This window comes from Perissodus microlepis, chromosome 20 (assembly GCF_051167445.1).
Source record: "Perissodus microlepis isolate ML-2025 ecotype Zambia chromosome 20, ASM5116744v1, whole genome shotgun sequence".
NCBI lineage: Eukaryota > Metazoa > Chordata > Actinopteri > Cichliformes > Cichlidae > Perissodus > Perissodus microlepis.
In genome coordinates this window covers 20644473-20716561 of record NC_140480.1, presented here as the reverse complement: position 1 = coordinate 20716561, position 72089 = coordinate 20644473, and the positions used below count along the sequence as shown (strand labels likewise).

The 72089-nt window shown below is 38.7% G+C and overlaps 1 protein-coding gene across 1 annotated transcript; it reads right to left on the bottom strand.

Moving 5' to 3' along the window:
• Nucleotides 1-14190: 14190 nt before the first annotated feature.
• On the bottom strand, nucleotides 14191-61698 carry LOC146364449 (deoxynucleoside triphosphate triphosphohydrolase SAMHD1-like). The gene is made up of 17 exons (XM_084917758.1): nucleotides 61644-61698; nucleotides 36791-36851; nucleotides 36631-36694; nucleotides 36082-36242; nucleotides 35353-35819; nucleotides 34876-34952; nucleotides 20528-20797; nucleotides 20343-20443; nucleotides 20056-20182; nucleotides 19883-19974; nucleotides 19671-19801; nucleotides 19064-19236; nucleotides 15230-15268; nucleotides 15087-15161; nucleotides 14823-14927; nucleotides 14570-14719; nucleotides 14191-14392 (listed from the first exon to the last, which is right to left on the bottom strand). The coding sequence occupies exons 1-17, from the start codon at nucleotides 61672-61674 to the stop codon at nucleotides 14357-14359; spliced, it is 2160 nt and encodes a 719-aa protein (XP_084773884.1). The 5' UTR covers nucleotides 61675-61698; the 3' UTR covers nucleotides 14191-14356.
• Nucleotides 61699-72089: the final 10391 nt, after the last annotated feature.

Sequence of the window (72089 nt, the reverse complement as noted above, 5' to 3'; positions counted from 1 at the left end):
CTAAATCATAGTATTTCTACTATATTATAATTTTCTTTCTAAATATAGCATTTCTGCTATATAATTGTATTACTGCTATGTTATAATATTTGTGCTAAACCAGAGTATTTTTGCTGAAACATAGTATTTCTGCCAAATGATAGTATTTCTGTCAAATTATACTATTTGTGCTAAAACATAGTATTGATTTAAAATCACAATATTCATAGTTCATCACAGTGTCTCTGGTAAATCACAGTATTTCTGCTATGTTGTACTCTTTTTCTAAATCATCGTGTTTCTGTAATGTTCAAGTATTTTTGGCTAAATATATTATTTCTGTTATCTTATACTATTTCTCCTAAATTCTTGTATTTTTGAGAAATTATCATGTTTCTGGTAAGTTACAATATTTCTGCTAAGTTCTGCTATGCTATTGTATTTCTGCCAAGTATTATGTTTCCGCTAAGTTATTACATTTTAGCAAACTTCTTTTGCTTCTGCAAAGTTATTACAATTTCTGCAACTTTTCAGCTTTTTCAGCTAGTTTTTGCAGACAGCTTCAGCTTTAAAGCATCCACACTGCATTTTCGCAGGAAATGCAAAATTTTTCTAATACTATTATTTCTTCCAAATAATAGTATTTCTGCTAAGTTATTATGTTTCTCTTAAGTCACAATTTTTTTGCTAAGATGTTATGTTACTGCTCCATGTCTGAAATACATTACAGAAAGCCCATGTCTCTGTCGGTGTGAGCAAGGGATGCAGCTGCATTGACAGGGACAACTACATAGCCTGATGAAGCAGACAGAAGTGACAGCTCTGATTGGTGGATTCAAAATGAGCAGATCCAGGCTTTTTGACTCTCATAGATACAGCTGAAAAAAAAAAACCTGAAGAAGCCGATGTCAGTGTTTGAAAAAGTTTTTTAACTTCTAATAACTTTACAGAAGTGTGTGTGTGTGTGTGTGTGCGCGTGTGTGTGTGTGTGTGTGTGTGTGTGTGTCTTTGTCTGTGCTTGTGTGACTCAATTTTTATTCGTTGGTGACCAGCATCCATTAGTGGATTCAACTTGACCAGATTCAGACTGATTGACTGGCATAGAAACACACAGGACACTTCATGCTCTGTTTGTCTCTGTGTGGCCTTGTGTGTGTATGTTTGTATGTCTGTGTTTATGCTTGCATCTATGTTTGTACACATTGTTTTCTGAACATGGGTTATGTGTCTCTGTGTGTGTATGTCCCTATTTGTAAACATTGCTAGGCATGTCATTTTTGCCTTAGCTTTGTGTATCTGCTGGCAGTTCCTTTATAACTTTTCTAATGTTTCTGCCAATTTTTCACAGTTGAACAACAACCAATCTTTTGAGGGAACTTCAGCTTTTTGAAGCTGGCCGTTTTGCGTTTCCAATATTTCTGCTAAAGTTATTCCTTTTCTGCTGAATTATACTATTTCAGCTCCTATGTTGCATTTCTACTAGGTGTTACTATTATACTACTGTATGTCAAGTTGTACTCTTACAACATTTTTCCAAGTTTTTAGGTTTGTGCTACATATTAACATTTCTGCTGTATTATAACACTTCTGCCATGTTGTACTATTTCGGCCAAGTTTCTATGTTTCTGCTGAGTTCCAACATTTCTGCTTTTTTCTCCTTTGATATAGTATTTTTGCAAACGCTTTATGTTTCTTCTTAAGTTTCTGCAAAGTTATTATATTTTGGCTCAGTTGTTATTCATCTAAAAAATTTATTACAATTTCAACAACTTTTCTGATACTGACTTCAACTTCTTCAGCTATTTTCAGCTTTTTCAGCAGTTTTCAGCAGACAGCTTCAGCTTTACAGCATTCACACTGCATTTTCGCAGGAAATGCAATTTTTCTAGTTATTATTGTGTGGATGCTTTAAGCATCCACACTATTGAGTTCCTCTTGGGACTTCCGTACACTTTTTGGCACTTAACTACTTCCACAATTTTCAGCCGATTTTCACCGTTCAAATTTTAAACTATTCTGCTATTTCTGCTAATGTGTGCTATGTCTTTTGGTATTTTTCACTATTATACTTTTTAAAATATTAAGCTTAATTTGTCCCATTGAAATGAATGGGAAACTTCTGCAATTCTGCTAAAATTTGCTTGTTTTTGAAACGTAACTACTTCCTCATATTTTCACGTAGAACAACCATTCAAACTTTAAAATGTTCTCAAATTATTGGGCTATTCAGATATAAATCAGCTTTTTAAAATCTTTTACCGTTTTCACCGTTCAAATCTTAAAAAATTCTGCTCTTTCTGCTCTTTCCTGCTATGACTTTTGGTGCTCATAACTTCTATACTTTTTGAGATATTGAATTTTTTTTGCAATATTTTTTGCCCTTTTTTGCATATTATCAGTGGCCTCACTGATTTTCCTTGCCGGGTTGACCTGTGTTTTAGCTCAATGAGATGAGCATCCGTTCTCAGACTGGGAGGCCCGGGTTCAAATCCCGCTTATGGCAACATTTCTTTCACTTAACAGTTACACTTTTTTAACTCTTTTCAACACAAATTTCAGCTTTTTCAACCCTTTTCAGCACAATTTTCAGTTTTTTCACCCCTTTTCAGCACAATTTTCAGTTTTTTCACCACTTTTCAGCACAAATACCAGCTTTTTCAGCTGTTTTCAGAGAAAACCTCTTTTCAGCAGAAATTCTGCTGATTGAACTCTTTTCAGCAAAATTTTCAGTTTTTTCTGCTGTTTTCAGAAAAAACCTCTTTTCAGCAGAAATTCTGCTGATTAAACTCTTTTCAGCAGAAATTCTGCTAATTGAACTCTTTTCAGCAGAAATTCTGCTGATTGAACACTTTTCAGCAAAATTTTCAGTTTTTTCTGCTGTTTTCAGAAAAAACCTCTTTTCAGCAGAAATTCTGCTGATTAAACTCTTTTCAGCAGAAATTCTGCTAATTGAACTCTTTTCAGCAGAAATTCTGCTAATTGAACTCTTTTCAGCAGAAATTCTGCTGATTGAACACTTTTCAGCAAAATTTTCAGTTTTTTCTGCTGTTTTCAGAAAAAACCTCTTTTCAGCAGAAATTCTGCTGATTAAACTCTTTTCAGCAGAAATTGTGCTGATTGAACACTTTTCAGCAAAATTTTCAGTTTTTTCTGCTGTTTTCAGAAAAAAACTCTTTTCAGCCGAAATTCTGCTAATTGAACTCTTTTCAGTAGAAATTTTGCTGATTGAACTCTTTTCAGCAGAATTCTGCTCATTCAACTCTTTTCTGCAAAGTTTTCAGCCTTTTCACCTCTTATCAGCACAATTCTCAGCCGCTTCTGCTCATTTCAGCACAATTGTCAGTCTCTCCACCTATTCTTTGTGAGAAAGAGTTTGGTGCAGTGAGATGAATAACCGCCTACAGACCAGAAGGGCCAGGTTCGAATCTTGCTCAGGGCAGCATTTTTTTTTTTAACATAGTATCTCTGCCAAGTCATAGAATTACTGCAATTTCATAGTTTTTTTAGGAAATCTGTTATGTTATAATATTACTACTAAGTCATAGTATTTCTGCCAAATCATAGTCACTAGGGGGCTGACTGTTTACTAAGTGCATCAGTGTAAATAGGTCATCTCTTGTGTTGGAGTGCCCTCTTGTGGCGCCTTTTGGGTAGTGCCTTAGTAAACGTGAACCAAGCAAAAACCTCTTTTCAGCAGAATTCTGCTCATTCACCTCTTTTCAGCAGAAATTCTGCTGATTGAACTCTTTTCAGCAGAAATTTCACCTCTTTTCAGCCCAAATTCTGCTCATTCACCTCTTTTCACCTCTGACTGTTTACTAAGTGCATCAGTGTAAATAGGTCATCTCTTGTGTTGGAGTGCCCTCTTGTGGCGCCTTTTGGGTAGTGCCTTAGTAAACGTGAACCCTGTAAGAAGTGGTATCAGACTGATTTGTAGTGTAGGAATTTGTTGCCAGTTTTCTTAATCTTTAATCTGTATGCATGTTGTAATTCATACCCTGTTCTTAATCATAGAAACCACACCATATCACCTCTCCACATCCTCCTACTGTATGCCATACCTCCCTGTACCATCCATCTGACCGCCAATAAACTCCACCTGTGGTAATCTAATCCCTGGATGTCAGCCTCTCCTTCCGACCGAGGATAGTTACTATTGCAGCACCACCCAGCATTAAACTGACGTACACCATTCTGTACAATAGTATTTGTGCTAAAAAGTAGTATTTCTGCCAAATCATAGTATTACTGCTATTTCATACTATTTAAGCGAAATTACAGTGTTTCTGCAAAAACATTGCATTTCTGCTAAATCATAGTATTTCTGTAATCTTATAGTACTTGTACTCAATTATAGTATTTGTGACAAAGTTTAGTATTTGTACCAAAACATAGTATTACTGGTAAAAGAAATTCTGCTGATTGAACTCTTTTCAGCAGATTTTTCAGAATTTTCACCTCTTTTCAGCCCAAATTCTGCTCATTCACCTCTTCTGCAAAATTTTCAGCCTTTTCACCTCTTATCAGCACAATTCTCAGCAGCTTCTGCTCATTTTAGCCGAATTGTCAATCTCTCCACCTCTTCTTTGTGAGAATCAGTTTGGCTCAGTGTGCTAAATAGCTGCCCTTAGACCAGGAGGGCCAGGTTCGAATCCTGCTCAGGGCAGCATCTTTTTTTTTTTTCAACTTTCAATTTTTTCAGCTTTTTTCAACAGACATCTTCAGCGATGAGGCATCCACACTGCATTTTCGCAGGAAATGCAAATTTTTCTAGTTATTATTATATTTTATCTATTCCGTACGTTTTTTGTAGTCCTACTCCTTCAAAACCGTTCAACTTAGAAAAACCATTCAAACACCATTAGATTCCTCTTCTTTTGGACATGACTGCTTCTATTTTTCTCATTTTTAACATTTATATTTTTAATTTTATTCAACTTTATTCAACAAAATTTTCCCATGTATTTCAATGGGGAGTCCCTTCAAATCCTCATTTAACTTACTCATTTTTAAACTCTTACTACTTCCACATACGTTGACATAGAGCCACCATTCAAACTTTAAAACGAAGACAAGACATTCAACTATTCAACTTGTATTTATCTTTTCAATATCTATTATACTTTTTCTTCAGTTCCAGTTTAAGTTTCATGATGTTTTTTCAGCCGTTTCAGAGTTTATAATGGGTGTGTATGGGACGGAATGTTGGGGCTAGAGTGAGACAGCTCAACTGCTAGAGTGAGAGGAGCAAAAAAATTAATCTTAAAATCTTTTTTAAAACTGCTGCTGTGTCCGCAGCGTTTGCTCTACAGGTATGATTTTACCCTCAAAACGTAGCCATCGCTGTCCTCTTTCATCCAATGTGTTTACTATTGTACTAGGTGTTATGGTTCTTTCATAAATGTCACCAATGCACAGCCTCCTCCCTCCAACTCTTCCATAGACTCTAATGTTAAAATGGCTCAGAAGGTTCGTTTGAAAATCAGAAGAGCATGGTGTCTTTCCACTGTCACCACGTCCATACAATAAACTCCACAGGCATGAAAACTGAGAATTCAGTAGACTAGACATTGCTGGCGCACACAGTGAAAGAATTTTGTCAATACGACCTGTACTTTTCATTTGGGAACGATTTGTTTCGGCCTGACTTTTCTGTTCATTTTAAGCAGCAAAAGTGAGGTGCATGTCTGTGTCCGTGTGTATGGAGCCATTGGGTGCAGTCACTATAGCAACCAGGCTCACACCTGCCTGCTTAACGAGCTCTGCCTGCCACTGTGCCAAGATTCATCTTAAACACTTCTCTTTCAACTGCTGCTGTGTCCACAGTGTTTGCTCTACAGCCATCATTTTACCCTCAAAACGTCGCCATCGTTGTTCTCTTTCCAACACTGTGTCTTTGAAAGCTCAGAGACGTAAACTTTTTAAACTGTGTGGATCAAAGTGGAGGGATCACATTTTAGTCATTCAGTGATTCAAAGAATATGAACTTTTAATATTCATTCAGATGTTTTCTGACTCTAATTTTTTTTCTCATTACTTAGGTTTTTCTAATTTACATTTTAAACATTTTCAGCTCTTTTCCAACTTCTTCTCTGTGGATGTCAGCTTTTAGCAGTTCAGCTTTTTTGTTTTCAGGTGCAAATTTCTGTATTTTTCATCTCATTCAACATTTTTAACTTAAAATTCAGCAATTAATTCATTTCAGTGCATACATTCAGATTCAAGCATTCACACTGCAGTTTCTTCAGAAAATGCACTTTCTAGTTTGAACCTTAGGCTTCTAAAATATGTGGTTCAATTGCGTGCTGCGTACATAACCTAATGTCAGCTAGACCGAAATTAAAATTTAATATATTGTTAAAGTCACTAAAATGGCGCCTGAAGCCTGTTGTGATGTGAGCTCTGTGTCTGCTCTAGAAACTCTGAAATTCTGTAGATCTGAGCCGTACATTAAATACTCACATGAACCTGTACTTTGAATTCTGTATGAGCTGTATAAAATACAGCTATGCATAAGTGTTTTGAATGAATAGTTAGATTAGATAACTCTTGTCTAATATAGAAATGAATAGAAATGTGACATGAGAAGGTGTCTTTGACTGTCCCTGCATAACTTATTTTCGGACTAGTTGACAAGTTATGCTCCGGTCATTTGATGTTTCCAAGATAGATGTTCTTTTGTAATATAGTTAAATTTTCTTTGTATATTTCATTTATCCACCATCATACATCATACATACAAGCTAAGAAGAGGTCATTATACTAACAAGAGGTATCAACGCTGGGCCAAAGTTCAGCACATGGTTAAAGTTTGTAATCCAGCCAGGGTGTAAATATCACTCAGCAGCCAGAGCTCAAGCAGGTAGCATCAACACATAAATCTACTCTACCCGGCTTAAATCACAAGAGCACCTCTGACCAAAAAGCTGTCGATTTTTCTTGTTTGCACAAATTAATCCAGATTCACATTGTGTTCACAGCTCCAACAAAATGAGGAAGAGGAGGGAGAAACACAATTAGGTTGAATTACAATTGGATGGAAGGCGAGGACAAGGAGAAGGAAGCTTAGGATGAGGAGGAAGAGAAGCAGCAGGAGCATCTTTAGGGATCCCTATGATGTCATTGAGGTTTGTTTCATTAATATGGTCCTCTCACAAAGAAAGATGACTTGTTTTAGTTCACCTACTTCCTGTATTAAATAGTGATGTGCAAAATGTAAAAAACCACAGAGCAGGCACGTATAGTGCATCTGCAGGTAAATGAACATCAAATCTCTAAGACAGACTGAAATCTGTATATTTATCACCCTTATGATAAAACCCATGTCAGCCATTGGTTTATGGACTTTGTATTTTGAAGCCTCAACATTTGCTTTATTGCTGTTGCTATGTTGGGACCATATTAGGATGAGGGATCAGAATCTGGAGTCATGCACACTACTGTTTCATTTAGTGTGTATCCATAAGATTCGTACAGCAGATCCAAGTTGTGCCTTGAAAACAGGAAAGTCGTCTGCATAGAGGAGAACTTTAATAGCAGGCTTGTACAAAGTGAGGCTTTGTGCTCACATTTGCTGCAAACACTCGTTTTACCCTGTTTTGATGCAGAATTCATTTGAAATCAGGCAAGAACTGGACTTTTTTTTTATAATGTGTTCTTGTGAATTGATTGTGTATCGCATATGTTTGATTTGACTTTCTGCAAGACAACAGTCGTCTGCTGGCCAAAAAAGTTTTCCAAATACCTCCACGTGATCTAGCCTGGATTTAGAAAAGAATAGCACAAAAAATCTGCGCCTCCTGCTTCAGATGCAGCGGCGAGAGGGGAGACCTCGGATCATCCAGCTGGAGAGCCTGACCAGGAGGAGTCGAACATTAACTCAGCTCTTCCAGGGCACCCTGCAGACTCGGCTGTTGGCATCGGCGAGGGATGACGTGAAAGTCAAACTGGTCCATCACAGGTCAACTGCAGGTATGCGAGTCAGACCTTCTGAGGAGGGTTTCACTTTTATCTCTTCTTTATAATTGACTCTTTTCTCTCTCTCTTTCAGCTCCTTGTCTCAGAGTGGGAGGGATTTGAAGCACAAAGGGAGGAACTTGTCGTTTGGTTGGCTGATATGGATGTCCGCCTGAGTGAGGTTGACCAGCTGACAGGAAACACCAGTGATAAACTGAAACAACGGCAGTGGTGGGCTTGTTTTGATATGACATATATTTGATATGATACATACGTCAGAGACCTTATCCTAAACTGGACTAACAAAGGACCATGAGTACAACATGAAACGTACATTACATAGCGTAAGGCTAAAGTTCATTGATCATTTTAATCATAAACTTTTTATTGAAATATTTTTATTGAACATGCAAGCATCTGCTGATGAAAATGTGTTAATTTATTGGTCTGTTATGAAGCTATTGCTATTTCTAATGTGTTTTATCACTTTCTGATGTTTTATTAATTAAACAATCCATGTATTAATTGTTGTGTTATCTGTAGATATAGTATTTATATATATTTATTTATAGTATAGCAAATAGATTTAATTATTACTGTTTAAAACACTAATATGTGACATGTATTAGTAGTGATGTTGTGCTGAGGGTTAAAATGCCTTTTTGTCTTTTGGTAACTACAAAATGACAATAAACCATTAATATATGTCTATGCTGTGCTCGTATTTATTTTACACTACTCAAATTCAATTTATGATACATTTTATTTTGAAAGATTTAAAATGTTTTTTTTAAAGAACCACTCAAAAAAGGTTCTTTAAAATGGTTTTTTTAAAGAACCATTTGAAGGATCTTTTTAAAAATGGTTCTTTAAAGAACCATTTTTAAAAAGGTTCTTTGAAAAACCATTAAAGGTGCCCCAAAGAACCATCAAGAAATGGTTCTTTGGGGCACCTTTAAAGGTTCTTCAATGAACCACTGAAAGAAATGGTTCTTCAAAGAACCATTGTTTGAAAGGTTCTTTGTGGCACCAAAAAAGGTTCCTCTATGGCATATGTCCTCTGCAACTCTGCACAAAGCTTGCTGTGACACAGTTTATAACTCAAAGGTGGTCTTTAATATACTGGCCTGTTATTAAATGCATAAAACAAAATACACAGCAAATAAGTGCTAGGAAAATATATTTTTCCTATCATACCCCAGTAGTGCCCTGTCAATATCAAGGCCATCTTGATATTGACTTTAAAGTAAAAGCCCTGGATTTTAAAGTAAAAGCCCTTTGAATTTTCATTTTTGAACTACTCTTTTAATGACTTCAGAATGCTCTGAAAAGCAAAACTTATGTTTCCAAAGACTAGTTGCACTTTATATAAACAGTATCCAACCCCACAGTGATACCATATCAATTTCAAGTCGGTCTGATTTTGCCTTCCAAAATAAAAGCCTTTTCAAATTGACCGTATATGATTTAACTTTCAATGATGAATGCTCTAAATAGGAAATTTTCTGCTTCCACAGGATAATTTCACTTTAGATCAACAGTATCCAACCCCACAGTGATACCATATCAATTTCAAGTCGGTCTGATTTTGCCTTCCAAAAGAAAAGCCTTTTCAAATGTACCACATAAGACCTACTCTTTTAACAATTTCAAAATGCTCTCAAATTGAAATTTGCTGTTTTCACAGGATAATTCCACTTTAGATCAACAGTATCCAACCCCACAGTAAAACCATGAAAATTTCAAGTTGCTCTGATATTGCCTTTCAAATTAATGGCCCGTTGAATTTGCCCATATGTGATATACTCTTTCAATTACTTCAGAATGCTCTAAAAATGAAAATTGCTGTTTCCACAGGATAATCTCTCTCTAGATCGACAGTGTACACTCTCACGGAGATACCAAGTCAATTTCAAGTCACCTTGCTCTTGCCTTTCAAAGTAATGGCCCGTTGAAATTGCACATATATGACCCACTCTTTCACTGACTTTGGAATGCTCTTAATAGCAAAGTAGCTGTTTCCACAAGATAATTTCACTCTATATTGACAGTATGCAACCCCCACAGTGATACCATGTCAAGTCAGTCTGATTTTGCCTTCCAAAATGAAAGCCCTTTGAAATTACCCACATAAGACTTAATCTTACATTGACTTTTAAATTATGTTAACAGATAAATCTCTGTTTCCACTGGATAATTTCACTCTAGATCAACAGCATACACACTCACAGTGGTATCACGTGTTGCGAAATCAGTTTCACCCCGGTTCTTTTTATTCCTCGGGCATCCAGAGACGGCACCGGAACTCAGTAGTCATTTCACAAAACCTTTATTCATCTTTATTCATCTTCATTTAAGCATGCATCTTCTAGAAGGGGAGATGTGCAAGGCCGGTGTCCCTCTGCAAAATCTTCCACCTCTTTGTTAGTTACAGCCAGCTTTATAGAAGTGTCCCCATCATAAAACCCCCATGGTGTGTTGCAAACTCTGTGTCTGTGTGTATGCACGAGCACGTGAGTGCCTGTGTGTGCGCGTACCCGTATGTCTATGTGAGTGCACGTGAGTGAATGTATGCGCGTACCTGTGTGTATGTGTGAGTGCACGTGAGTGAGTGTGCATGTAGGTGTGGGTGTGTCGTAACAGTCAAAGCACTGTGTGTGTGTGTGTGTGTGTGTGTGTGTGTGTGTGTGTGTGTGTGTGTGTGTGTGTGTGTGTCTATATACGTGACTTCCTGGGGGTCATAAAAGTGATCTCCTCACCCAAGCTAAACCAAATTCCTCTACACAACATAGAAAACACAGTTAACATATTACAAACACTGAGACTCCCAGTCTGCATCCACTGGGCCAGTGGCCTCTTGTTGTCTTACATGTACAGATAAGGTGGAGAGTCTCCTACAAACCTACTTCTAAGTTTATAACAATTCTGAGTTTTATTAAAGGTACAAACATCAGCATCAGCAACCCCCAACTGTAGCTTCCTGTCTCCTTCTATGGCAAGCAAAACCCAGTGTCCATAAATTCCTTTCTCTCTAAACAATACACACTCTCAGGCCTACAGCTAAGCCAAACTAAAACACAGACCAATCCTTCCTTATTCCTCTGATCTAAACAAATTTAACACATCATATTATAATAATTATTTTCTTGTACTCACACACGTCAATATCTTGATTTAGCACTTTCTGAATAAAATTGAATAATTGTTTATGAGGTACTTTTTATAATTAAACGAGGATGCTGTTAACAGGAAAATTACTGTTTCCACTAAGTAATTGGAGTTCATGCAAACCATACACGGCCTCTACAGTGGTAACATCTCAATCTCAAATCAATCTGATTTTGCATTTCAGAGTAAAAGCCCTTTGACTTTGTCTATAGGAGCTATTCTTTCCGTAACTTCAGAATGGTATTAAAAGGAAAGTTCCAGCTTCCACCCAGTAACTCCAGTTCATGCCAACACATATCATAATAGTGATAATCTAACAGTGGAGTCGGTGACCTTACTTTTCAGTGACTTCAGAATGCTGTTGAAAAGGAAAATCCCTGTTACAATGGACTAATTTCTCTCTAAATCAATAATGTACTCTCTCAAGGTTGTACACTGTGAAAATCAAGTCTTTCTTACTTTGGATTTTATAATATTTGCTCCGGAAATGTTGTATAAGCTGTTTTTTAATTTCTTTATTTAGAATTATATTATGTAGAAGTGACATCTTTCCAAAGACTTGAAATATGGACGTACTATCAATTACGACTTACTAGCAATTTCAACTTCCTTTTACATCATCTTTATGATTCAATTCAGTCATTGTTTTTCAAAATGAAAACCTGATATGTTTAGTATCAAAAACAACTGAGGATCAAGGATGTTAAAGGGTAAAGGCACTGATAAATAACTAATACAACAGGAAGCTGGAGCTGAAATTTCAGTAAAAAAGCATAAAGGATGCACAGGAATTAATAAAGATCATTACTGGGATTAAGGGGACAGGCAACCAGTTAGCAGCCTGAATAGAGTAAATGAGGTGAAAAAATTCTTAAAAGGGTTCAGTTTGCAGCTCTCTATTTCCTCTTCCACATCAAACTACAGGGAGTGCAGAATTATTAGGCAAGTTCTATTTTTGAGGAATAATTTTATTATTGAACAACAACCATGTTCTCAATGAACCCAAAAAACTCATTAATATCAAAGCTGAATGTTTTTGGAAGTAGTTTTTATTTTGTTTTTAGTTTTAGCTATTTTAGGGGGATATCTGTGTGTGCAGGTGACTATTACTGTACATAATTATTAGGCAACTTAACAAAAAACAAATATATACCCATTTCAATTATTTATTTTTACCAGTGAAACAAATATAACATCTCCACATTCACAAATATACATTTGTGACATTCAAAAACAAAACAAAAACAAATCAGCGACCAATATAGCCACCTTTCTTTGCAAGGACACTCAAAAGCCTGCCATCCATGGATTCTGTCAGTGTTTTGATCTGTTCACCATCAACATTGCGTGCAGCAGCAACCACAGCTTCCCAGACACTGTTCAGAGAGGTGTACTGTTTTCCCTCCTTGTAAATCTCACATTTGATGATGGACCACAGGTTCTCAATGGGTTTCAGATCAGGTGAACAAGGAGGCCATGTCATTAGTTTTTCTTCTTTTATACCCTTTCTTGCCAGCCACGCTGTGGAGTACTTGGACGCGTGTGATGGAGCATTGTCCTGCATGAAAATCATGTTTTTCTTGAAGGATGCAGACTTCTTCCTGTACCACTGCTTGAAGAAGGTGTCTTCCAGAAACTGGCAGTAGGACTGGGAGTTGAGCTTGACTCCATCCTCAACCCGAAAAGGCCCCACAAGCTCATCTTTGATGATACCAGCCCAAACCAGTACTCCACCTCCACCTTGCTGGCGTCTGAGTCGGACTGGAGCTCTCTGCCCTTTACCAATCCAGCCACGGGCCCATCCATCTGGCCCATCAAGACTCACTCTCATTTCATCAGTCCATAAAACCTTAGAAAAACCAGTCTTGAGATATTTCTTGGCCCAGTCTTGACGTTTCAGCTTGTGTGTCTTGTTCAGTGGTGGTCGTCTTTCAGCCTTTCTTACCTTGGCCATGTCTCTGAGTATTGCACACCTTGTGCTTTTGGGCACTCCAGTGATGTTGCAGCTCTGAAATATGGCCAAACTGGTAGCAAGTGGCATCTTGGCAGCTGCACGCTTGACTTTTCTCAGTTCATGGGCAGTTATTTTGCGCCTTGGTTTTTCCACACGCTTCTTGCGACCCTGTTGACTATTTTGAATGAAACGCTTGATTGTTCGATGATCACGCTTCAGAAGCTTTGCAATTTTGAGACTGCTGCATCCCTCTGCAAGATATCTCACTATTTTTGACTTTTCTGAGCCCGTCAAGTCCTTCTTTTGACCCATTTTGCCAAAGGAAAGGACGTTGCCTAATAATTATGCACACCTGATATAGGGTGTTGATGTCATTAGACCACACCCCTTCTCATTACAGCAATGCACATCACCTAATATGCTTAATTGGTAGTAGGCTTTCGAGCCTATACAGCTTGGAGTAAGACAACATGCATGAAGAGGATGAAGTGGACAAAATACTCATTTGCCTAATAATTCTGCACTCCCTGTATGGCCTCTAAACATCACTAATCCTTTGATTATTTAATCATGTGTTGATCTTATTCCCTGACTGTATTTTGTGGCTTGGGTGACTATATAATGTAGTTTGAAAATTGAAAATGAGGATTTAATTCTGAGACAGCATTCTGGTATTCTTTTTCAGGCAGCAGCCCCTGAGGGAAGGACGATGTGATAAATGTATGTTGTGAAAGCTGTAACTTCACAATGACACAAAACACAAGAAAAAAATTTGTTTTATTTTAAATTCACCAGAAATCAGCAGTAAACAAATTGGAACAGGAAAATAGCTGAAAGATTTTAACTTTAAAGATGACAGCATGAATGAATTGAATTTTCACACAATGAACAAATACAAAAAAAAAGTACCCAAAACTGCATGTATTGAACCAAGGTGAGCTATTTAGTTTGATTCAAGTGAAAACATGCAAAATGTAGTCGAAACATTACAATGAATGATTAATTTTAGATTATCAAGACCTTTCATATTAATACATGTTGAAGGAAGTAGTTTATCACTTAGTATGAATCACAAAAAACTAATTAAAAGTCATTCACTATCTAATATATATTGATATAATTTCATATCTAGACTAAATCATATGGTTAAGATCTTTTTTAAAAAGCAAAACATTATAAAATGCCCAAACTACACTAATTTCCTCATTAAAATCACCTATATTAAAATCTCTAGAGTCACACAAAATCTTGATATCTGAATCTTTCACATGTTCTGCACGACTGGTCATTACCTGGAGTTTATGGACTAGCAGGATTGTGATCATCCTCTACATCCTGTAATTTATAAATAAAGCTTATTAGTAACACCAAGATGTAACAGTTATGAAGTAGAATCTAAACTCAGGGCTCTGACAAGATAGACACTTTTTAGCTGCAGCGTTCCTGCTTACACTCACACCATTTTTCTTATTATATAGTAATAGCGATTAAAGTGATTAAATAAAGTAGTACCTCAAAGCCATTTTGTGTGCACCAGTCCTTGAAGCATTCCCTGATATTTTTTTCTCTTTCTTCTCTCTCTTTTCCTTGTAGTCCTTTATGGTTCTTCCAGTAAACCATAAATCTGTCCTCAGAAAAGTGCTCTGGGAGAAATTTGGACACCTGACAGCAGCATAAAAATTACATATTATACAGCCAACATTGTCTTATGGAGGTCTATAAATCAAGAAAGCAGCCCATACAAAATAAATGCTGTTTTTCTGACCTTTGATTTGGAGATTGGAATTCCTTTGTCAGGCTTATCTTTGCGATAGAAATATGCTTTACTGATGGGGTCCACATTTTCCATCCCATAGTTTAAAGTGACAAGCTAAAATGAAATGTCACAGAGAAGCCTGTGTTTATATCCACATGTAAATAATGGTATATAAACAGCGGAGGCTGAAATAATTTTTAAATAAAATGAACTAAAAAAAAAAAAAAAAAAATCAAGATTTTAAGAAAACTTTGATGAATTAATAAAACTCACCATGACTTCAAAATTGACTTCCCCATCATCAGTAAACTTGTGAGCCAGTTTTGTTATCAAATCTCTTTCCTTCTCCTGAGGTGAAAACATGTGCTATTATTATTGTTTTTTAATCTTCTTTTGTGAGCGGTTCTTATTCTTACCTTCAATTTTTCCTTTTTCATTCTATTCTTTTCCTCAAGCTGTGTGTGTGTGTGGAGAGAGAGAGAGAGAGAGAGAGAGGGAAAGAGCCATCAAATTAAAGCTGTTCCAAAACTATCTGCCCAATACATACATTTTCAGCTTGGTGATTTAGTGCATACACGGAAAATGACTATTGGAAAGTAGTATTGTATGCCTTCCTATTTCCCAGAGGGCTGTGTGGTAACGTAGTGTCAGAATATCACACACTAGCTGTACTGTCATTAACCTACAAGGCTGATTTTATTTTTGTTTCCCTTTCAGCAGCTTAACTTAACTTATTAGTTTTCGTTTCAGTATGCGCTTGTCTGGCTTCAAGTAAGTTCAATAATATTGTAGGTTTTGTTGATGAATCATGAAAGACTACAAGACTGTGCATGAGACAAGCTTGAACATGTCTGAGAGTAAGAGTCCACATGTACGTGACTTTTTTGGTAAACTTAGCCCTTTCTAATGTAAATGATTCTCTCTCTGCGGTAGAGTATCACTTCCTTTTCCTGCTCAAACACACAGTGGTGTATTTGAATAGCTTATCTGCTTAGCAATTTCATTAAAAACTTTTAGATTCCTTCATTTTTCATAGTATGATCTTCACGTGCTTCATCCGAAGCACACTTTCTGTGTACTCACTACCTAATTTATAGCCAAAGTATTCACTCACTGTGTCTTTACTGTTTTGCTAGCTTAGCTTAGCTCATAGCCGACTCGTTAGCACCATGGCTACTTCACCTGTCCCTCCTGAACTTTCCTGCTCATTATGTCAGATGTTTAGTTACTCCTCGGCCTCCTTTAGCAGTAGTGATACTTGTAACAAATGTAGCATATTTGCAGCACTGGAGGCGAGGATTACTGAATTGGAGACTCGGCTTTACACCCTTCATTCACCCCTAGCTAGCCAGGCCCCTGTAGCTGGTGCAGCCGAAGATAGCCTAAGCCCCGCTAGCTGTTCCCCGGCAGACCCCAAGCAGCTGGGGAAAGAGGGCGGCTGGGTGACGGTGAGGAGGAAGCATAGTCCTAAACAGAAGCCCCAGGTACACCACCAACCTGTTCATGTGTCTAACCGTTTTTCCCCACTCAGCGACACACCCGCCGGGGGTCAAACTCTGGTAATTGGTGATCCTGTTCTCAGACATGTGAAGCTAGAGACACCGGCAACCATAGTCAATTGTCTTCCAGGGGCCAGAGCAGGCGACATTGAAGGAAATTTAAAACTGCTGGCTAAGGGTAAACGTAAATTCAGTAAAATCATAATTCACGTAGGCAGTAATGGTTACGCCAATCGGAGGTCACTAAAGTCAATATTGAATCGGTGTATAACTTTGCCAAAACAATGTTGGACTCTGTAGTTTTCTCTGGTCCTCTCCCCAATCAGACCAGGAGTGACATGTTTAGCCGCATGTTCTCCTTAAATTCCTGGCTGTCTGAGTGGTGTCCAAAAACGATGTGGGCTCCATAGATAATTGGCAAACCTTCTGGAGGAAACCTGGTCTTGTTAGGAGAGACGACATCCATCCCACTTTGGATGGAGCAGCTTTCATTTCTAGAAATATGGACAAATTTATTACACCCCCCAAAATATGACTATCCAGAGTTGGGACCAGGAAGCAGAGTTGCAGTCTTACACGCCTCTCTGCAGCTTCTCTCCTCCTGCTACCCCCCCAAAAACCCATCTCCATAGACACTGTGTCAGCTCCCAAACAGACAAAAAACAAACTAAAAACCAGCAATAAACAACTTAAACATAAACAATCACAAAGAAAGAACAATACAGTATCCACATCTGAACCAAAGAGTAAAACAGTGAAATGTGGATTATTAAATATTAGGTTTCTCTCCTCCAAGTCTCTGTTAGTACATGACTTAATAATTGATCGACAAATCGATTTACTCTGCCTTACAGAAACCTGGTTGCAGCACGATGATTATGTTAGTTTAAATGAATCAACACCCCCGAGTCATTCTAACTACCAGAAACCTCGAAGCACAGGCCGAGGGGGCGGTGTGGCAGCAATTTTTCACACCAGCCTATTAATCGACGAAAGACCAAGACAGACTTTTAATTCATTTGAAATCCTGATGCTTAGCCTTGTCCACCCCAGCTGTAAAACTCAGGAACCAGTCTTATTTGTTATCATCTATTGTCCACCGGGGCCTTACACAGAGTTTCTGTCTGATTTCTCAGACTTTTTATCTGATTTAGTGCTCAGCTCAGATAAAATAATTATTGTGGGTGATTTTAACATTCATGTAGATGCTAAAAATGACAGCCTCAACATGGCATTTGATCTGTTATTAGACTCAATTGGCTTCTCTCAAAATGTAAACGAACCAACCCACCACTTTAATCACACTCTAGATCTTGTTTTAACATATGGCATAGAAACTGAACATTTAACAGTGTTTCCTGAAAACCCTCTCTGTGGTATAATTCTCAAACATGTAGCCTAATAGTGATGGTAAATTTGATTCTTTTTACTGAATCGAGTTTGAATGAGTCACTCACCCAAGTGAATCGTCTTTTTTGAATCATTTGAGTCACTGAGTCAGTTGTCCAGAAAGTGCAAAAAATGTACATTTTCACTCAAACTTAATTTGTTTCTCTTTTCATGTATATCCTACTGCTAAGATGAATGATTCTAAAAGAAAACAACTATTTTATAGAGCAAAAAAATTTCTAAAGGGAACATTCATTTTGTTTATTTTTATTTTATTCGTATTTTCCTTAAATGTGCCAAATATATATTTTCTCATCTAAATGTCCACTGAGCTGTGAACCAGGGGGTGGTAATGCGCCTTAACATTGGTTGCCAACCAAGAAGAAGAAGCTGTGAGCCAGGAGGGATGCGGTGAGTGAGTGAGTGATTCGTTCGCGCTATGATTCAGCACCGGAAAGGAGGGGATGAGTAGCTCAAATGTGCTGTTAGCATGTTAGCAGAGCGATGCTACTGTGAATCGAGGAGCTATTGTCTTGATGTGAGCTTCTACTCAGGGTTTTTTTCTTCCAGTTCAGAGCAGAAATGTTTTTGTTAAGATACTGGATGTTGTGTTTTTCTTCACAATTTTAATTATAAGCTAGATATATTTCTACTAATGAAATTAGTTTGCTAACAGCAACAGGGATGAGTCAGTGAGTCAGTTGGGCTTGTGAATCATGATTCATGAGTCAGAAAAGTGATTCTCGAGTATTGAACGATTCGTTCATGATTCGCGCATCAGTATAACCTAAAGCAGATAACTCGTAAGCTGGAGAGGAAATGGCGTGTCACAAATTTAGAAGATCATCATTTAGCCTGGAGAAATAGTTTGTTGCATTATAAGAAAGAGGATCATCAGGGGGTCCTTTTGTCCCTCTGTGGGGGGATACTCCCATCCTCTAATCGCCTGAGAGGATCCTCTCAGGCGATTAGAGGATCATCAGGGGGTCCTTTTGTCCCTCTGTGGGGGGATACTCCCACTAGGTTTATATCTGGGACTCTCCACCATTTGACCTTAGAACTGAAGAAGCTTCTCGGATGAGAGGTGAAACGTCTTCAAGTAACTTAAAGAAGTCCAGACGCTTTTCTTTGCAAGCTCCTTTGACTACGATGACCTGGATGACCGAGAACCTTCACAGACATATTCAGAATTTATAGACTAACAGCTTGGTGTTTTGGTACATCCATGGAATATGCCTCTTTGAAAGTAGTATTTTAGGCATTCTAAGCTCAGGTTGTTTCCCTTCCTTCCTCTATCCATGCATCCCATTCAGGGAGAATACTTCACTTGTAAAACTGGCACATAAAAATATAACTGCATACCATAGCTTGACCCACACAGAAGTACAGGTCCCGAACCATGACCCTGTGTAGAATCTCCCTTGCACTGTCCAAATTTTCACTTGCTTCCTTCCTTCCTTTCCTCACTTCCTCAGGTTCTGTAGAATCTTCCTTGAAGGAAGGAGGGAAGTATAGGATTCTTTCAATCACCTGATCTACAGAAGAAACAGAAATAATTGGAAGTTAAGTCAGTTCAAACAAGATATTTTAGCTTCACAAATTCATAGTCTTACAAAGTTAACTATGCAAATTTGCACCCCCCCCCCCCCTGCCAAACAAACAAGAAAGCCCAACTGGATTATTATTGATAATATTACTAAATTTAATGTAATATAATGTAATAGAGTAAAGCCGCTCTGCAGACAACAGTAGTTTAAATAAATATAAAGTTAAATCAATTCAACAGTGTTAGTCAAAAGGAACAGTCCTATTTGTGTGTTGTACATAATCTTTCACAATTAGTGTCTGTATTTGGAGATGGCTTATCTGAAATGAACTGAATGAGATAAATAAAAATGTTTACAGTTAAAAAAAAAGTGCATTCAAAGACAATTTATAATTTATACACAACACAGATCAAAGCCACTACCTGTCAGCTTTATGTATGCATCCATGTCCTTTTTGGCTTTGCAGAGACAATACGACTGATCCTTTCCTTTAATTTTGAGTTCTGGAGCCTTATGTTCTGCTAGATCTGCTAGTACAAGGGCATCTTTGATCCTGGATATATGACCCAAAATATGCCTTTAGCGGGACACTGCAGACAAGCTAAATTTTGTGTAGTACTGTCAGTATACTCACATAATTTCAACAGCCAACGTTATCTTGTGCTTGCAGGCTCTTCTGTGAATAGAGTGCCTTTGGTGGAATATGTCATACAGATTCGCCACTTCCTGTTGACAGCGTAGTTCAGTTATAGCTAATCAGATTAAATTTTCCTTAAAAATTGATTTTAAAAAAGAAGAGGTCAACACCTTGTCTCTAGAGCAAATGTGCTTTTTTTTTTTTTTCTTATCCCCTTCCTCCACATCACACACTCTGGCAAACACGATGAAGCGCTTATAGTCAAAGTTGTTCTGGATGCCCAGGTGGTGACAGTCCCTGATATGAGAGAGAGGGAATGTGAATTGAAACCCCTCCTCTCCCCACCCCCCCACTCCCAACAAAACAGCTTGTGGTAAACTCTTTAAAGAACCACTAAGTCTACTACCAATAGTAAAATTAACAAGTTGATTTTTTTTTTTTGTAAATCAAGCTTCACCTGGCAAAGTAGTCAAACTTGTCAACATCAATCCCGGTTTCCTTGTTTGCCACAATTTCATAGAGAAAGGATTTTTCCTTTTTTCGACCTTTATACTTCCACTGTGGAGATAAAGCCAGACTAGAAGCATTAGATTCTCACTTCTGCAGCAGAGATGATTGTGAATTCACACAACTGATCAGTACCTTATCCTGATCTGGTTCCTTCTCCTGAGATTTTCCATCCTGATCTGGTTTCTTCTCCTGAGATTTTTCATCCTGATCTGGTTCCTTCTCCTGAGATTTTCCATCCTGATCTGATTCCTTCTTCGGACGTCCTTTAATCAGTTCTTCAATGAACACCCGGTCAGGTTCACTTTTTTTTTCTATTTTCAGTCCACACTCCTTCATCATTTCCTTCAGGCCATTTTCTTGTTCCAGTAGGCGATCAAACATATTAATAGAGGCATCCTCATGCTACAAGAATACACAGACAGGTGCTTTAGTGGCGACAGGATCAAAGTGAAAAAAAGCAAGCATGCAAATGTTGTTTTTATCGCACATTTTTAAAAAAAGTCCCAATTTGCTTTACAAAGCTGATGTACAAACGCTGAATTTAAAGCAATACAAAATAAGATGGCTTAAGTGATACCATACATGCCAACCCTCCCGATTTTTCCTGGAGAATCCCGAATTTCAGTGCCCCTCCCGAAAATCTCCCGGAGCCACCATTCTCCTGAATTTCCACCCAGACAACAAAATTAAAAAACCATATCCCTACATCCCACATCCCACTAGCTTGATGTACAAAAAAGACGCAAAAAAAAAACGGTAAACTACTGCTAACGGAGAAAAGGGAGAGAAAAACATGGTTAAATTGTACAAAGACGAATGGTTCTAGCTACAGTCAACAGGGGAACGAGATTTGTAATGTACATGATTTAATTTGAGCAATCTGAAATGCATAATATGTATTGTATAGTTTACAGTCACTTGGTATTCGCTCGCTCTGTGGTAGAGTATCACTTCCTGTTCCTGCTCAAACACAGTGGTGTTTCTGAGTAGCTTATCTGCTTAGCAATTTAATTAATTAAATTAAATACATTCTTTTTTCATAGTATTATCTTCACGTGCTTCATCCGAAGCACACTTTCTGTGTACTCACTACCTAATTTATAGCCAAAGTATTCACTCACTGTCTCTGTACTGTTTCGCTAGCTTAGCTTAGCTCGTAGCCGACTCGTTAGCACCATGGCTACTTCACCTGTCCCTCCTGCACTTTCTTGCTCATTGTGTCAGATGTTTAGTTACTCCTAGGCCTCCTTTAGCAGTAATGATATCTGGAACAAATGTAGCATATTTGCAGCTCTGGAGGCGAGGATTACTGAATTGGAGACTCGGCTTTGCACCCTTCATTCACCCCTAGCTAGCCAGGCCCCTGTAGCTGGTGCAGCCAAAGAAAGCGTAGGCCCCGCTAGCTGTTCCCCGGCAGACCCCAAGCAGCTGGGGAAAGAGGGCGGCTGGGTGACGGTGAGGAGGAAGCATAGTCCTAAACAGAAGCCCCAGGTACACCACCAACCTGTTCATGTGTCTAACCGTTTTTCCCCACTCGGCGACACACCTGCCGGGGGTCAAACTCTGGTAATTGGTGATTCTGTTCTCAGACATGTGAAGCTAGAGACACCGGCAACCATAGTCAATTGTCTTCCAAGGGCCAGAGCAGGAGACATTGAAGGAAATTTAAAACTGCTGGCTAAGGGTAAACGTAAATTCAGTAAAATCATAATTCACGTAGGCAGTAATGACACCCGGTTACGCCAATCGGAGGTCACTAAAATTAATATTGAATCGGTGTGCAACTTTGTCAAAACAATGTCGGACTCTGTAGTTTTCTCTGGTCCCCTCCCCAATCAGACCAGGAGTGACATGTTTAGCCGCATGTTCTCCTTAAATTCCTGGCTGTCTGAGTGGTGTCCCAGAAACGATGTGGGCTTCATAGATAATTGGCAAACCTTCTGGAGAAAACCTGGTCTTGTTAGGAGAGACGGCATCCATCCCACTTTGGATGGAGCAGCTCTCATTTCTAGAAATATGGACAAATTTATTAAACCCCCCAAAATATGACTATCCAGAGTTGGGACCAGGAAGCAGAGTTGCAGTCTTACACGCCTCTCTGCAGCTTCTCTCCTCCTGCTACCCCCCCAAAAACCCATCTCCATAGACACTGTGTCAGCTCCCAAAAAGACAAAAAACAAACTAAAAACCAGCAATAAACAACTTAAACATAAACAATCACAAAGAAAGAACAATACAGTATCCACATCTGAACCAAAGAGTAAAACAGTGAAATGTGGATTATTAAATATTAGGTCTCTCTCCTCCAAGTCTCTGTTAGTACATGACTTAATAATTGATCAACAAATCGATTTACTCTGCCTTCAAGCTGGCTGTAGTTAAACCTTTACTCAAAAAGCCATCTCTAGACCCAGCAGTCTTATCTAATTATAGGCCAATCTCCATCCTTCCTTTCATATCAAAAATCCTTGAAAGAGTAGTTGTCAAACAGCTAACAGATCATCTGCAGAGGAATGGTTTATTTGAAGAGTTTCAGTCAGGTTTCAGAGCTCATCACAGCACAGAAACAGCTTTAGTGAAGGTTACAAATGATCTTCTCATGGCCTCTGACAGTGGACTCCTCTCTGTTCTGGTCCTGCTAGACCTCAGTGCAGCATTCGATACTGTTGACCATAATATCCTATTACAGTAATTAGAACATGCTGTAGGTGTTACAGGTACTGCGCTGCAGTGGTTTGTATCATACTCCAATTTGTACATGTAAATGGAGAGTCCTCTTCACACACTGAGGTTAATTATGGAGTTCCACAGGGTTCGGTGCTAGGACCAATTCTGTTTACACTATACATGCTTCCCCTAGGCAGCATCATTAGAAGACATAGCATACATTTTCACTGCTATGCTGATGACACCCAGCTCTATCTATCTATGAAGCCAGATAACAGACACCGACTAGTTAAACTGCAGGAATGTCTTAAAGACATAAAGACCTGGATGGCCACTAACTTTCTGCTTCTTAATTCAGATCAAACTGAGGTTATTGTACTCGGCCCTGAAAATCTTAGAAATATGGTATCTAACCAGATTCTTACTCCGGATGGCATTACCTTGGCCTCCAGTAACGCTGTGAGGAACCTTGGAGTCATTTTTGACCAGGACATGTCCTTCAACGCACATATTAAACAAATATGTAAGACTGCTTTCTTCCATTTGCGCAACATCTCTAAAGTTAGAAATATCCTCTCTCAGAGTGACGCTGAAAAACTAGTTCATGCATTTATTGCTTCCAGGCTGGACTACTGTAATTCATTATTATCAGGATGTCCAAAAAACTCACTGAAAAGCCTTCAGTTAATCCAAAACGCTGCAGCAAGAGTACTGATAGGGACTAGAAAGAGAGAGCATATTTCTCCTGTTTTGGCTTCCCTTCATTGGCTTCCTGTTAAATCCAGAATTGAATTCAAAATCCTGCTCCTCACATACAAGGTCTTAAATAATCAGGCCCCATCTTATCTTAATGACCTTGTAGTACCATGTCATCCTATTAGAGCACTTCGCTCTCGCACTGCAGGCTTACTTGTTGTTCCTAGAGTATTTAAAAGTAGAATGGGAGGGAGAGCCTTCAGTTTTCAGGCCCCTCTTCTGTGGAACCAGCTTCCAGTTTGGATTCGGGAGACAGCCACTATCTCTACCTTCAAGATGAGGCTTAAAACTTTCCTTTTTGCTAAAGCATATAGTTAGGGCTGGACCAGGTGACCCTGAATCCTCCCTTAGTTATGCTGCAATAGACGTAGGCTGCCGGGGATTCCCATGATGCATTTAGTTTTTCATTTCCAGTCACCTTTCTCACTCACTGTGTTAATAGACCTCGCTGCATTGAATCATATCTGTTATTAACCTCTGTCTCTCTTCCACAGCATGTCTTTTATCCTATCTTCCTTCTCTCACCCCAACTGGTCGCAGCAGATGCGCCCCCCCCCAAACAGAAAACTGATTAAACAGAAGTGTGAGATGGTCGAGAATTTATGCCAGCGTCCGGTTATATTTAGATAGCATGGAGCAGAAGCAGTTTCACTCCACCGAGAGAGCTCGTGGCGTAATTCTGAAGGCTACACCGTCACAGTCGCTCACTTCCGGCCTACCCGGCTTTCAGAGGAACCGGCCCACTTAGACCACGAAGGCCGGGTCCTCAGGTGGATGCAGCCTCTGAATTTGGACAGCCGTGGCTGGGGGACAGTAATAACGGTGACATTTAACTTACTTTAAATAAATAATTTTAAATAAATAAACACTGTAAAATTCAATTTTTTTGTATATGTGTATGTATACGTATATGTATACCTACCCCCTTCACTTTTGAATGTCTCCCTAATTCAAGGTTGGCAAGTATGAGTGATACAGCAGTGTTAGCTTTCAAACATCATATCCTAAAGTGCATTCTATTATTGTGGATAAGACAATCATTCCAAATCTAACTATTTCAAGTGTTAAATATTTTAATTACACCAACTATTATATTTATAATTAATTATAAAATTATATTTCATTTGGTTGGGGGGGGGGGAGACACCTCCAGGCAAGTAAAATTAATAAAGGTGTGGAAGTATGAAGTTAGTGGTTTGAAACACTGTTGGATAAATTTCATTTCTAAAGTGTATTTAAGATTTTAAATGTTACCTGTACTTTTGTTAAGACGGCAGTGACTGTCAGTGCATGGTTGTTGATCAATAGTCATGACAATTGGCCATATTAATGATCAAGAAACGGTCCTCACAGCCCATTGTTTGTCGATTTTCAGTAATTATGATAACGTACTGTTGTTGGGGAAACCAGCAGTCAGGTGAGACTCAAGAAGTCACTTGGATATTGCTGCACATCTGCCTTTTCAAAGTCAGAATCCTTGTTTGTCTTTTGGAAGAATGTCTAATTACCAGAAACCAAATGTGCTAGCCACCTTAGTCACTTTAATGAGCAACATAGATTCTTGTTCTCACCAGAGCAAAGATACTGGCTGGACAAAACTTGGAGTATCCCTTACATTTGAATGGAGGAACAAATATAACTGTATAGAAGAGAGCCATAACAATTACTTAATCATAGTCAGTTTCAAAATTAATTTAACTGAGTAGTTTTGCTGTATTTCACTTTTTTATTTCTCCAATGTAAGTGTACTCAGAGCTCCAAGGGGTTCAAACAGAGCATGTCCAGTAGCGTCCATGACAAAATTGACAGCCGTCAATTCTGATAAACCAGATCATAGATGATGCTGTGGCCCTCGTTATAGTAATCCATGAGAATGACCCAGTTCATTATCAGCCTGTAAATGTCTTCAAAGTGTCTGGAGGTCTCCCAAGAAGTAATACTGCTTGTAGTCATCTATTCACTACACCTATGACCACAATTATTACCAAGGCACATAACATTGTGTTTATTCAGAGTACAGTAGTCTGGGTGCTGGTAAACTGTTCCTAACTTAGGGACTCAAGAGTCTGGGTGACTGTATCAGAGCACAGTATCTGTTTTGTTTTTTGTTATTTGTTTTCGTTTGTTGTTGAAATAACTGGACTAGAAGAAGGACAGTGGTATATGTACATTTTAGAATTTAACATTTAAGAGTTTAACAGTTCATGGTGTAATTAATCAAATCTGCTATTGAGACATTCAAAAGTACACATCATGTCGTCCTTAGCATCTGATATTCTTTTTAAAATTACTTATTTTAGTATTTCTTAAATATTAACAGTGCAGTGTGTTATTGGTGGAGGTCAAGAAAATACTGAACTGGAGAAATGTACTTAAGCTTTTAAAATTAGCAGTACTCAATGTGATTGAGGCAGTCTGTTGCCTCAAATTGTTTACGTTTTGTGTAACATGTTTTTGAGTTTTCAATATTCAGATCTTTGACTTTTCTTTAATTGAATAGGATTACAAAAGTGAACAATAAATACTGAGTTTTGCTGAACTGAAAAAGTGACTGTTGCACTCAGTCCTTTTAAGTTATGTCAGCTAGTTCCCATTGGAGAAATAAATGAAAACTTTAGTTCTAGTTACTAAATATTTTTGAATATAGTTATTAAATATTTTACTTTTATTTTAGTCAAAAGGTACATTTCAAATGTAATCAAAATATTAGAGTTCTGATAACCTTCAACTTTTAAATTCATCAACTTAAATTTAAGGCAATCAGTTGGCTTAATTTTCTTTAAATTCTGCAAACTTCTTTGGGTTTACAGTGTAGCTATAATTTCATATTGTAGGTATATTTACTCTGTATTTATTTCTACCTGGGCTTATTTGAGTTTTTGCACTGAACAGAAAAGCAGCTTGTAATGTGAAGTGCTGTAAGTAGTCAGTTGGGTCAGAAATGCCACAATATAAATTGTAGTCCATTTCCATTACTTTTTCAGTGATAAGGTAAGATTTGATTTGTGTTAAACCCAACCTCAACCCTGCACCCTTAAGAGCATCAAAAGAGCATTAAAAGCACCCTTACACCACAGGGTCCAGACAAAGGGTTATTATAAAACAACCTGAGAGTAAGACCTGGGACTTGAGTTTTATGTTTTAGTTTAAGAGTCGACCCAAACACAGACTGGACACAAAATAAAACCAAGTAGCTTTGATTATAAAGGTAATGTGGATTTAAAAAAGCACCAAAAGGTGCAACAAACAAAGTCAAAAAAAATAAAATGGGGCAAAGAACACACAACTCACAGGAGAGACATCACTGTATCATGGCTTCCTTGAATTCAGTTAAATTGAGTTTTGTTTTTTTTCTCCCGAGAAAACATTTTAATTAATTAAAAACAAGAAGGATATAGCAAATACAATAGAAATTAAAAGTTATAGAAGAAAATTAAAATGCTAAAATTGAGCATGCACCGTGATGCAAACCGTAAATTTTATCCAAACTAAAGGTTTAAATCACCGTCAGATTCAGAGAATGCCAACATTCCTTATCATACAGAGGTCAGTTGGCTGAGTTGGGGAAAAGTTCTCAATCGAGTTTTTGAGCTCAGCAGGGAAATCTGTCAGTTCATGGACATGGCATGTATGATGCGGTGAAGGCATTTCAAGTGAAGCAGTCACAAATGCACCAGTGCAACTTGCCTCACTTTCCCTGTTGCCAAGTAATGTTGAACCACGTCAGCGCAACAGTGTTCCCAAATGCGCACTTTGCTGATAAACTGAGCGCACTGATTTTACTCAGCGCTTTGGTGACTTTGAAGCACAAAAAGAGAATTTCGAGCTGCTTCACAACCCATTTACGTGAAAACTGCACCTGTGCAGATTCAGATGGAGCTGCACTGTAATGGGACACTCAAGGCAAAGTACGACACTGAATGGCCCGCACAGTTTATTAGTTCCATTCCTGAAGCAAAGCCCAGCTCCGTCTACATGCAGCTCCAAACTTGTGTATGCTTTCATTTATTTTCATTTTTTTGGCAGCATGTTCATATTTCTAACTAGCATAATTTTGACAGGATATATATTTATGAAGAGCAAAATATTTACAGTTTATTTTTTTAAGTTTATTTATTCTGGAAAAATATTCCTGTCTATTTTTAATTCATATTTATGTTTAAAAAGAATCATTTTAGTGTGTTCAATAAATGTTTATCTTGTTTGGCCCGCGACCTAAAGTGTGCCTTGAGGTTTGGCCCCCTGTGCAATTGAGTTTGACACCCCTGCTCTAAGGGATTAATAGGAAGAAATCTCTGTCAGAACCAGGCTCAGATAGGGCAGCCATCTGCTGCAACCGGTTTTGGGGTGAGGGGAGGAAGACAGGGCAAAAGATCCACTTTGCAAGAGAGCCAGGGATTAATAGCAATGATTTAATGCAGAGTGGTGTATAAAGACATAGCGAAAAAGGTGAATGAAGAAGAAACATTCAGTGCATCATGGGAAGCCACCATTAGCCTAGCTGCATTGTACCAGATTCAGCGAGGGTGTAGGGTCACCTGATCCAGCCCTAACTATACAGTCGTGGCCAAAAGTTTTGAGAATGACACAAATATTAGTTTTCACAAAGTTTGCTGCTAAACTGCTTTTAGATCTTTGTTTCAGTTGTTTCTGTGATGTACTGAAATATAATTACAAGCACTTCATACTTCAAAGGCTTTTATCGACAATTACATGACATTTATGCAAAGAGTCCGTATTTGCAGTGTTGGCCCTTCTTTTTCAGGACCTCTGTATTTGACTGGGCAACCTCTCAATTAACTTCTGGGCCAAATCCTAACTGATAGCAACCCATTCTTTCATAATCACTTCTTGGAGTTTGTCAGAATTAATGGGTTTTTGTTTGTCCACCTGCCTCTTGAGGATTGACCACAAGTTCTCAATGGGATTAAGATCTGGGAAGTTTCCAGGCCATGGACCAAAAATTTCAACGTTTTGGTTTTGGTCCCCGAGCCACTTAGTTATCACCTTTGCCTTATGGCACGGTGCTCCATCGTGCTGGAAAATGCATTGTTCTTCACCAAACTGTTGTTGGATTGTTGAAAGAAGTTGTTGTTGGAGGGTGCTTTGGTACCATTCTTTATTCATGGACGTTTTTTGGGGCAAAATTGTGAGTGAGCCCACTTCCTTGGATGAGAAGCAACCCCACACATGAATGGTCTCAGGATGCTTTACTGTTGGCATGACACAGGACTGATGGTAGCGCTCACCTTTTCTTCTCTGGACAAGCCTTTTTCCAGATGCCCCAAACAATCGTAAAGAGGCTTCATTGGAGAATATGACTTTGCCCCAGTCCTCAGCAGTCCATTCAACATACTTTCTGCAGAAGATCAATCTGTCCCTGATGTTTTTTTGGGAGAGAAGTGGCTTCTTTGCTGCCCTTCTTGACAAGAGGCCATCTTCCAAAAGTCTTCACCTCACTGTGCATGCAGATGCGCGCACACCTGCCTGCTGCCATTTGTGAGCAAGCTCTGCACTGGTGGCACTCCGATCCCGCAGCTGAATCCTCTTTAGGAGATGATCCTGGCGCTTGCTGGACTTTCTTGGACGCCCTGAAGCCTTTTTAACAAGAATTGAACCTCTTTCCTTGAAGTTCTTGATGATCCTATAAATTGTTGATTTAGGTGCAATCTTAGTAGCCACTAGTGATGGCCAAATGAAGCTTTCTGAAGCACTGAAGCTTGTATTGAAAAACGGTTCATTACTCGAAGCTTTTCAACACAGTCCTCTCTGGTGACATCTGGTGGCCAAAAATATGAAGAGCAGCTTGAATCCACAAAATAAAACCAACTGCTTCATTATGATTGCTCACTCTACAGCAGGGGCAATTCTAGGATCAGAGATTTGGGGGTGCTGAGCACTCAGAGAGCTGCCCAGCCAGGCAAGATAAACTTTACTCATCATGATGAGACTTCTTCCCTGTCTCTGTCAGTCCCTGCATCCCTAAATGTCTCCAGTTGTTCCGAGTTCCCTGTGACTATCTCCTTGGTGTATTTACAATGTATGAAAAGATCTTGTATGAAAAGAACTTGAAGTTGGCAAATCACTTTTGCTGGTCAACTCTCTGAAGCGGTTAAACGGTTTCTGTTGTGCCTGTCACTATTCCCTGTCTGTTTCCTTACCTGGTTCTTCACGAACTTGTACTTTCTACTCACGTTCCCCTCTTTCCTCTCTCCCTCTTTGGACTGACAATCACACACAAATAGATTGTATTCAATTAGATGAAAAAATTACATTAATATGAAAAAAAAAATACTATTAAGATCACTAATAAAAAAGTCCTCTCTCAGTGTGTTTTCCCCACAAGGCAACTAACCAAACCACATGTAAATCTAATAAATATTGAAACACTGATCCAACATTATCCTTTATTGACGGGTCATTTGTTCTTACACTTTTACCTGAATGTGGCTCCTGGGTTTAATATGGGCACAAATGACAAAATAACCAGATTCTCTCGTTCCATTTCAAACAGCACAGTGGCAACAACAGTAGGCTATGGACAATTTTAAGCTTTAGATTTTAAATAGGCTGTATAACTTTCAATGGGAGCAACAGGACGGTCAAATGTCGCTGAATTTACTACAGAGTAGGACGGATTGTAGGGTGGCAAACATCATTGGAAAACACGTTTTCAACACTGCAGGTTACCTGGGTGTAATGTTTTTCAGCTAAAAAGAAACATGGTCTGACTCCTACCTAACTATATGAAGAGTAACTGAAGGTTAAATGCAGCTAACATGTCCTGTTTTAAGCCAGGCACCCACACCTCCGCTCCGCTGCGTCTCAGCCACCATCGCTCTGGCAGCAACAGCGCTAGAGCCAGAGTAGGGGAGAGCTGGAACAAACCATTCTGGGAGGGGGGGGGAGCTATACTTTTATTGTTAAAATGTTACGTCTCAACCTATGTACTGTATGCTTTTTATATTTTAGTAGTGTGTCACACAAACAGCAAATATTGTCAAAAACACCAAGAAATCTTTGGGGGTGCTTTGATTCAAAAATCGCCCCTGCTCTACAGAGTGGAACTCTGTCTGATATTGGGTATTTTTGTGTATTTTTGGGGGGTTAAAAAAATGTGGTTTATTTGTTTAATAAATAATCTTGACCAGTAAACTCTCCTTGTTCAAACATGCACCATGGTGTGGTCTTTCTTTGCTTGTGACTTCTTGATGTTGGTAAATACAATAATTGAAAAATACCACATTACATATAATATAGCCTACATATAATAATGTACAACACATTATGGAGTATGCTTCTGCTGTGAGGTCCTGCCTCCATGCACTTGTGCAAGTGCTAGATGGGTATATTTATAAATAATATTATATTAGGGAAATTTTCCTAGACATATTTTTGACCTGGGGGTAGAATTGATTGTGAAATGGAAAGGGAAAATGCTCATGAACTTGCAAATTAAAAACATGATGCATTTAAAGTAACCATTTTTTATTTTTATTTAAGAAGAAAATTTGTTCTAGTGTGCAATGGCCGAACCTGTTCCTTTTCGTGGAGAAAATTTCTCCTGCCTTAAGGAAAATCCCTTCACATGGCACAGAAGAGGCTGGAGTGCAGAGAAACTGGTAGAGATGCAGTTATACAGTCTATCTGGGCCCCACAAACTATCAGCTAAAGAGAATAAATAGATTAAATTGCTGCACATTTCGCAGACTAACATTTTCAAATTAGTTAAACAATAAAATATATATTTTTATAACATTACATGTAAAGAGTCAAATGGAAGTTCTTCTAAAGTTATTTAATGATATTTATATTATGAAAGCAGATTTTTTGACATTTTAAGTTTTTTCCCATTATAAGATAAAATAAACACGCACAAAACAAAAGCAAACGGCCAGAACACAAAGCTGGAAAACCCACCCAACTGACCAAAATCAACTCAAAATACTCCCACACAACAGAACCTCCTCTATTCCTCGCTGGCTTCAAATCTCTCAGTGGAATGATCAGTGGTTCGCTATCTGTCACCATCAAAACACCACAAATCCCGCGAATGATTCACTTCCTTATAAACCATTGAATCAGACACCGAAGCAGTTAGGCTCTAAATGAAGCTTCGGACGTCACTGATCACGTGACTCTGGCCAAACGAATCAAGCTTCGACACAGTGCTTCTGAAGCAGTGTGTTAATTTTTTTGACACACGCACCGTAGCGTCAGCTTCAAGCGGGCCATCACTAGTAGCCACAATATCCTTGCCTGTGAAGCCATTTTTATGCAACGCAACGATGGCTGCACGCTTTTCTTTGCAGGTCACCATGGTTAACAATGGAAGAACAATGATTTCTAGCATCACCCTCCTTTTAACATATCAAGTCTGCCATTCTAACCCAATCAGCCTGACATAATGATCTCCAGCCTTGTGCTCCTCAACATTCTCACCTGAGTTAACAAGACGATTACTGGAATGATCTCAGCAGGTCCTTGAATGACAGCAATGAAATGCAATGGAAAGGTATTTTTGGGATTAAGTTAATTTTCATGGCAAAGAAGGACTATGCAATTCATCTGATCACTCTTCATAACATTCTGGAGTATATGCAAATTGCTATTATAAAAACTTAAGAAGCAACCTTTTCAATTTCCAATATTTATGTGATTCTCAAAACTTTTGGCCACGACTGTAGAGCATATAGTTAGCGTTTGATCAGGAGACCCTGCATCATCTCTTAGTTTATAGAAGAAGGGAGATTAGGGAAGTAGAGAAAGCTTGGCAAAACAGACACTCATAGGGGAAGTTAAACTCAAAGCAACGCACAAGAGATACTATCACCCATCTATCTAACTATCATAGTAAAACAGGAAATAATAGAGAAAAGACACACACTTAAACAAGATAAAAGAAGAACACTGGGGAGGCAGGAATAACAAAGTGAAGACAAAACTGAAACTCACCATAATAATGAGAAAATAGACTCTACCATAGTAAAGCGATAAAGGTTACAAACAAGAATCTAAGAATGCAATAAAAAAAAAATTAAAAAAAATCTAAGCCTTAACCCTTTAAAGCCAGTCGGAGCGGGCACGAAATGTAGTTTTTTTTACCATCAGGGCCTCATGAGCCTATACTGGTGTTTTTAAAAGTTATGTTTGACTTTATGACTTTCTGTGTCGTTTCTGGGATGCTTAGAAGTCAAATTGCACTGCTGGAAATAGTTTATTTTGATGCATATACTATTTTTTTTTGCAAATTTGCATTTTAATACTTATTTTCGTTTTTCCTGCAGTATATAAAAATTGGTGAATTTCAAAAATAAAACTATGAAGACACTCAAAATAAATTTCCTGTGGTGGGAAACTATTTTGTGCAACTTTTTTGTATTTACAGTTTTGAGGGATAAGCCTCTTAAATTTCTCTAACTAGAAATATATGTTTAAAAAAAACCAAAACGATTTTCAATTTTTTTGTAGTTTATTGCACTTTTTTGCAATTTATGTAATTACTATGCACTTAATGCATACATATTATTAAAATTTGGGCTATAATGGTTGTTTTGGTGTACAGCAACTTGAAATGCTCCCAAAAATGGCACTACAGTATGTAAAAATATAATATAATATATTACACTGTGTCGGTTTGAAAGGTACTGTCTTAAAGTTTTTCTAGTCCTAAGTGGATAACAGGAGTTTTTCTGTTCACCTCGGTGAACTGTCATCTCCCAGAGCTCCTTTAACTTGTGGTGTACCTCAGGGGTCCATTCTAGGCCCCCTGCTGTTTACTCTGTATTTGCTCCCTCTAGGCGATGTGCTGCGCAAACATAATGTGTCCTTCCACACCTTTGCTGATGACATTCAGATCTACCTCCCTCTGAGGTTAGACTGTAAGGACTCTCTGCAGCTGTTATTCTCCTGTCTGTCTGACATTAAGACTTGGATGGCTCTTAACTTCCTACATCTAAATGAAAGTAAAACTGAAGTCATTGTGTTTGGGCTTCCTAAAGACCCCAACCTTTCCTTTGATTTTATGGGACCCCTAACTTCCAAATGTACTTCCTCCATTAAGAGCCTCGGTGTTACTTTTGACAGTGCTTTTAAATTTGATAAACAAATCAGCTCCGTAGTCAAGGGATCTTTTTATTATCTACGGATTTTAGCTAAAGTCAAGTCCTACCTGTGCAGGAACGATCTAGAAAGGGTGGTCCATGCTTTTATTACATCACGGCTGGACTACTGTAACTCCCTTTATGCTGGTTTAGATCGTTCCTGTCTGCATCGCCTCCAACTGGTGCAGAACGCTGCTGCTTGCATGCTGACCGGTTCCAAAAAGAGAGACCACATCACTCCGGTCCTCTGCTCTCTCCACTGGCTCCCAGTTGCTTTTAGGATTGATTTTAAAATTTTACTGCTGGTTTTTAAGGTTCTTAACAGTACTGCACCTCCTTACCTGGCAGAGCTTCTTAGCATTTACCGCCCCAGGAGATCTTTGAGGCCAGCAGACCTGATGCTTTTAGATGTTCCCAGGTACAGATTAAAGACTAGGGGAGAGAGGGCTTTTGCCGTGGCTGCACCCAGACTGTGGAACAGTTTACCTCCTCACATCAGATTCTCCACAAGCCTAGGAACTTTTAAAACTGCTCTTAAAACTCACCTCTTCTCATTGGCTTTTAGCAAGGTTTAACTTACTGTTTTAACTTATTGTTTTATCAGTGAGGTGTTTTATGTACTTGTGTTTTATTGTATTTTATATTTGCATTTTATTGTACAGCACTTTGGTCAGCCTTGGTTTTTTTTAAATGTGCTTTATAAATAAACTTGACTTGACTGACTTGACTATAAGCTCTGGCGGTTGTGGTTCGATGGTAAAACACTGAGTAGCAGGTAAAAGCTAAAGAGAAACTCAGACATTATATTAACTAACGGGTCAAACAGAAACATAAGAACCATAAGACTGGGGAACAGGTACTCCTGCAAAGTTTAAAATCAATTGCCCCTAAAGTTCGGATCACTTTTTACTGTAGTTTAATTTATTTATGCCTTTTCAATTATTATTTACTTACCTCCCATTTCCCATTGTCTTCTTTGTCTGCTTCAGGCATAAACATCCGATCAAAAAGATGAGAAAAGGGCCCGTGTCCTTTATATGAAAAAATAAATATAAATTATTTGAACAATAGGGTGATTTGTGATAACTTATTATTAGTCATTGCACACTGAGTAGTATAGACAGGTACTTGTATAGATGGGAATGCAGTGCAGTGAACAGCTTCTAGTTAAAAGGAAATATTGTATAACACTGAAACGTAGATAGCATTTATTTTATTAAGATGAGAAACATCTGTTGTATAGTGTATATCATAATTTATCCTATTAAATGTTCATCCTGTTTAGACTTTATTCCTAGTCACATCAGTGGTTAAGGTCAACATAATACTTGACATGGGGATAGTTTCATTTTAGCTTCATGTTTAATCACACCTTATGATGACCATCTGCAACATAATACTTGTGATACATAAAATATTTGTATTACTTACCTAGGTCATGACAAAGACCGGCAATCTGCACACAGAGGACATCTTGTTCACTGATGAGTGATTCCTTCAACTCATCTAACCTCTCCAACTCCTCCAACTTCTTAAACCTTTGCAACATCTCCGAATCCTCAGGCTTGGGGTTCTGCAATTTCTTCAACTCCTCACGACTAAGGTTCTCCAACTTGACCAACTTCTCTAAATCCTTCAACTCCTCAGGCTTCAACTTCTCCAAATCCTCAGGCTTCGAATTCTGCAATTTCTTCAACTTCTCCAAATCCTCAGGCTTCAACTCCTGCAGCTCCTTCAAATCCTGAGGCGTCAAGTTCTGCAACTTCTTCAAATTCTTCAACTCCTCAGACGTCAACTTCTTCAACTCCTTCAACTCCTTCAACTTCTCCAGTGGCTTGATCTGCTCCAACTGCTTTACCTTCAGAGCTTTTGCAAGCTCACCTGCTAAATGTGCCACCCTTTAAAGAATAAAGGTAGAACACACACACATACACATACTCTTTAGTGCATTGGATTAATTGTTTTCAGTTGGTACATTGCTACACTGCTAAAAATAGTAAAAAAAAAAAAAGGAATACTTTGAAAACACATCAGATCTAAAGTATATCAAAAAATCTCCTTTGGGCTATATAAAATATTATCAGTCAATCAATCAGTCAATAAACCAGTCTGTCCCTTGTTTTGGATTTTTGTTACATGTGTGCAAACCCATGGACATACCCAATTGAGTGTTCAAAGCGGTTGTGGGATGCTCCTGGATAAACAAAATACACCCCACCAAGTTGCTTGATGTTTCGTAGTCTCTCGAACTCAGGGGTGTTTATAATTTTGACAAGAACTGGGTGTAACTCAATGTGGCCATGGATGGGATCATTAAACACCTTTGTGAAGAAAAAGAACAAGACGGCAATCAAAAGAAGACAAAAAAGAATTAAACGATTTCCAGCTCTTACCCAAGAACAGGTAGCAGGTCTCAGTCCTTTTATATATAACTTAATGTTTTTCAAACAGTGGTATGTAAGCATTGAGGCTGATGCTAGGCTAATGATCTTCTAGTATCATGCCTTCTACTATGGCAATGGCAACTTGTTTAAATGAAAATAATATATTTTCTGAAGAGAAAATTTAAAGGATATTTTATTTTACATGAATAGTAAAGTACAGTCTTTTTGAATAGTTTTGATACTGTACCAGACTATAAGAATAGGTTTGTTTTTTTTCAATTAATCAGTTATTGTGAGATAAACACCAAGAGTCAAGTTAAATCACCTTGCTTTCTTTGGTGTCACGTTGCTTTTCCATAGTGGAGTAGATTGAAAGATGGATAGTATTCCTAAAGAGTACATAAAAAAACATAAGAAAGCATAGCAGAAACATACTAAATTAACTGAGTGAACAATGCAGCTTCTTTTAACATGGATAAACTTACTCTATGCCAATTTTCTCCAACTGATCAGGAATTCGCTGACGAAGATCAGTGATGTTGTTTTCTGGATACATAAGGAAAAGGTTATCAGCCCTGTGATCTATCAACTGTGACTATTAGACTATTATTATTAGCAATAATGGCAAGTTAAGAATGCTTTTAGATGTCAAGCCTTTAGGACAGGATAGTCCTTTCGTTTATCGTTCATTTATTTATATAGCACATTTAATTACAACAGCAACATTGATCAAAGTGCTGTACAAAAATACAGAATAACTAGTTAAATAACTTATAATATTAGTACCAAACATCAAATACCAAATAACTCTCATACTGTATTAAAAGCCAGTGAATACAAATGTGTTTTAAGATACGATTGAAAAAGATTGACAGTAGGAGTGTGTCTGATGTGCAGGGGTAGATTATTTGACAGTTAGGCGCTACGACCCCAAATGCTCGATCACCTCTGTGAACCCAAGACGGTGGAGGTTAAAATGAGAAGTGCTGGGATTGCCACTTGGTGAAAAAATTATCACTTCTCATTAAAGTTAAGAAAGTTAGAGGTCATCCAGGATTTAACTTCACCAAGACACTGAAGTAAGGGGGCAGAATAATTAGAAGTGTTAAAAGGGGCAAGCTTTTTATTCTCTAAAAAATAACTACCTGATATCATTCCCCTCTCTTAATTTGAATAGTACCCTGTTTTTACTTGCAATGTATGAAAATGTTTTGTTTCCATACTGATATTATTGAAAAAATTCTGAACTGCAGCTCTACCAAAACAGTGTTTTTGTATCACCCAGATGAGATTATAATTGAAAGTTACAGTGTGTATACTGTATATGTCAGTACACTGCAAATTGCAGTCAACTGTATTCTGATGTCTTTCCCCTTTCCAGTTCAAATACAAATGCTTGGTTAATGAATTATGTTTTGTGTTTTTCCTTAATGCTTTTAAAAATGTTTAGAATTAATATTTTGGGTGGAATTCATTAAAGTTGAGCAGTTTACAAAATGTATCACTGACTTAAGTCAGCATATAGTACAGCAGGTATTTACAAGTTTACAAAAGTAGTAGCATTTGATCAAAGTAATAGTATTTCCCTTAAGCACTAGTATGAAAATATACTTAAAGTGCCTAAAGTACTCATAATACCTTTTGAATAATTAAACAATTCTGACACTAACAATTAGATTTGTGTTAAAATAGATGACAAAACTTATGTTGAATCAACTTGATGAACGAATAAAAATTAAGGGAGGAGAAAAAGAGAAATTATTAGTTCAACACATGCAGAAATTAGAACAATTAATCACTTGTATATGTCACGGTCCCAGTGCCTCACTGGCTGACTCCGTGTTAGGCGATATGTTTTTGTTCTCTCTCTCTCTCTCCCTCTCCCCCTTCCGCGGCAGTGCTCACTGCGGGCTCCCGTCCCTGGCCCACGCACCTGTGCTCATCATCACACCCGTAGCTGAATTCTACAATCAGAAGGGCTTCTTAAGATGGCAGACCTACGCTACTCCTCGCTGGAACGTTGAGCCACCAGCGTTAGTTCTCCTGCGATCAGTCTGTGAGTTTTCTTGCGATCTTGAACTAATCGGATTTTCCTTTGTTTGTGTGTGTAGATTCTTCCTGGACCCATCCCTGTATCTCTGAGCGAGCGAGAGGAACATCGGAGGAAAAGGAGAGGGATTGTTGTTGAGAGAATGGACCCTGGAGCCCCGGACCCCCTCTCCCGAACACTTTATATATCTATTCACCTGGTCAAACCACTGTAAATAAACGCACTGTCAGCTTTTGCAAAGGTCTCCTGGTCTGCGCCTGAGTCCGTTTACAAAACCGTGTCAGTATAAAGTAAAGATGCATTCAACATAAAATGAGACCAAGTTTGGGGATGACAAAAACATTTTGCAGAATGTAATTTCCATTGTACTTACATTTCTTCTTTATTTCTGATTTCTTAATGAATCGTTATCACTAACATGTATAGACACAAGGTAAATCATTTTTACACCACCATCTGTATTGTAATTTAAAAATAGACTAACAAGAGACATGTTATCAGTGTTGGTCAAGTTACTTGAAAAAAGTAATCAGTAACTAATTACTGATTACTTCCCCAAAAAAGTAATCCCGTTACTTTACTGATTACATATTTTCAAAAGTAATTAATTACTTAGTTACTAGTTACTTAGTTACTTTTTAAAAACACGATTTACAACCTGAATAGGTGATAAAGCGATAGATCTTTCAGCCCAATTCTACTTTTTCTACATTATCCATCATACAAAATGTAATCAAATGGAAAAGTCTCTTTTTAAAACTTGTTTTATTAGTTTTAATCTTTTAACTTTATGCATCAAGCAAAAATGTAATTATCTGCAACATTCTCTGACTGGAAGAAATTTGTTTAATATTTAAACCTATTTTCTGCACATTCCAGCACATAAAATATATATATTTTTTTGTGTTTACACTCACTCTTTCAAATAGATGCAAGTAAAACACAGCAGATAATAAAGTCAAAGACTCAGCAGTCCTTTTGCTCTATTTTCACCTGTAAAGCAGAAGTAGGGTAGGCGGAGGTTTACCCTGGTGCAGGTGTGCCGGTCAGTGGAAGAATCCGCGAGTTTCTCTGTGAATTTCCCATTACGTGGTAGCACACTCGGTGCTTGCTTGGAAGTTTAGGGGTTTTTTTTTCGCTGTAAAAATAAGTTTTCTTCCCACGCACAACGGACACTAATGTTTTTGTCACTTTTTATGGAATCAAACTTAAAGTAAGGTCAGTACTTCCACGCTTTAAACGCTGCATGCTCAAACTCTCTCCCGCACTCGATATATGATCCACTGTTGATCTGCACACAGCTGTTGTCACGAACGTCGCACTCGCTTACGTCACTGTCATGAGACATTCTCGCAAAAAAATCACGGTTTTAGTAACGCAGTAACGCAGTGTTCCTACGGGAATGTAACGGTAATCTAATTACCGTTTTTGCAATAGTAATCCCTTACTTTACTCGTTACTTGAAAAAAGTAATCAGATTACAGTAACGCATTACAAGTAACGCGTTACTGCCCATCTCTGCATGTTATATATATTTGTGTCAGTTACCGTGGCAATAGCAATGAATCCGACTTCAGTCTGCAGTCCATCATTCATTGAACCATATTTCTACTGTAGCTCAGTGAGACAAACCAAACCCTGGAACTAACAAAAGGCTGCAGCCATCAGCCATCAGCCACCAGTTTCTACTTGCTGGTTGTTAAACTCTGGGGCCTTCCAATCTGTCGTCGAGATCCTGTGCTCCCCTTCCAGCCTTTCTAGGAAATTTTCTTAGTAAATATGACTTAAAATTCAAGGAAGAAATAAATAAAAAATAAAGAAAGAAAGAAAGAAAGAAAGAAAGAAAAAACAACTATATGTGCAGTTCAAGATTTATCTGGGAACACAATATATGACCCGATACAAATAAACAACATTTTCAGGGATTTCTATAAAATGTTGTATTCACCACAAATAAATCCATCTAAAAAGGAAATTGATCAGTTTTTGGACAACATAACTCAATGGCACTGGATTCGCCACTGACGCCAGGTGAACTCCAGGAAGCCCTGATAAGCATGCCCAATAATAAAGCTCCAGGTCCAGACGGCTTTCCTGCAGAACTCTACAAAGAATTCTGGACGATTCTAGCACCAGTTTTTCACAGAACATTGTTGGAAATCAAAGAAAAGGGCAGACTTACATCAAATATAAATTCTGCAAACATTAATCTCCTGCTAAAACCAGGCAAAGACCCTGTATATCCCTCAAGCTATTGTCCAATATCCCTTATAAATGTAGACCTTAAAATAATCTGCAAAGCTCTCTCAAAGAGATTAGAGAAAATAACCCCCCTCTTAATTCATCCTGACCAAACTGGTTTCATAAAAGGTAGGCACTCATCAACAAATACACGTAGATTACTTAATTTGATAGACTACTCATACAGTAAAAACCTTGAAACTACAATATTTTCTTTAGATGCAGAAAAAGCATTTGACAGAGTTAACTGGAAATTTCTATTTGCAACTTTACACAAATTTGGTTTTGGATCCTCTTTCATTAACTGGTTAAAAATATTATACAATTCCCCAACAGCTTGTGTCAAAACAAATGACCAAACATCCTCCAGCCTCTGTCTCCTGAGGGGCACCAGGCAGGGATGCCCACTCTCCCCTTCACTGTTTGCAATTTTTATTGAACCACTAGCAATTAGACAGAATACAGTAATTAAGGGCAAAAAATGCAAGAACGTGGAACATAAAATCAGCCTTTATGCGGATGATGTGTTACTTTTTCTCCAAAACTCACAAACCAATATCTCTGGGGTGATTGAATTGATAAACTCTTTTGCAAGAATATCAGATAGTCAATTAACTGGTCTAAATCTACAGTCCTTCCGATTAATTGCTCCTTCCATAATTCTTCTTCTACACCACTGCAATCGGGAAATATAAAATATTTAGGTATTAATGTTTCTCCCAAGCTTGCAGATGTAACTAAATTAAACCATATCCCACTATTAAAGAAAGTAGAAGGCAATCTGGCTAGATGGAAATGTCTACCCATATCACTCATGGGAAGGGTTGCCGCTATAAAAATGATGGTCTTACCAAAAATTAATTATTTATTCTCAATGATCCCAACTAAATCGCCACAAGATTGGTTCAGATCTCTAGATTCATATATGTCCAAATTCCTTTGGAAAAATAAACCCCCACGTATAAGCTTAAAATCACTACAAAAGACCAAGGATAAAGGAGGATTAGAACTACCTAACTTTCAGCACTACTTCTAAGCCAACAGGCTTCAATTTATCTCAGGATGGCTAAAACATACCTTCTTAGACGAATGATGTAGAACAGATGTAGAACAAGCACTTTGCAATAATCTAGAGATTTCAGACCTACCATTTATCAGCTCAAACATCCAATGACATGAATGCTTCAAAAGCATCAGCTCTTCTCTGACAGCGTGGTGGGAGTTTCTAAAATTGACGGAGTCTTCATTAATCCCATGCAAACGTACACCTATCTGGAACAACCCTGACATATTACAAAACAATAATATGATAAACTTTCCAGACTGGAGTGGTAAAGGAATCAAATACTTAGAACATATATTAGAAGGAACAGAATTTATTCCATTTGACAGACTAGTTACACAATATGGGATCAACAAGAAAAGATTTTTAGAATATCAACAAATTAAATCCAAAGTAAAAAAGAAATTTAAACCCGGTCAATTTGAACTACAAACACCACCAAGTGTGGTACAATTTCTTACTCTTAAAACCCCAAAATTACTTTCCAAAATATACAGAATACAGGGCTGGGCGATATGGCCTAAAATCCATATCACGGTAAAATTTGAAGCATGTGTGGTAACGATATATATTGTGATATATTCTTTTCTTCTATTTACACACTATAAGGCGTGCTTAAAATCCTTTAAATTTCTCAAAAATCGACAGTGTGCCTTGTGTATGAATTCTGGTTGTGCTTACTGACCTCGACCGATTTTATGTGGTGCACGGCGCTCAAAAATCTGTCCAAAATGTTTTAGTACGACTTTGGTAGGCAGCCGCACTGCTTGATGGATTGTTGGAGCATTACGGCTGCCATAGTCAGGAGCCTCGCGGAGTAATCTGGGTCCTAAACTGGGTCCGTTTCAGGTCCCAAAGTCAAACAAACACTGTGGCATCACTGAGAGTTAAAAACTGTCTAAATTGTTTCATCTGTAATAAAATGATCAGCGTTGCTGCTTTACCAGGTGTAACCATTACATTTAACATCCAGGCATCCATGAAAACAGAATTTATTAAATTCAGTTAGAAGTTAGCAGGAAGTTAGCTCGCTAGCTTCCACCTAAACATGATATAGCATGTTCTGATTGAGAGATTTCTGAAACAAATTAAAACATACAGCTCTGCTATCACTTCCAACATAAATGAAGACAGAAAACTAAACAGCAGTGACGTTTGTAGGGTTACTGAAGTTGGGCTAGCTGGTATATAATGATGTGCTACGTGATCGCTAGCGACACAGCTATGTTAGCATAACATAAACACAGTGAAGCTGGAGGATGAACACTTAACTTTTTTCCACTCGATAAAAGTTAAGTGAGGGTTTCTGGTGGTTGGGGACCAGTATTGGGTAAGTTACTTTAAATTAGTAACTTAGTTACATTACTAGTTACTTCCATCAAAAGTAACTCAGTTACTTCAAGTTACTCGTTACTTTCAAAGTAACTAGTTACTAGTAGGGATGGGTACCGGTATCAGGTGCCATGATGGCACCGGTTCTGACATAAACGGTAGTAACCAGACCGAAAAGCAGCGCACATTTCGGTGCTTTATTTCGGGGCTTTTTTTTTCCTGAGCTGTGATACACTTTAGATTCTAGCCAATCATTTTACGTTTCCGAGGATAGTAGGCAGGGCCAGGTACGTACGTTCTTTTAGAGCAGAGCTACAGATTAAAAATGCCCAAGGAGGACCGGTCAAATGTATGGCTGTACTTCACAGCAAAATATGCAAACTCAGCAGCCTGCAACAAGTGCTTTAAGCTGATACTGTGATACTGTCAAAGGAGGTAACACCTCAAATCCGATGAAACACCTGGCGACGCATAGCGTTTTTCTTAAAAGCCGAGAAATGCGCCGTATTTGATAGCTTGCTGCGAGACCTCACTCCGTGCACATCTACTGCGGGTGTGGTGCCTGTTATCGGACCTGGAGCAACATCCCCCAAAAACCCGAAGAATAGAGTCCTGGCCCCTAGCCCTGCCAGTGTAGCAGAAATGATGACGGATGATGATGGCAGCAGCAGCTGTTCTTCTCTGCATGAGTAGCGTAATGTTGTTCGTGTGTAATTTACGTTGAGTAGGCTAACCACGTTATTACATTAATACATGTAAGGTGAACTAGCAAACATCATCATAGCTACATGCGGCTGTCTTCTTGTTTGATGGCAGATACTCCCTTCACCCTGGCCAAAAAGGCTAAAATGACCAAAGAAAAAGTGGAAAACAGTTAAACATGAGAGGTTTTTGGACAAAGTTTGTGTTTTTTCCATTGTTTAAGCACTGCTTCCAGCCAAGAGTGATACCATATATGCCCCATAGCTGCAGAAAAGGCTAACATTGTTATCTTTTTACAAAAAAACAGCTGAACATGAGAGGTTTTTGGACAAAGTTGGTGTTCTCCATTCTTTAAGCACCGGTTTGAGTACCGTTTAAGCACCGGCACCGTTTCAAAAGTACCGGTTTGGCACCGGTATCGGATAAAACCTAAACGATACCCATCCCTAGTTACTAGGGAAAGTAACTTTGGTTTTACTCAGACTTCTCTTGTTAATGTGTTGCTAACTGGATACCCAGCAAGAGTGCCAGTCTTCTAGCTTGCTTACTTGCCACAAGTGCACTGTGCCACCTACCAAAGGAAAAAATAATGTGCATATTTCCACGAGAGAAATCCCACGCCTGGACCGTCGTTGACCGCCGCCATGATTCTAGCCCACGTTACAGCGTCATGTGCGCTTTTTACATCCAACACAAAAACTGCAGTCGTGGTGCTTTTGATTGTACTCAGAAATTCTGCCTTCCGAATAGGAAGATGTAGGTAACACCAGACTGCAGATGAGCTGCATACAGGGCTGGACTGGGACAAAAAATCAGCCCGGGCATTTTGACTAGAGACCGGCCCACCATTATAGCAAAAATCATAAAGCCTTTGAATGAAAACAAACACTGTTGTGACAGTGATGTACACTGTCTTGATGGTATATATGTATCAATCTATCAATCGTTTATTGTAAGACAGATAATTATTTATTAAAAGCTAGACATTTGAAATGAGAATAAGAAAGTATTTCTTTGTGCCCCCCTTTCCCTGTTAATGCCCTACCTGGCCCCCTGGCAACACTTTGCTAGATCCGCCCCTGCACAGTTACCAGCTGTCAGCTACTTAGAAAAGGAGTTTGGTGTTATTTATCTCTCAGAAACAGTTCATAACTTCCCTTCAACTCATTCATGTCACCTAAAAGGTAAACCTGTTTCTCCATTACCTGTTCAGCTCTGATGATTCAGTAAGGACATCTCCTGGTTTCATCTTCATGTTTCCCTCTCACCAGATATACAAACCGATATCATGACCAGCAGCTTTATAGCTGTGGCTCCAGCAAACATCAGCTGATACTAGAAAGTAATATTAAATAAATTCTAACAACAGCTGATCAAACGTGCTGCTGTTGTTTAGCGCGACATCCGGTGGTTTCCTCTTTCTGGCGCAAAGTGGACGATAAATAAACAAGAGAGAAAAGCCGATCAGCTGATCATTGATCAGTTTCATGATTAAAGTAGCAACAGGAGAGGGAGGGGAGAGAATGAGAGAAGAAGAGGCAGCTGTGCAGCAAAGACAGAATAACTCCAGCTTTGTGCCTTTTTCATTGTAGCTGAAGTCCGGGACAAACTGTTCCTTTTCACCTAAATACGAAATGCGTAATAATTTCTCTGAATACGAGACGATTCCGTTTTTTAGGGAACGGTTGGCAACTCTAATAATTAACCGTTTGAACAAAAACAAAATAAAGTTCAACATCGGGGTTTCTATACAGCACCACCCAGCTGTATAGAAACCCCGTCATGCTAGCTAGCACGCAGTACGAAAAAGTCAGCACAACGAAAATAAACTCCAACTAAACTTGGTTCATATCTGACCCAGATAGACTGCAGGTCATAACTTCTTACCTGAAGTTCAGTTCACCTGACACTCGGACGGGCGGCCGCTTCGGGTCTCTCCTCTTGCCTCCCTTTTCCTTCATCCACCTGCTGGCCTCCACCACTTGCTAATGTTACTGAATCTGTGGAAGCTCCGCGATAGCCACCGCAAGAAGTAACGAATAACGAGCCTATCTAAATCCCAGTAACGAGTAACGCGTTCCTGATTTTGGCATAATAACTAGTTACCGTGCTCGTTAGCACAATAATAACGTAGTTACTTTAACGCGTTACTTAATAACGCGTTAGTCCCAACACTGTTGGGGACAAAGGCAATTGCATGGCAGGATGCTATAAACGGACCAAACTTCAGTCAGGAGAACAAGTGAGATAATCCATCCAGAATACGAGGTTAGTCATTAATTAATATACTGCAACAACACGGGAATAGAGCAGCTGCGAGAGAATTCAGCATTAATGAATCAATGGTAGCGAAGTGGAGGGAGCGCAGTTTTTGGCTTTCCTCATATTCCAAAATTGCTTCGTCTCTTTGCTTTTACTGTCGCCCAGCATAATTTGCAGATGATGTTGTTTGCAGCCGCTGCAATGCTTTCGACCAAAACAGGCACAGCTTGATGACACCATCAACATGCGCTATCGCGGTAGAGCGGTATAGTCAAAATCTCTACCGTTGGCCAGATTTATATCGTTTCTACCGTATACCGTTTATATCCCCCACCCCTAGCAGAATACTTTCTAAAACAGATGAATCAATATCACTTCCTATTGCGAAATGGGAAGCGGATTTATCAGTTAACTTAGACCAAAACTTCTGGTCTCAGATATGCTTAAAAACCTTTCATTTAATTAGAAATCCCAGTCTTCAATTAATTCAATACAAAATACTACATAGAGTACACTATACAAGTCATCGGATGTTCAAGATGGGCTTTACGTCTACCAACAACTGCTCACACTGTCAAACCAACACACCGGACAATTATATCCACGCTCTTTGGTTCTGTCCACCAGTTCAGAAGTTTTGGCGCGAGATATGTGAAGACTTATCGAAGTGTCTGAAATGTAACATTCCAACTTCCCCTTTAGTGTGTTTGTTGGGCAGCTTAGATTATGTCACCACAGAAAAGAATATAGCCCATATGGTTTCCACTGCCCTATGCATAGCCAAGAAAACAGTCCTCATGAACTGGAAAAATAAAAATAATCTTAATTCTAACCAATATAGAAATTATCTAATAGATTAAATTAGTCTTGATACAGCCTCTGCCACCACATCAGATCAATTGCTCTGGGCTCCTTTGATCAGCTCCATCACCTAGTGGGGGTGGGGGGTCATAGTTTGGTCCCACCTTCGCTGTTCTGATTGGTGTGGGGGTAGGGACAGGCTTGGGGTGTCTGGGGATTCCCCAGGAGCATCTTCCTTGGAGGGCTTAACCCGGGATTGCGGTCATGGCCTGTTAAGGGCTCTGTTGGCTCTTAGGTGATGGTTTCCCCGTGGCTTCATTTAGCGGGGCTAGGGGAGGGTCTGTGCTGACGGACGTGGGTTACTGACCTGGTAGCCTGGCTGCCCCTGGGTGGGTCCGGGACGGGCATGGGGTTCTGGGGGTGCTCCGTCTCTGGGCTGGGGCCCTGGCTGGGCCTTGGGGGTTTGGGTCCTGGTTGGTGTGTCGCTGGGGTTGTGGGCAGGTGAGTGTATGGGGGCCCAGCCCTGGTGCAGGGTGCCGCCAGTCCATCGAGCCACCTGGGGGGCTCTTCAACTGGTGGGGGAGGCTGTTACATCTTGCAGGAGGTCTCCTCTCTCCAGGAACTCACTCTGCAGGAGGGGGAGATATAGGAGAGGTGGAGGAAGATCTCAGTCTGGGTGTCTATTGTCTTGTGTAGTCTGGAAGATGAGTGGATGATGGGGTGGGTGCAGTTTTCTCTGTGGTGGGGTCGGGAGGGCTGTCCCGGTCTCTGTGGGGCCGGGCGGCGCTGCTGAACTGGGCCCCGGTCCGGATGGGCCTGGGCCCCCTTTCCCTGGTGGGTTGCGGAGTATGGGGGTGCCTACTGGGGTCAGCGGGGTAGCTGGCCCCAGGGAGGGGTCACTTGCCTATTTATGTCTTTCTCCACGTTGGGTGAGTGTTTAGTAATTGCATATGAGAGCATGAGGGTGGGAATGGATATTTGTATCTGTGTGTGCCTGTTTGTCTGTGTCTATATGTCAGGTCGGGTATCAGACTCCACCTCTCTAGGGACATCTCAGGCCCTCCAAGGTATGGAGGCCTATCTCCCCCACCACTTCCCCTGCCAGTGGCAGACGCCCTCAGACATCGGTGAATTGGTGGTTCTTTGTGTCCGGGGATGGGCGTCCAGGTACATACCGGCTCACTCCTGGTGGCTGCTTGTCGGGGCCTGGAGCCTGGGGCTCGCTCGGGCCACTTCGGGGGTGGGGTGCCCTCGGCCTCTCGGCCTAGGGCTCGGTCACTCTGGCACAGCTGGCTGCCGGCGGAGCTCACGGGCACGTCACTGCAACCCCCCCTGGCTTCTGCTCCGCGGCTGCTGAGTGACCCCTCATCTGGGGCTCTCCTCAGCTCTTTCCAGGATAGTGGCGCGGTTGCCCCTTTGTTGGTCTTCCTTGGTCTCTTGTGTTCCGAGGGCCTCTGGATGTCTGGAGCCTTGATCTCCTCCATACCTGCTTCATGCCCTGGAGGACGGGGCTATGGCCCCCCACACCCTCTAGCAGATCATTACATGAAGGAACCTTTTAAATTCAAGCGCGCTCATGCTCACAGGTGTACACACAGGTGCTCACACACACAAACTACACCCTTTTTGGCTCCTACCTCAAAGCACACTGTGCGCTGTCGATCTTACGTGCTGCACAGTAATGTTTAATATTTAGTATTTACTGTTATATTCACATAGATCATTGCGATGATGTTGTTTAATATATTGCTCTTTTTTTCTCTCTCTGCTTGTTTTATCTTTTTTCTTTCTCAACATGTGATCCAGGTGATTGATTGACTGATATATGTATTTTTCGTCTGCTTATTTTGTTGGTTTTTGTTTTTTGCCCTTTATCACCGTTCCTCTTGCCCACTGTTTTTGTTTCCCTCTTTCTTTCTCCACTTTCTTTTCCCCAGTCAAGTCTGTTCCGTATTTAACAAGTGAAAATAAAAAAACAAAAAAACAATAAAAGGTGAATCAAATAGACCAATACGGCAAGGCTGGAATGGTCGATTTGGTAAAGTAAATCTGTTGGGCATCTTTCTTCGCCTTTAGACAATAATTCTGATGGCAAAAGAACCAAACGGGACAGGCAAAAAAACAAAACAAAACAAAACATTCAAGGAAGGATGCTTAAAAATTGTCATTTTTTAAATTTTACTCGTAACTTATCAGGCAGCTTGATACAATGTTTGTGGGTTTTCCTTTTGGTGTAGCAAACATAAGAACCAAAAATAAACTGTTCAAATAGTAAGTGTTTTTCTTTAAAGAGGTAAGAAGACTAGTATACAATAATATCGAGGCTAATAATCACTAACCATTAATCACTACAGGAGTCACAGTGACGGTGGTCTGCTGTGAGCTATTACAAAGTATGAATTCAATCAATATAAATTAGTCCCCCTGTTCCTGTGTAATGACTTTTTTTCACATTTTCTAAAACTGTTTCTGACTTTAAAGATGTGTTAGTGTTATTGTGTTAGTTTGAAAGGATTTTTAAAGAGGTTTAATATAACACCACCTTTGATGATTTGGTACTTAGTGCAACAATAAAAAGGGATTTTTTTTAGTGAAGTGCTCGTGCTAAATGTGATGTGGAACTCATACTGTTTGAAAGGTGCTTTCAGTTTTTATCTTACTGACAGGAGACCACAGTCTCCAGTTTAAAAGCTTACTGTATTTTCAGCTAAATTCAACAGTATTCAACAGCAAATAATCACTGAAAAAATAATTTGTTGGTAGCTGTAATCAGTCTACTGCCTTTCCTTTTTTGTCTGTCGGCCCTTTTTTTAACTTCAGGTGTTTGTAGTTTCTTTCTTCCCATTTTCTTGACGTGATTAAATGGCTATGAAAATATTTTACACAGCATCGTTAAGTTGTGGGTGATTGCACAACAAGAAAAGGAAACAGAAAACATGATGATGAGGAAGACTTGAGTATAAAACAAGAAATACTTGTGGAACAATCACTCAAGGTTCGTTGTGTTGTGTTCATCCTGTGTCTCCACTTTCTCTACTGCTGTTTTTATTTTGGTTCATGCATTAGGTGTGTCCAACGTTGTTCAGTTTTGTTTTTCCAAATGTTTGAACTCATACACGTGTTTTAAACAAGTCATATATACACTTGACTTGTAGTGATGTGTCGGTCGCGAACGAAACGGCTCTTAGAGCCGGATCTTTGACGTGAACGACGTGAGCCGGCTCCTTATCGCGAGCCGTGGGGGATTTTTTTCTTTCTCTCACCCTCTCTCGCACTTTTTTCCGCTTCACTCCGCATGTGAGCCTTGTGCTTACGCTGGGAAGAGGGGGGAGGGGTATGGCGTTATTTTTGTGCCACTATTCTGAGCTCACGTAAAAAAAAATTGCAGGTGCAAGTGTTGCATTTTGAGGAGAAATTTATTTTGAGTGAAGAAAAGCTAAATTTGAGTGAACAAAATTCATTGCTGCGTGCAAAAAATGTATTTCAATGTATGCTATTATCCACACACACACACACACAATAGCAGCCCCTGTCGCTCAGTTTTTGCACTTGCGCTTGCTCGCAATGCGTTGCTTGCGCTCTCAACACGCCTGTGCACGCTCAACTCTTTCTGTACACCGTTATATTTGTGTCACAAAACCAGCCAATCACAGACTTGGATGCAAAAAAAATCTGATTGGCTGTTTTGGTCTCCATTCAGCTCGAAATGACGAAATGCAATATCCCAGAATCCATTTTGTCCAAAACTCAAACAAGGCAGTGGCAGAGGAACACAGAGTGGCGGAGTTTGAAATATTACTCTTTCTGGGTCACAAAATAAACTTTTAAGATATTTTCATGCGAGAATGGTGCTGTGTAAACTTAAAATATTTGCTCGATTTATCAAGACATCGCATATTTGCATAAGTGCTCTAACGTTTTCAGAGATGTGGGATACTGTTTGTCCGTGATTTGGAGAGCCGCAGGGGGAGACCTACCTGGCTTCACCACTTGTGCAGGTGAAGCCAAAGGGAAGATATGCTTCACCATATTTTCTAGTCTTTGGCTTGGAATGAAGTTGGTTTGGAAACATATGCTTCATCTCCTGCTTTGCGTTTGTGTGGGAGCCCCGTCAAAAACCTGTCCATTATGCTAGCAGTGTCCAAGCGTTCTTTTTTTTTTTCCCCTTTCCATACCGCGCCTCCCCTGCAATGGCTCTGCGCCTCCCCTAGGGGGCGGGCCCCACACTTTGGGAAGCTCTGCCTTAACCCAATATAGCCCAATATAAAAAAGGATATTCAGCAAAAAGGAAGACTTACCCCTCAATTTTTGCAGGCTTGTAGACAAACATCTTGAGGATGGACAGTTCAGGTACAAAGTAGTTTAAACTTTAGGATGAAGTTACATATGTTTTAAAACTATTCTGGTTCGAAAATGGAGCAAGTGCAGTGCAGATTCATTTGAACTGGAAGGTGTTTAAACATGTGCTTGAACAGTCAATTCAACTGCAGGAATACATTCGAGTATATAAACCTCAGTGTTATTGGCCTTCCTCTAAACACAAAAAGAAACTGACCCTAATCTGATTGAAGCCAAGAGACCTTTGGACTGTTGTGCCTTAATAAATCAATACAAATTACAATCTTTCCTCTACACAGAGCAAAATTCTGTGTATGCATGGATGTGCTGACATGCGACCTTTTGTGTATATTAATGATGACTTTATAGTGAACTTAGTGAAATTTGACAATGGATTTGTTTTTAAATGTAAATAAAAAGATCAAATGCTGTTCATTGCAGCCACTATAATCAGTCACATATAATAATAAGCTTACATTGAGCACTAATCATCAGTAACTTGTTAGCTATAAGATCAATCATCAGACATGATCACAAACTAAAACTGCCATTAAAAAACCTAAAATGTAATATAGTCTGTTTTAATTACCTTGACTATGGCGATTGAACAGTCTTCACAAGAAGGACGTCTGTCATCAAGTTCCTCTCTCTATATACAGGTATAGATATATATAGTGTTCCTCCACTCTTTGCTCTCACCCTGTTTTTCTGTCTCTCTGTTGGGGATGTGGCGCTTTCCCTCCTCCCGATTACACACCTCATTGTCACATCACTGCTGTGACACCTGTGTATAGGATCATTATTTATTTTGAATCAAGTATTCATAATCCTGTTATTAGAAATAATTGTGAATTTCTTAGAAAGGAAAATGGAAAACCTATGACCAAAAAAATGACATCAAACACCCAAGTCTCAGGACTCAAAGTAGGTTTGGAAAAGTAATCAAAAGCCTTCATTTTTCTGGGCTAAAAATGCATCAGTGCACATTGGCTGGCTTACAAATCCAGTTGCCTTTATCATATTTCTACTGCCTAGTATGAACATAATAAACTCAAGACTAGCCCTTTTGTACTTTTAAGTTTATTTTCCTCTAGTCTCAGCTTGCTCAGCTACTAGCCTCCCTCTTTCACTTTTGTGTAACCTCTTCTTACCCTTTGAAAAAAAGAAAAACAATAGACAGTAGGCAATACTGCAAAAGTAACCGGTGAGCTGTCCAGCTTTGAAAAGCCAAGGTAAGAATACTAAACATGGTTATTTGAATTGGATATATATAATATATATATATATATATATATATAAAAATGACTTGAATTCTATTTAATACCAATAATGTTGCACTGCAAACACTGTTGGCAATTTTAGTTTGGTGAGGACAGCCTATACAACAATGGAGGTGTATATAAAATGTCAGGCTGGCTGTCATTATGAATGACATACTCTCCTAGTGCAGAGTCCAACAGAGACCCTGAATTGGGATACAGCCTCTGTGTCAGTTTCACGTCGTCCCTCATGGCTGTGTTTCTCTGGCTGTATCCCAATTCAGGGTCTGCAGCCTTAAAGGCTGCATTTTAAGGCCGATTACATCACAGCGACGCGATGAAGACTGTCCCAATTCAAAGGCTGCTCGAAATGCAGCCCTCAAATGTGTCCTTCATTTCCCTGAATTTTAAGGCTGTGGCGGTGTAGACTTCGTGGCCCAACATATCCCAGAATGCATAGCGCGGCGGTGGGTGTGGATAATTTTGCCGAAAAAAAGAGGGGCGCCCGAAGAGTAAACTTTAAGTAAGTACTGAATATTATGTCACTTATTTATGTGCAAATGTTTAATAACGAAGAACATTAAAACATTACTGTTGGCCACATGTCGGCAAAGTTATGTGACATTAGTAACGTTTGTACTAACTTGGTTTTAAAGCCTTTACTTTAAAATATACGCCGTTCAATAGCTGACCTTAATCTTACAGAGAATGATCAAAGCTCATGTAGCAACAAACAAACAAATGAACAAAAGATTTTCTCCTTCATTTCTGTCAAACAAAGCTGTATGAAACGTTTCCAGCTGCTAGGCAACCTGGGCAGCGCGACGGAGGCTAGACCGTCCCATTTCACAAGCCTCGCACTTCCGGCCTTAGCGGTCTTTGAGTACACGGCCCTTGTGGACCGTTAAGGCTGTGTACTTTAAGGCTGCAGACCCTGAATTGGGATACAGCCTCTGTGTGTTCCCCTGTGAGTGTAGTGTAGTGTAGTATGCCTTTTCCTTTGCCTGCAATAAAGCTGTGGTTTTTGAGTTGAACCTTCGTGTCCGAGAGTCTGCATTTTGGGTCAAACTCCTGCCTGCACACAGCCTAATCTTGACACTTTCTGTCCCTCGCTAGCAAAGTTGACCCAGACAACAAAGTAAAGCTAGTTTTCGGCTACAAGTCCGACGCAGAACCCGACGTATTAGCCAGAGGTCCCTTTACTACGGTTCAGAGTTGCGAAACCTGTTTTATGTACCCGCGGAATAGTTTTCTATACGAGATGGCTGCATAAAGTGCAGTCTTACCTAATGTCCACCCTACTGTTACTCATTTTGATATTAAGATTTAAAAATCTAGTTGGTATTGGTATGGCGAGTAGCCTTCAGTAATAGTACTAAATCATACAGCAATAGTATATTCATGTAGTTGTAAAAAGCATGATAATATATTAAGTAATCCAAAGTATTCAAAATGCGTTACTGTCATTGAGTAACAGAATATGTTACAAAATACATTTTGGGGCATGCATTCTGTAATCTGTAGTGGAATACATTTTAAAAGTAACCTTCCCAACACTGGTGGTGCACATACAATAATTGTGTGGATGCTTTAAGCATCCACACTATTGAGTTCCTTCTTGGTGTTTCCGTACACTTTTCGCCGTTTAACTACTTCCACAATTTTTGTGCTATTTTCACCGTTCAAATTTTAAACTATTCTGTTATTTCTGCTAATGACGGCTATATCTTTTGGTATTTTTCACTATTATACTTTTTAAAATATTAAGCTTTTTTTCCTTTCATTTGAAATGAATGGGAAACTTCTGCAATTCTGCTAAAATTTGCTTGTTTTTGAAACTTAACTACTTCCTCATATTTTCACGTAGAACAACCATTCAAACTTTAAAATGTTCACAAATTATTGGGCTATTCATGTATGATTCAGCTTTTTCATATCTGTTACCGTTTTCATCTTATCCCTCTTCAAGTTTTGAGTTTCATCTTTTTGATTTTTCACAAAATACATGCGTTGTTATGGTTGCTATGCTCTTGGCTTCCAGTGTGCCACTGAAGGTTTCGCAGTCTTCTCTTCATGTCCGAACAACTTCTTGCTACTTGCTCAATTTTCACTCAACTTCCACAAATTATACATCAAAACGTAGGTATTTTTGCTGGCTTTCCGAAAATGTCACTATCATTGTTGTGGGATTTATAGAATTTTGGCAAATCTCCTCAGACCAACACAAAGTCGCAAAACTCTCCATAGAAAGTCAATGGAGAGCTTGTTTAAAATCACCGCTTGATTTCTGTAATGAGAGGCATATTCGAATCGTCATATCTCCTTAACGAAGCAAAGTTAAGACATGAGGCTTGTCCCAGTATATCTTCAGACACTCCTGACGCTCACAATTCAAGAATTATTTTCTCACCTATTACCATTCTGAAATGAGTTAGACTTGTTTGAGGGTAGGAAATTCGTCCTTCGCTCAGATTTCTTCAGATTTCAAACTCTGGAAATGAACCACTTTTTTCTCTCGTCATATCTTTTTAATGGATTTCCACAGAGACCTGAAAATTTCCATGATTGTTCACCAAAGCCTGCTGTCTCTTACGGTGAAAGAATGATATTGATGCTCCAAATAGATTTAGAGTTAGAAAGCGTTGTTTGAGGGCAAGTCAAGGCAGTTTTTGCTTTTCTCTACTCAGTTATGGTGCATTAGAAGTCAAATATCTTTAATAATTCATATTTTAATGATAAATTGTCAACACTTTAAGATTCCCCCATCTCTTCTGAACAAAACGGTGTAAGAATGACCGTTCTAGCCCCTACGGTTAGGAAATTATGGTCATTTGTTTGAGGGGAGTCGTCATTATGAGAAATAGACTGCAAAAATCCTGTGTCTCTCTGTGCTGCGTGCACCTGTTTTGGCGGGAAAAAGTGCACAGGCTCTCTGATTGGTGGATTCAAATTCAGCAGCTCCCAGGCTGCTTGACTGAGCTAGAAACTTGCTTCTCTCTCCCTGTGTGTGTGTGTGTGTGTGTGTGTGTGTGTGTGTGTGTGTGTGTGTGTGTGACAGAGAGAGAGAGAGAGAGAAAGCCTTTTTATGGGATGATCTCATTGTAAGATTTAAATTCAATATATTTAGACTGGTTGACTGAATTGGATCTTGTGTGTGTGTGTGTGTGTGTGTGTGTGTGTGTGTGTGTGTGTGTGTGTGTGCTACAGAGAGAGAGAGAGAGAGAGAGAGAGAGAGAGAGAGCCTTTTTATGGGATGATCTCATTGTAAGATTCAAATTCAATATATTTAGACTGGTTGACTGAATTGGATCTTGTGTGTGTGTGTGTGTGTGTGTGACAGAGAGAGAGAGAGAGAGAGAGAGAGAGAAAGCCTTTTTATGGGATGATCTCATTGTAAGATTTAAATTCAATATATTTAGACTGGTTGACTGAATTGGATCTTGTGTGTGTGTCTCTCTGTGCATGTGTGTGTCCATATTTGTGATTGTGTGGCTGTTATATATTTTTTTGCCAATTTTTTTCATTTAATAAGTATATTTGAGGGACCCTTAGCATGTTCAGCATTTTTTCAGCTGTCCATTTTGCTTTTCCAATTTTTCTGTTTAAGCTATTACTATTGTGCTAAATCATACTATTTCTGCTATTTTATAAGATTTGTGCTAAATATAGTATTTCTGCTTTTTATAGCATTTGTGCTTAATATAGTATTTCTGCTTTTTATAGTATTTGTGCTTAATATAGTATTTCTGCTTTTTATAGTATTTGTGCTTAATATAGTATTTCTGCTTTTTATAGGATTTGTGCTTAATATAGTATTTCTGCTAAATGTAGTATTTATGCTTAATCATACTATTTCTATATATTTTTGCCAGGCAGCCAATCCTCTGTGAGGACTCAGACATTCAAATGCACATATCGGGGCCTGCACGGCTTCCCAGCCAGCCAATCATATCTGAGGTCTGCCGTTTCTTCTCTCGTCATATCTCAGCGACGGATGTACAGAGAGCAATGAAAATCGCGGTCAAAGTACACCAAAGTCCGCTGATTCACCCAGTACAAGCAATTATGCTTCTAGTCCACCTAGTTTTTGAGTTACACAACGTTTTGTAACTCCAAAAAACGGCGTTTTTCGCCTCTCACTGCGATCTAATTCTGACTGCTCATCACCCTGTTTTTCCAATTGCCCGCTTTCTTTCCCAGTGGTGCAGTTGGTAATGACACGGGTCTGCAAACCAAAGATCGTGGGTTCGATTCCACCTTCGTCAATATGTTTTTTTCCTACAAATTAATACACTATCACAGACCAGTAATTCATATTCATCATTTATTACAATTCTGCAAACTTTTATGATTTTACCAGCTTTTCTAATATGGACCTCACATTCTTGTTAACACTCCATGGCACAAATACTGTTCCCTTTAGGCTCTGTGTATGTGTGTGTCTATCAATATTTCTCCCATTTTAAAGTATTGCTCCTCCATAATTGTATTTCTGTTAAATCAAAGTACTTTTACTACATCTTAGTACTTCTGCTCAATCATAGTATTTCTGCTAAATCATAGTATTTTTGCCAAATCATGGTTTTTGTGCCAAATCATAACATTTGTGTTATGTTATAGTATTACTACTAAGTGGAGGAATTTCTGTCATGTTACAGTATATGTGCTGATTACAGTATTTCTGCTAAATCATAGTATTTCTACTATATTATATTTTTCTTTCTAAATATAGCATTTCTGCTATATAATTGTATTTCTGCTATGTTATAATGTTTGTGCTAAACCAGAGTATTTGTGCTGAACCATAGTATTTCTGCCAAATGATAGTATTTCTGTCAAATTCTAGTATTTGTGCTAAAACATAGTATTAATTTAAAATTACAATATTCATAGTTCATCACAGTGTCTCTGGTAAATCACAGTATTTCTGCTATGTTGTACTATTTTTCTAAATCATAGTGTTTCCGTAATGTTTAAGTATTTTTGGCTAAATATATTCTTTCTGTTATCTTATACTATTTCTCCTAAATTCTTGTATTTTTGAGAAGTTATCATGTTTCTGGTAAGTTACAATATTTCTGCTAAGTTCTGCTATGCTATTGTATTTCTGCCAAGTATTATGCTTCCTCTAAGATATTGCAGTTCTGCTAAGTTATTACATTTTAGCAAAGTTCCTTTGCTTCTGCAAAGTTTTTACAATTTCTGCAACTTTTCAGCTTTTTCAGCTAGTTTTTTCAGGCAGCTTCAGCTTTAAAGCATGCACACTGCATTTTCGCAGGAAATGCAAATTTTTCTAGTTTAAATTATTTTACAGTTTGTTCGCCATTTTTGTGCCTGATTTTGATGAGCACTGGCAAGGAAAATGTTTATCTTCAGGGTCAAGTCACCTACATAACATTTCCTTTTACATACTCAGTATTTAGGTGTTTCAGAGAAAATAAAACAATACTTAAAAATTTGAATGTGGTGAGTCTGTGTCTCTTCAGCACCAAATTCTGTCAGCATGTTATTTGAAGAAGTCACATATCAGATTTTCTGTAAAAAAAATAATTCCCTTTCAGATATCATTTCATGTCTAGAGCCTAGAAGATCTGAAGCAACCAATGCCATCAAACAGCTGTGTTTTTATCTGTTTTTAGCCAGTGAACTAAATTCAAGAATTGTTAAGGGAGTTAGTGATGGTAAATTCAATTCTTTTTTCTGAATCAAGTTTGAATGAGTCACTCACCAAAATGAATCGGGTTTTTTGAGTCATTTGAGTCACTAAGTCAGTTGCCCAGAGAGTGCAAAAAATGTACATTTTCACTCAAACTTAATTTGTTTCTCTTTTCATTTATATCCTACTGCTAAGATGAGTGACTGAAAAAGAATAACAGCTATTTTTACAGAGCAAAAAACTTAACATTTCTAAAGGGAACATTTATTTTATTTATTTTATTTTATTAGTATTTTCCTCAAATGTGTCAAATTTATATTTTCTCATCTAAATGTCCACTGAGCTGTGAGCCAGGGGGCGGTAATGCGCCTTAACATTGGTTGCCAACCAAGAAGAAGAAGAAGAAGAAGCTGTGAGCCAGGAGGGAGGGGGTGAGTGAGTGAGTGGGCCTGTCTCGGTGGCTGTGTCCCAATTCAGGGTCTGCACGCTTGAAGTACGCGTACTACGCGTACTACGTACGGTGCGTACTATAAGTACGAGAAGTGCGGAAGTGAGAGGCTTGTGAAATTGGACGGTCTAGTCTTCGTCGCGCTGTTCAGGTTGCCTAGCAACCATGATACTAACCGCGAGAAACGTTACATACAGCATTGTGTGACATAAATGAAGGAGAAAAAATGTTTTGTTGGTCATTCATTTTTGTCATGACATCACTTTGATTAGTTGAGTATCTGAGGCTGAGACCACGGGACTGTAACACATTATTGTTGGGCTTCATTTCTGTACTGTCAAAATTACAGTCATTTCAAGAGTAGTTAGTAAATAACAATTAGCTAATGTTGTTCATGAGACTAAAATCATCTCACTGTGGTAACGTAAATACAATATGGCCAATATTATAGTATTGTCAGATTATTATGATATATATATATATATATATATATATATATATATATATATATACGTGTGTGTGTGTATACATACGTGTGTGTGTGTGTATACGTGCGTGTGTGTGTGTATATGTATATATGTAGAGGCTCTAAAACCAAGTTAACGCTGAAAGTACAAACATCACTAATGTCACACAACTTTGCCGACATGTGGCCAACAGCAATGTTTTAATGTTCTTCGTTATTAAACATTCGCACATAAATAAGTGACATCATATTCAATTACTTTTGACAGTTCACTCTTCGGCTGCTCCCTTCTGCCGTATTTTGCAGCAAAATTATCCACACCCACCGCCGCGCTATGAATTGTGGGATATATGGGACCACGAAGCGTGCACCGGACCACGCTTGATATTTGGGGAAATCGATGCCGCATTTGGAGTATGCATTTGAAGTACACTTTGAATTGGGACAGCCGTCGTCACATGGCGGTGACGTAATCGCAGTTAAAATGCGTACTTCAAGCGTGCAGACCCTGAATTGGGACACAGCTAATATGCGCACTTGTGCGTTCTTGCGTTCTTGTGTACTCGTGATATGTCATCAGCCGGAGACCAAGTACTGTTCTAATTCAAAGTACGCATGAAGCCGAGAACGCAAAAAATTCCCGGATGTGCTCTCGCTCCGCCTGTTTTATCGAGCATCCATCAGTGGTGACTTGTGTTTACTTGGTACAGCTAAATATCCCAGAATGCATTTCGTCCAAATCCCAAATGCAGCAATGGCGGGGGAGGAGCGCAGCTACAAACTTTTAAATATTACTCTTTATGGGTCGCAAAATGAACTTTTACGTTATTTTCAAGTGAGAATGTAGCTGTGTAAGCTTCAAATATCTGCTCGATTTATCAAGATATCATATATTTCCAAATGTGCTCCGACATTTTCAGAGACGTCTGTTACCCACCAGCTCCATAGCAGACCGGAAGGTCGAGGATCACGAGATCGGCGGACTCCCGGCACATCGTTTTCAACCCCCCCGCGGTCTTTCGCTACTCAGGTTAAACATGATATATAAGTCTCTTAGATAACTTCGAAATATTAATGCTTGGTTTATTTCAGTGTTTCTATTTGTTCCTGAGTAAATCGGCTTGGCTGAGATATATTTTAATTCAGGAGGAAACATTTTCACTGCTAACAAAAACAGCATGTTAATACGTGGAGATTCTAAAGACTGCTTCAAAATGATCAGATTATATTTTAAATATTTGTTCAGTTCTCTTCCAAACCCCAGCATCTGTCTATTGTAATTTTTGATGTGTCCACTAATATAAAAATAAAGTGTTCTAACATCTCACCTGTTTGTTTATATTAAGGCATACATGTACATTATTTTTGCTACTGAGGTTAAACATGATATATAAGTCACTTAGATCACTTCTAAATGTTAATGTTTGGTTTATTTCAGTGTTTTATTTGTTCCTGAGTAAATCGGTTTGGGTGTGATTAAAGTTAAGCTTCATAACATATTAATCACAGTTAAATTAAGAGGGGACGGCAGTAAAAACTCTGGACCTGTGACATCATCAGGTACGCTGGTGTCCCAATTGTACAAATCGCGAGTTCGTGTTCACGTTCTCGGCGAGTCCATACTCACATGCGTTCTCGACAGGTATGGACTCACCGAGAACGAACTCGCTTACTTGAGAATTGAGAAAGGGCCCCTGATTTGTTCATGCTACGATTCAGCACAGGAAGGGAGGGGGTGAGTGAGTGAGTGATTCGTTCATGCTACGATTCTGTTAGTATGTTAGCAGAGTGATGCTACTGTGAACTGATGAGCTATTGTCTTGATGTGAGTTTCCACTCAGGGTTTTTTCTTCCAGTTCAGAGCAGAAATTTTTTTGTTAAGAAACTGGCTGTTGTTTTTTTTCCACAATTTTAATTATCAGCTAGATATATTTCTATGAAATTAGTTTGCTAACAGCAACAGGGATGAGTCAGTGAATAAGTCAGTTGAGCTTGTGAATCATGATTCACGAGTCAGTAAAGTGATTCTCGAGTATTGAACGATTCGTTCATGATTCGCACATCACTAAAGAGAGGTGGTGAGAGAGTCTGGATCCACAACTCTGTGGATCAAGAAGCTGTACCAAAAAGAACTATTATACAATTTTGTATGATGTGTGGAATTAACATAGTCAGTTTTTTGAAACAGTCAATACTGAGCTGAAATAGCATTTTTACAATTCTGTTGACTTTGACTTATTTGAGTTTATAGTGACTGATTGTTTGTTGACCAATGATTTTTTTTTTCATAATAAAGTTGAAAAAAAAATGTTTTGTTCAGTGCAGAAAACATAAATTCCTCTTTTTGTAACTCAGATTTTTTTCTTCTGAACACAAAATGTTTTAAGAATGGTTGACATTATATCAAAAACTTAACAAAAGACAAAATGGAACTATGCAGAAATTCCAACACTAACTCACTCACAAAGTAAAGATGCAGTGAACAAAAAAATTAAATAAGAACATTAAAGATGGAAACATTTTGCCAAATGTACTTTACATTATACCTGCATCTTTTTCCTTTTTTAAAAAACTTTCTGCTTTCTTACTAAAATTGTATTGATAACATGTTATACTCATAAGACCAGTCATTTTAATACATACAGACCTGTGATAACTGCCATATAAAACCTTAAACTGAAGGATCTCACATGTAATAGTTTGACGTGTGTGTTAATTACCTTGGCAATGGCGATGAACTTCAGTCTGCATGAAAACGATGTCTCTGTTATTGATGTCAAGTTCTGACTGCTATGCACTTCAATCTCTCCTCCTTATAATAAGATGTATTTGATGTTTAATCTCCGCCCCTGTGTTTTCTGTCTTTCTATTTGTGTATGTGTATCTATGGGTGTGGTGCTTACATCACTGCTGCAATACCTGTGTATAGGATTTAGTGTGCTGTATATTTAGAAACATAATATTGCTTTCTTAATTACAGTTGTGTATTTGTCAGCTTAGAACAACCCCCCTCCTCCCATATCTACACAGTAAGTCCATCAGTCACGTTGAACCTCCTACACTGGACCATATTTGTAGTGTAGCCCAGTGAGACAAAGAAACCCTGGCACTGAGAAAAGGCTGTTTTACATTTAAGTTGCAGCCAGTGTAGGATTTGTGCAGCAGGCAGGAAAAGGACCCAAATGCAGACTCACGGAAGCAGGACTTAAACTCACAAATACAGCTTTATTTGCTGAAAGGAAAAAATACAGCACTATTCTGGGACATGTATAAAACAAAACACATGAGGAGGCACACAGGGAGACACACAGCCATAAGTTCGGTTACCAATGCAAGAGTAAAGGAAAACACAGGGCTAACATACACCAGGAAGTAATCAGGCACCGGGCAACGGGAGGGAAACATAGCTGGGACTAATTAAACATGACAGGACAGCGAGGAAGAAAAACAGAATACACTGACATGAGACGAAGAACTGTCAAAGTAAAACAGGAAGTATAACACAGAGACAGAGGGTACACGAAGACAAGCGTGACAACATGAGGAACACGAGAAAGGCAAAATAACAGAAAAAAACTTTCTGCTTTCTTAATAAAATTTTATTGATAACATTTTATACTCATAAGACCAATCATTTTAATACATACAGACCTGTGACCTACTATATAAAACCTTAAACTGAAGGATCTCATATGTAATAGTTTGACGTGTGTGTTATTTACCTTGGCAATGGCTATGAACTTCAGTCTGCAAGCGTGACAACACGAGGAACATGAGAAAGGCAAAATTACAGAAACCAAAATCCTAGGACTAAAAATATAACACAAGCAGAACCAAAACCCATGAAATATAATAATCAACAAATATAACTAAAACACATGCAAACACTGGGTTGCAGACCCAGTACTGTGACAGAATTTGCCAAAAAGGTGATGGGTTGGAACAAACGAGGACGACATTGCTGCTGTTAAAGCTACGAATACCGCTTTGGAAACAAAGTTGGAGACACTAACACGCAAGGTAGAAGAGCTGGAGAATAATAGCCGAAGAGATAATATTTGCTTGGTGGGCCTCCTTGAAGGAGAAGAGGGGAAAGATATGTGTGGATTCCTAACTAATTAATATACTAAAAATGTAAATTTTGCCAAAATATCTTTACCTTTTTTAATCAATACTTGCAAAAACTATTCCGAAACTTTATTTGGAATAACAGAAGACCAAGACTCAGAATCTCATTACAATACCTTCCTTATGAAAGAGGGGGTTTACAACTTCCAAATAGTGGTACTTCTGGGCTGCTCAAATCAGAGCGGCAATGTTTTATTTTGTTAATGAGCAGACTCCAGTGTGGGTTTCTATGGAGTCTACAGAATCAAAATTCCCCCTAACATATATCTTTACTCAGCTGACAGGAAGACACTAAATAAGCAAACTAAGAACCCCTTTTTGAAAAACACTATAATGATCTGGTTTGAAACACATAACTACTTGGGAGAAATGTTACAACTGTCTAGGTTTACTCCGATATTTGGAAATAACAACTTTCCTCCTGGTAGGGCGGATGCAGGCTTTAAATTTTGGTTCGATCAAGGTATAAGAAAAGTGTCTGATATATTTAGGAATAATACTCTTATGTCTTTTGAACAACTTAGAAGTACTTTTTCTATTCCTGTCAAACATTTTTTTAAATTTCTTCAATTAAGAAATTTTATCTTAACCACACAAGGTAACAGCTTAGAAATCCCCACCTACTCCTCTCTAGAGAACACAGTCATAAATCATCTAAATGGGAGTGGCCAAGTTTCTGCATTGTACAAATTATTTATGGAAAATTCCAAAGAATCAACACAGTCTATTTTAGAGGCATGGAGGAATGATTTACAAATGGATCTATCTGATCATGAATGGTATAAATCATGCTCCTTGGCCCAGAGTCAGACAATTAATGTGCAATCTAAACTACTTCAATATAAATGGTTAACAAGACAATATCTTACTCCGTCAAAAATGCATCATTTTAACTTAAACATCCCAGACACCTGTATTAAGTGTGGAGTGGACAGGGGCACTTTATTTCACTGTATATGGGAGTGTCCACATGTGAAAATCTTTTGGGAAAAGGTAATAAATCTGTTAAGTCAAATTATTGGTGATGTGATTCCACTTCATCCTAAAATATGTATTTTAAATATATACCCGATTAATTTTGTACCTGCTGCAAACAATAGAACTCTGTTAACGATTGGACTTTTGGAAGCCAAGTGCTGTATTGCTATGTGTTGGAAAAATCAAAAAATATGTGGACTATCTCAGTGGCTTAATGGACTGACATCTATACTATCTATGGAGAAAATAACTTATGCATTAAGACATAAACTGGACACGTTTTGGACTATATGGTCAAAATTCTACAACTTTTTGGAGAACTGCAATGTATACACTGTGGACTTAACGGCCTGAAACTCTAACTTGATTTGTATATCTGGCCTTCCCTTCTGTTATGGTTTGCTTTGTTTTTGTTTCTATTACTATGTTGTTTTTGTTTTTGTTGTGGGTTTTTCTTTTTAATTTATTTTAGTTTATTTTGTTTTTGTTTTTTATGTTCACGGTGTATCATGTAGAACCGGTTAAAACCAATAAATAAATGTTTTAAAAAAAAGGTGACGGGTATTTACTTTTAGCCATAGCCACCAGTTCCTACTCGCTGGTCCTTTAAGCCTCAGGGCTGCCAATCTCTCACTTCCCACCCAAGCTCTCTCTCCAGCCTTCTCAGTCATTCGCTTTTACCATTTACTACCAACAGCAGATCATCCACAGAAATTTTGCCTCATATTGGTGTATTTTTGTGATTGTGACATCATGCTAATTTGTCTGCTTAGTAAATCTTAGAAAGAATGCCTTAATAAAATTATAGTTTTGTAATTTAGCAAGTTACTTGATATAATGTGAAGTAAAGAGAAAAACAAAAAACAAAACAAAAAAATCAGCAACAATATGCTAGTGTGCTTTAGGGTGGGATAAACACGTTTACTGAAGTGTTTACTAAAGTTTTTATTTCTCACTTATGACTGGCTGGAAATTTGGACAAATCTGCTTTGAAAACCTGCTTTTTAATTTTTTGTTAGGTAAATTGCGGCAGGGCATTCCTTCCAGTTGTGACCCTCTGGGTCTTGCTGTCATTGCCCATGAGTGCGTTAAATTCTTTAATTAGAAAACCAATCCAACCCAAGCCATGGGAGCTAACACTCTCATCCAATGAGCAAAAACTCCAATATACAGTCAGTGAACTGGAGGTGGTCAAATATTAGGTGTATTTATTTTTGGAAATGTAATTTATAAAATGGAACAATTAATCAGTATTTTCAAAGGCAAGAAACAAAGACTGGAGGAGTAAAGAAGTTAGGAAATTATGAACTTGATGAGGAAATGTGCATTTTCAGGGCTAGGGTTAACCAGATAAGCTTTCCTGTCACACCCAATCCCATTTTAAAAGCCTCTGTGGTATGCTTAATGGAGCAGCAGCCAAAAGTTCCTCAATCATCATGCTTGGCTAATTCTTATTTGTTTTGATTGATTCATGATCACCTGATTCTAAATATTACTGCAATCCACAGTCCATGATTGCTTCTCTTTAGCTCACTGTAACATTGTTTTCTTCTGATTAGGTGTTAGTGCTGTACGTAGATTTTTTTATTTGTGTATGGGCTTTTGTGTACTTCGGTGGTAATATCACCTTCTGCTTTTGCTGTGACATCCTCCAAGGTGACCTTTGTTTTGCTGTCTGTTGTTCGATGTCTTCAGTGGAGGTCAATTTCCTATGTGTTGATTTTGATCCAGTTATGATTGACACATTTGGCAACAAATCCTGCAAAGGAGATCTTTGTTTTCGATTTAGATTTTTCTGCCCAGAAAATTGCCACTGTTGGAGAAGAAACTGTGTATATGCACATCTGGCACATACATTGTTTTTCCCCATTGATATCTGATGTGTTTTCAAAGTGTCCCTTTATATTTCTTTGTTTACTATATATTAATGGCTTATGCAGAAACCCACATTATTTAATGGAAACCAGTAGAAATCAGCAGAGGTTAAAAAGGGCAAATAGCCTATCTTCCCCCACCACTCCCCCTGCCAGTGGCAGACGCCCTCAGACATCGGTGCATTGGTGGTTCTTTGTGTCCGGGGATGGGCGTCCAGGTACATACCGGCTCACTCCTGGTGGCTGCTTGTCGGGGCCTGGAGCCTGGGGCTCGCTCGGGCCCTCAGCCTCTGGGCCTGGAGCTCGGTCACTCTAGCACAGCTGGCTGCCGGCGGAGCCACTGCAATTCCCCCTGGCTTCTTTTTTCTTTCTCAACAGGGTGAACCAGGTGATTGATATATGTATTTTTTGTCAGTTTGTTTTGTTGGTTTTTGGTTTTTGCCCTTTATCACCATCCCTCTTCCCAGTTCTTTTTCTTTCCCTCTTTCTTTCTCCATTTAGTCCATTTGATAAAGTAAATCCGTTGGGCATCTTTCTTTGCCTATAGAAAACAATTCTGATGGCAAAAGAGCCAAACAGAACCATATATATATATATATATATATATATATATAAATAAAAAGGGCAAATAGTCTGTGGCCTGGGGTGATTTTGGGTTCTGTTGGAAAAAGTGTCATGTTATCTCATCAATTGCTAGGGAGGGTATACACACACACACAATCACACACACACACACACACACACACACACACACACACAGTTTGTAGGTTATTTTGCACGTTGAAAGGGAGCAAATAGGGAAAATGGATTTGAATGTGGAAACATTTACATGTGTACTTTGAAACCCAAATATATAGTCAATACCCAGCATTTTGCATTTAACCAAATAAATGAAAGCGTAAAACACTGAGTTTGTGGAACAACTTTGGATCACAGCCCTACATGATTCTCTGAAATTATTTCCAATGCAAACAAAACTTATTTAGAAATGAATGTGTGTTTCAACATACTTTTTCGGCCCCACACAAAACAAACCAGAAAGCAATTAAAGAAATCAACAAAACAAAATCTAATCAACAAAAAAAGACAAAAGGTGTGTTCAAATAGTTCATTTCTTTCATTACTAAATGAGACAGGTAACCTGTGTGGTAGCCATTGTAAGAGCTGTCCCAATTCTCCAAATAATAAAGAAAGGAGTTTTGGTGCTTCCAGTGGGCCTGTGAGGTCAAATGCACTGCAACTTAAGGAAGAACCAACAAATAGAAAAATGCTGCTTAAGCATATGTATTGTTTGTCCTTTATTTTGACCTGTGTTAAACAACAGGGTAAAAATACCTTGTGTCTAAGAAGCACGTTTTGTAGTACACTGTAAAAAAATATTGTAGAATTTACAGTGAATTACTGGCAGCTGTGGTTGCCAGAATTTCACCGTAGAAAATATTGTGATAATGTAGAATACATAACAGTATACTTGTTGATAAATGTAAAATTCACAGTGAACTTTGGTTTTTGTACAATTATTACATTGAAATAAAAAAGTAATATAAAGTAAACCAGTTAAAATACATTTTAATAAGCTTGTTTACTGTCTCCTATTGACAAAGCACAGAAGAGCTGTATAATACAAAACATGCCTTTTTATCCAAAAGTTCATATTTACACAAAATTATTGGCAGCTGTTGCAGCCAGAATGTCGTCTAAAAAAATTAAGGTCCAACAAATGAGGTAATAAACAGAATAGGGATAACTGGCATAAAACTTACATTCTTTGACTTTTTGTCATAATTTGCTAGAAACATTACTAAAAACCAGTAGAGACAATGATTCAGTTAAACAGTTAACATCCATTTGCTTCCACTTATCCTTTTTCAGGGTCGCGGCACTGGGGTCTATCCCAGCTTTCATAAGGCGAGAGGCGGGGTACACCCTGGACAAGTCGCCAGTCTGTCACAGGGCTAACACACAACCATTCGCACTCACATTTACACCTATGGATTAGTCAATTAACCTATCCCCACAAACTGCATGTCTTTGGACGATGGGAGGAAGTCGGAGTACCCGGAGGGAACCCACGCAAACACGAGGAGAACATGCAAACTCCACACAGAAAGACCCCAGCCTGATGGTGAAATTGAACTCAGGACCTTCTTGCTGTGCAGCAACAGTGCTAACCACCGTGCCACCGTGCTGCCCTAAACAGTTAATATTGAATTATAAAATTAATGACTAAAAAGGCACTGATCTAATTAATATCAAACTTAGTACAACCAAAAATAAATAAGTACATAATAAACAGTCAAACAAAATTTAAAACACTTAATACTTGCAGTGGTTGACAAAGTTTCTTTTTAGAGGGCTTTCAAAACAGTCTCTGATGGTGTCTGAGGAACTGGAACTGGTTTTGGATTCAATGTGCTGGAGGACTTGCATGTTGTTCTTCAGATGCTCGGTTTAGATTAGCGTTCTTTCCTTGAAGTCTGAAAGCAAATACAAAGCACAATAAAGCAAACTGCCCATTTCAAAAGCAAATATACAATCTTAAAATATTGGATATTGGCCAAAATATTGATAAAAAAAATGATGAAAATGGAGGCAACTTTGCCTATGGTACAATGTATGCAATGTATGAAAAGATCTTTACTGCAGATACTAATATGGCTCTGCAGATTTTTTTCTTTTAGTTTAACCTATGTCGCCTCACCTTCAGGTTGGCAAATCTGTCTATCACTTTTTGGTGGTCAACTCTCTCAAGCAGTTTAACAGTTTCTGTTGTGCCGGTCACTGTTCCCTGTTTCTTCCTGACCTTGTACTTTCTCCTCACGTTCCCCTCTTTCCTCTCTCCCTCTTTGGACTGACAATCATACACAAATAGATTGTATTCAATTAGATGAAAATATTACATTAATATGAAAAAAATTATTATTAAGATCACTAATAAAAAGTCCTCTCGGTGTACTTTCAACCAAAAGGCAAATAACCAAACCACATGTACATCTAATAAAAGATATAAATATTGAAACACTGATCCAACATTAAATTTATTGACGGATCATTTGTTCTTTCATTTTTACCTGAATGTTGTTCCTGGGTTTAATATCGGCACACGCACATATGACAAAATAAGCAGCTTCTCTCATTCCATTTCAAACAGGACAGTGGCAACAACAGTAGGCTAAAACAATTTTAAGTTTTAGATTTTAAATAGGCTGTATAAATTTCAATGGGAGCAACAGGACAGTCAGCTAGAAAGAAACATGGTCTGACTCCAAACTAACTATATAAAGAGTAACTGAAGGCTAAATGCAGCTAATATGTCCTGTTTTAAGCCAGGCACTTACACCTCTGCTACGTTTCACGGCTAATGATATACTTACATATCTTACATATATGTGTTTGGTCCAAAAAACCTCTGACAAGTTAGGATACTTATTTTAGTAGGTAATGTTTTAATGTTGCTATATATATTATTTTGGTAGTAATCTTGTGTTTAACAGTACTTTGATACAACTCATGGCTGAAAACGAATGGTTCACCTGAAGACTCACATCATAGACAAATATTGTATTTCCTGCTATGAAGGAAGCAGGAGCTGAGAACTGTTCAGCAACTCAAGTTGGAGCTGTTAGCTCATGTAATTCAAGCATGGATGAAAAATTTATTCTGATTTTGTTCATTCCAACAGATTCAGAAGATTTTTTTTATCACCCAGAATATGAAAAACAATAGGTAGTGAAGTAACTATCCAAATGTTTTCTCATTTGAGGTGACAGTCTTCTGCAGCCTTTCACCAGATGTTTAAATCAGGTGTTTTCCATTTAATGATCCACGGTGTACACTCATTGGCAGGGGAACAATATGAGAACAGCCCCACCAAGGTTTGCAATTCTGGAAGAGCATGTGGGAAATGGAGGAAACATACCAACAATGTTCAGTGGTTAGTGGATCTAAAAGCAGAGCATAGCAACCTCACTGAACAAGATCCAGTAACCATCACAGTGGCAGAAATGCAAGAAAGTCTCCAGTATGAAGAACTGCACAGCATCAGGCCTTGACCTGATTCACATCTACAGGTTAAAGAAGCTAACTGCACTTCACAAGCGCCCGGAAACAACACAACATTAGAGGCCTTTGTACTGCTTACTGTGAGTAACTCATCTTTGATTTGGACACATTTATTAAAGATAATAACTGAAAACACTATAAGTGCCACAGGGAGTAACAATGGAATCTTAAATTTCATTCAATTTAATTGGAGGCAAGTTATTAAGTTTACTAAACTGTTGAATCATTCAACAATTTTCTTTCTGTAGTGCTAAAAATTGTGACACAATATTTTTAAATTATAATGTCTTGCAGTACTTTTTTTGCACTTTTACAAATAAATTGATAAAAGTCACATCTTGCTTTGTTTTTTATAAATCCTCTATTTAAGCTAATTGTTTAATCAGAATCAGAATGCTTTATTAATCCCGAGGGAAATTAGGGTTACAGCAGGCAGCACGCTAATGGCGCATGCGCACTTACAAAGGAACCTTCTGACCAACTTTACACAAACATCACATTGGGGAGACATGTCAGAAAGGTAGGCTGATAGGAAAAAAAACAACGAAAATACACTACATGAGGTAAGAGGAGGAGAAAAAAAACTCCACTGAGACTGAGCTCCTAGTGGGAGAACAGTTTGATAACAGAAAAAACACCTCAGCACAAAAGCACATGACTATCAATACACCATAGAAACACAAGACAAGCAACAGGGTCGGGTAAAGGGTAAGAGAGAGCCGGTGTAGACAGCGCATCCGGTCCTGCAGCATGTCTGCGCTGGTCCAGTTGACTGCCATCTTCCCCGGTAGGGCACAAGCATCGAAGGCGTATGGAAAGGGAGGGGGGAATCAGTGTGTGCACATCAGTGTATGTGTGTGTGTGTGTGTCCAGAGTTCAGCTGAGACAGTGTCCTTCGCCCCGACAGGCTAAGTAAACAGTCTTCCAGCCAACCCAGGTGGCCTTGCATGGGATGGGAAGAACAGTCATAACACAGTCGTTATCAGGGAGTGATTGTTCAGCTCCAGCCTTGGGCCTGCAGCTGGCGCCGTGATGGGGGTCCGCAATTTTGATATTGATTTTGTAAATTTCCATGCGAGCAGCCCAGGAGAATTTTCAGGCTGCTCTTTAACACTCCGACTTTGGTCTCTCAATCTCCCGTTGGAGAGCCGCGAGCCTCCCCATGATGGTATCAAACTTCTGTTCCATGGTGTTGTCATTCTTTTGATTCTGAGACCTCACAACTGCAGTGATCCGTTCCGCGATGTGTTCCAACTGTCGCTCAAGGGTCTCATTCTGAGCAGGCCTCTCTCTGATGTATCCCCCCATACGCTCAATGGTGTTATTTTGAGCCTTCAGTTTCAGTTTCAGTTTTCAGTTTTATTTGTCATATGCAAGTTAGCACAGGGTCAACATTGCAATGAAATGTGTTTGACGAGCAGCAGTCACTCAGCAGCATGATACAGTAGGAGAAAATATAATAAAAATAAAATAAAATAATAAAGAAAATAGAAAAATAGTAAGGAGCAAAATATTAGAGAGACATGGTAAAAGAGAAAAGATGACTAAATATATATGTATCTATAAATATAAATATATGTACACTAGTGATTAAATAAGAAAATCTTGAAAAGAAATATGACGGGAGGGCAGATGGGATATTGCACAGGAATGAGCAGCAGAAAATTACAGTATTGCACTTTTAAATATAAATATCAATGACAATAAAGTGGAGTGACCAGTGCAGATTAAACAGAGTACTTGTGAAGCTGCAGGGTAGCTTCTGAGTGCTGTGTTGTGTGTGTTTAAGTGTTGTGGTTGAGGTGTCGTATGGCTTGGTGGTAAAAACTGTTTTTGAGTCTTGTAGTCCGAGCAGACAGACTCCTGTAACATCTGCCAGATGGTAACAAGGAGAACAGCTGATGTGCTGGGTGGCTGTGGTCCTTGATGATGCTGTGTGCTTTACGGAGGCATCGCTGGAGATAAATGTCCTGAATGGCAGGAAGCCTCGTGCCAGTGATGTGCTCTGCTGCCTTCACCACCCTCTGTAGTGATTTACAGCTGCTGGCAGAGCAGCTTCCGTACCAAACTGTGATGCAGCTCGTCAGCAAGCTCTCAATTGCACACCTGTAAAAATTTGAGGTG

Coding starts and splice junctions, on each gene's coding strand:
- LOC146364449 (XM_084917758.1), bottom strand. CDS start 61,674: ATGCAGACTGAAGTTCATCGCCATTGCCAAG. Junction 20,444..20,527: donor AGGAACCAGATCAGGATAAG/GTACTGATCAGT, acceptor TTATCTCCACAG/TGGAAGTATAAAGGTCGAAA. Junction 20,183..20,342: donor AAGTTTGACTACTTTGCCAG/GTGAAGCTTGAT, acceptor CTCTCATATCAG/GGACTGTCACCACCTGGGCA.